The sequence below is a fragment of the Bufo gargarizans genome, chromosome 3, assembly GCF_014858855.1.
Source record: "Bufo gargarizans isolate SCDJY-AF-19 chromosome 3, ASM1485885v1, whole genome shotgun sequence".
In the NCBI taxonomy this organism is placed as follows: Eukaryota; Metazoa; Chordata; class Amphibia; order Anura; family Bufonidae; genus Bufo; species Bufo gargarizans.
In genome coordinates this window covers 217,409,490-217,481,578 of record NC_058082.1, presented here as the reverse complement: position 1 = coordinate 217,481,578, position 72,089 = coordinate 217,409,490, and positions in this window count along the sequence as shown.

Sequence of the window (72,089 nt, the reverse complement as noted above, 5' to 3'; positions counted from 1 at the left end):
TTGGATCCAGTGAGTCATATATGCATGTTGTATTGTCTTGTTTCCTGTACACCGTCCGTGACACCCTACCTTCTAGATAACTGAATACACAGCACTGAACGAGCACTGTGTATACAGCAAGGAAGTGATAAACCGCTTCCTGCTCTGGCCCGGCAGTCATGAGACTGCTGTGGCCGGGTGAGTGCAGGAGCTGTTGGGTCTTCCATAGGCCACAATCAGCCCTGCACTAAGGCTGTACACGATATATAATGCTGTAAGCCCTCTGGTGGCTGTATTTCCCCTGTAACTGGGGCTACTATGAAGTTAAATGTCCCCCAGAGGTCTTTTGTGACCTTATAGGAGACACAAAGTGTAAAATAAAAAAATTAAAACAAAAAGTTGTTCTAAAGAAATAAAAAATAAAACTTTCATATGTAAAGAAAAATACCTTTTCCCTCAATTGTCATAAAAAAATTATAAAAAAAATTGTAGCTCTCTCACAAGTCCATTGCCATAAAAAAAAAATATGGCAACAGAAAACCTTTTTGTTTTCTAAAAGCCTTGTTGTGTAAGACTTATATAGATATGTTTGGTATTGCCGCATCTGTAATGACCAGATCTATAAAAATATCACATGATTAAGTGTTCTCATTTCCCACAAAATGAGATAAAAAGCGATCAGAAAGCCAAATGTACCCAAAAATTGTGCCAATAAAAACATCAGCTTGTCCCACAAAAATAAAGCCCTCGCACACCTCAGTCAGCAAAAAAATAAAAAATAAATACGCATAGATACACTAAACCACTGGCGTAAGATACTCGTATGAATGCTGCAGTGCCGAATGTCCTGCTGCTAGGGAAGTGCAAATCACAATAAAAAGAAAACTAGACCCCGTCTAGTAGAGATACCTATCGGCATTACCGGATCAGAGAAAAGTAGCGGGAGGGGGTGTTTGGATTGATTTGCTGAGTTACTGCTCTTTCCCTTCTGAGGCCTGGCATATCCGCAAACAGCAGTTTATGACCACAATTGGGGTGTCACTGTATTCAGGAAAAAAAGTGTAGCAAATTGTATGGCGATATTCTCATGTTATTCTTGTGACAAAGAAAGTTTGGGCCTAAAGCACCATTTTTTTGTAAAAAAAATTTAATTTTTCATTTTCCCCACCAATTGTTATAAATTCTCGCCTCTTAGGTCAAAGTGTTCACTACTAGAGTTGAGCGAACCCAAACTGTAAAGTTCGGGTTCGTATCGAACTTTAGGGTTTTCGGCACCCGGACCCGAACAATTACATAAAAGTTCGGGTTCGGATTCGGTGATTTTTATGGCACTTTTTGAAAGGCTGCAAAGCAGCCTATCAACAAGCGTCATACTATTTGCCCCAAAAGGCCATAACAGCCATGCCTACTATTGGCATGGCTGTGATTGGCCAACTGCAGCATGTGACCCAGCCTCTATTTAAGCTGGAGTCATGTAGCGCCGCCCATCACTCTGCTCGGATTAGTGTAGGGAGAGGCTGCTGTGAGGGAGAGATCAGGGAGAATTCTTATTAGGAACTGTTTTTTGTACTCAGCGATCTACAGCAAATGTGTTTTGTGGGTGCAGTGCACAATTTTTTTTAGCCTGCCCTGAGCCAACTACTACTGAAAACTAACTTTTTTTTCTTCAGTTAGTCAATATCAATACATAATTGGCAGCCATTTTATGCAACGATAGTGCACCAGCACAGGCTATCTGCATGTCTGCAAGTCCAGAAAAAACAGCTTTTTGCTTACTGGGGTTAAAAAAAATACATCTGTTAAATATAGTGCACATCTGGGATTACACGTGCATAAGTGACTGTCACATTTAGGCAAGAAATACGGATTTGGCATACCGCGGTGAATAAATTCTCTGATATACTGCACATCTGGGATTACACGTGCATAAGTGATTGTCACATTTAGGCCAGAAATACGGTTTTGGCATACTGGGGTGAAAAAAGCATCTGATATACTGCACATCTGGGATTATACATGCATAAGTGATTGTCACATTTAGGCCAGAAATACAGCTTTGGCATACTGTGGTGGAAAAAGCCTCTAATATATTGCACATCTGGGATTACACGTGCATAAGTGACTGTCACATTTAGGCCAGAAATACGGCTTTTTGGTAACTGGGGTGAAAAAACCCTCTAATAAACTGCATATCTGGGATAAGACGTGTATAAGTGATTGTCACATTTAGGCAAGAAATACATCTTTGTGCTTACTGGGGTAAAAAAACACTCTAATATACTGCACATCTGAGATAAGACGTGCCTAAGTGAGTGTCACATTTAGGCCAGAAATACGGCTTTTTGGTTACTGGGGTGAAAAAACCCTCTAATATACTGCACATCTGGGATTAGACAAGCATAAGTGACTGTCACATTTAGGCCAGAAATACGGCTTTTTGGTTGCTGGGGTGAAAAAACCCTCTAATATTCTGCACATCTGGGATTACACATGCATAAGTGATTGTCACATTTAGGCCAGAAATACAGCTTTGGCATACTGTGGTGAAAAAAGCCTCTAATATATTGCACATCTGGGATAAGACATGCATAAGTGAGTGTCACATTGAGGCAAACATCTAATAAGGGACGCGGTCATGGTGGTGGTGTTGGTGGAGCCCCTGGTGCAGGGAGAGGACGTGGCCGTTCTGCCACAGCTACACGTCCTACTGAACCTACTACCTTAGGTTCCAGTGGCGGCAGAATCTACAGCGATATTTGATTGTGCCTAATGCCGTTCTAAGGATGGTAAGGCCTGAGCAAGTACAGACGCTAGTCAATTGGGTGGCTGACAGTGGATCCAGTACGTTCACATTATCTCCCACCCAGTCTTCTGCAGAAAGCGCACAGGTGGCGCCTGAAACCCATGCCCATCAGTCTGTCACATCACCCCCGTGCATATCGGGGAACCTGTCTGAGCCTCAAGTCATGCAGAAGTCTCTTATGTTGTTTGAAGACTCTGCTGGCAGGGTTTCCCAAGGGCATCCACCTAGCCCTTCCCCAGGGGGTGGAAGACATAAAATGCACTGACGCACAACCACTTATGTTTCCTGATGAGGACATGGGAATACCACCTCAGCACATCTCTGATGATGACGAAACACAGGTGCCAACTGCTGTATCTTTCTGCAGTGTGCAGACCGAAAAGGAGGTCAGGGAGGAAGACTGGGTGAAAGACGATGCAGGGGATGATGAGGTTCTAGACCCCACATGGAATGAAGGTCGTGCTACTGACTTTCAGAATTCGGAGGAAGAGGCAGTGGTGAGACTGAGCCAACAGCATAGCAAAAGCGGGAGCAGGGTGCAAAAGCAGAGCAGCCATCGCCAAAACAGTTCGCCTGCTACTGGCTACCGTCAACAGGGACCGAGCACACCGTAGACAGCATCTAGGAGTTCCCTGGCATGGCACTTCTTCACACAATGTGCTGACGACAAGACCCGAGTGGTTTGCACACTGTGCCATCAGCGAGGCATTAACGTTCTGAACCTTAGCACAACCTGCATGACCAGGCATCTACATGCAAGACATGGGCTGCAGTGGAGTAAGCACCTTCAAAACCAAGAAAGGGCTCAGGCCCCTCCTGCTCCCTCTTCTGCTGCTGCCTCGGCCTATTCCTCTGCCTCTGGAGGAACGTTGGCACCTGCCGCCCAGCAAACAGAGGATGTGCCACCAACAACACCACCTCCGTCACCAAGCATCTCCACCATGTCACACACCAGCGTTCAGCTCTCCATCTCACAAACATTTGAGAGAAAGCGTAAATTCCCACCTAGCCACCCTCGATCTCTGGCCCTGAATGCCAGCATTTCTAAACTCCTGGCCTTTGAAATGCTGTCATTCAGGCTGGTGGAGGCGGACAGCTTAAAACAGCTCATGTCGCTTGCTGTCCCACAGTACGCTGTTCCCAGCCACCACTACTTCTCCAAGAGAGCCGTGCCCTCCCTGCACAACCAAGTATCGGATAAAATCAAGTGTGCACTGCGCAACGCCACCTGTGGCGAGGTCCACCTAACCACAGATACTTGGACCAGTAAGCATGGCCAGGTACGCTATATCTCCCTAACTGCACACTGGGTAAATGTAGTGGCGGCTGGGCCCCAGGCGGAGAGCTGTTTGGCGCACGTCCTTCCGCCGCCAAGGATTGCAAGGCATCATTCTTTGCCTCCTGTTGCCTCCTTTTCCTACTCAGCTTCCTCCTCCTCCTCCTACCACCTCCTCATCCGGTCAGCGACAGACCTTCACCACCAACTTCAGCACAGCCAGGGGTAAACGTCAGCAGGCCGTTCTGAAACTAATGTGTTTGGGGGACAGGCCCCACACTGCGTAGGAGTTGTGGCGGGGGTATAGAACAACAGACCGACGAGTGGTTGCTGCCAGTGAGCCTCAAGCCCGGCCTGGAGGTGTGCGATAATGGGCGAAATCTCGTTGAAGCTCTGGGACTAGCCGGTTTGACGCACATCCCTTGCCTGGCACATGTGCTGAATTTAGTGGTGCAGAAATTCATTCACAACTACCCCGACATGTCTGAGCTGCTGCATAAAGTGCAGGCCGTCTGTGCGCGCTTCCGGTGTTTTCATCCTGCCGCCGCTCGGCTGTCTGCTCTACAGCGTAACTTTGTCCTTCCCGCTTACCGCCTCATATGCGACTCCACGTTGCACATGTTGGAAAGACTGTGCGAGCAGCAGCAGGCCATAGTGGAGTTTCAGCTGCAGCACGCACGGGTGAGTCGCACTTCGGAACAGCACCACTTCACTACCAATGACTGGGCCTCCATACGAGACCAGTGTGCCCTGTTGCGCTGTTTCGAGTACTCCACCAACATGGCCAGCTTTATCAGCGTTACAATACCACTTCTATGTCTCCTTGAGAAAACACTTGGGGCGATGATGGAAGAGGATGTGGCCCAGGACGAGGAGGAAGAAGAGGGATCATCTCTAACACTTTCAGGCCAGTCTTTTAGAAGTGGCTCAGAAAGAGGATTTTTGCAACAGCAGAGGCCAGGTACAAATTTGGCCAGCCAGGGCCCACTACTGGAGGACGAGGAGGAGGAGGATGAGGAGGATGGGGATAAAGCATGTTCACAGCAGTGTGGCATCCAACGCAGCTCGGGCCCATCACTGGTGTGTGGCTGGGGGGATATGGAGCACGCAGACGATACGCCTCCCACAGAGGACAGCTTGTCCTTACCTCTGGGCAGCCTGGCACACATGAGCGACCACATGCTGCAGTGCCTGCGCAACGACTGCAGAGTTGCCCACATTTTAACGTGTGCTGACTACTGGGTGGCCACCCTGCTGGATCCCCATTACAAAGACAATGTGCCGTCCTTAATTCCCTCACTGGAGCGTAATCGGAAGATGCGCGACTACAGGCGCACGCTGGTAGACGCGCTCCTGAGAGCATTCCCGACTGACGCCGGGGGACAAGTGGAAGCACAATGCGAAGGCAGGGGAGGAGGAAGAGGTCGCCAATGCAGCTGTGTCAGCGCCAGCACCTCAGAAGGCAGGGTTAGCATGGCTGACATGTGGAAAAGCTTTGTCACCTCGCCGCAACAACCGGCCCCAACTGCTGATATGGAGTGTGTTAGCAGGAGGCAGCATTTGAACAACATGGTGGAACAGTACCTGTGCACATGACTACACGTACTGACTAATGGTTCTGCCCCATTCAACTTCTGGGTCTCCAAATTGTCCACATGGCCAGAGCTTGCCCTGTATGCCTTGGAGGTGCTGGCCTGCCCTGCAGCCAGTGTACTCTCTGAATGTGTATTTAGCACGGCAGAAGGCGTCATAACAAACAGGCGCAGCCGCCTGCCCACAGCCAACGTGGACAAGCTCACGTTCATTAAAATGAACCAGGCTTGGATCCCTCAGGACTTGTCTGTACCTTGTGCAGAATAGACAGTTCTAACAGCCTCACCCATCCATCCTTGTACTCAAATGCACTTATTCCTTTTTTTTTTTTACATGTCCCAATATTTTGGGGGATACCCCTATGCAAAAATGCTAAATAACACACATCTGCGTTGGCTACCTATTCCTCCTTTGCTGCTGCTTCCACCTAGACTGTCACGTGAGCCTACACAGCCACATCCACCCATTTACCGCCTCCTCTACCTCTTCCTCCTACATCATTCCAAATTTAATTTTTTTTAAGGTCTTTTATGTTTTTTAAATTCATTTCCCTATCCACATTTGTTTGCAGAGCATTTGCCATGCTCTTAAGGACATTGTGTTGCCTTTTTCAGCCCTCTAGCTCTTTCCATTACATTTTTACAGCCATTTTAGTGCTCAAAAGTTCTGGTCCCCATTGACTTAAATGGGGTTCGGGTTCGGGGTCAAGTTCGGGTCCCGAACCCGAATTTTTTTTTCAAGTTTGTCCGAACCTGCCGAACCCGAACATCCAGGTGTCTGCTCAACTCTATTCACTACGCCACTTAAAAATTCCTTGGGTGGTGTAGTTTACAAAATGTGATCACTTTTGGGGGTTTTACTCTAGGGGTACCTCAGGCAGCATTTTCAAAGTGACAGGTTATCCCAGACAAATTTTAGCTGGTACTCATTTATTTGATGCACATCAATTGCTTTGAGAATATTGAAGTTATATGGCACAAACAGTTATCTAAAAATAAAACATCTATTGCTTTATAAAACATTTGTTTACTGCTCTCCTTTAGTGATAAGCAAATTGACTTCGGATGAAACATCGGAAGTCGATTTTCATAGCTCTATGTGAATCGACTTCCGATGTTTCATCCGAAGTTGATTCGCTCATCGCTACTCTCCTTCATTAAAATATGCTCAGGGAGATGTTACCAAAAATACCAATTTGTTAATGGAAAGTTCCTTTTATACAGTATAAGGGCCAATGATTTGACTCTTCTAGACACTATTCAGAAGCAGTGATCTGTTTTCATTGTTGATACCATGTTTAATGGGCCTGCTCTTGTTTTTGGAACATTTATTGTGTATCTCTGCTTTGCAGCCCTAAGTATGAGCATGAGTAAATGGAAGTAGTCTCACAGCATGCAGTCCGCTCACATTATTGTGTTTCATAAGCCCAACCTGAGGTCATAGCTCCATCTACACGCTACATGAAATTGCACAGCATGCTTCCTCAGTATTGTGTAGTGCAGCTGTTAAAAGGTTCAGTACCGAGGCTGCATACAAAAGACAGATCACAGATTAAGTAACTCACAGCTCTTTAACCCTACCACACTGTTGGCCATGTGTACATTCAATAAAACATTTAAAATGCTCTGACATTGTCATCTGATATCAACTGACAACAGCAAACAGAAAAACATGAAGACATGGCTTGAAAAGATATTGCCTTTCCAAATTACCTTTTCATATTAGAGAGAGAAATATAAGAACATTGCTAAGAGATGAAAACTGGAAACACTTTCTCTATTTCTTTCTTTTTCTCCACTTATACAGTATATACAATACATATATACAAATCTATTACTTTAATTTGGCCAAAAAAACATAAAAAAATATTAGCTGCAGTTTGATGTCTCAAAAGATGTGAATTGGATTTGCATACATGGTGAGCGTAGTGATATCACCGCAGGTCCTTCTATCTTCATTCAACAGGACCTGCAGTGAAGTCACCGCAGGTATTTTTGCAGGTCCTGAAGAAAAGAAGATACCGGCTGCGCGATCAAGTGGATGAGGTGAGTTTTTCTTTTTTTTAAACCCCTCAGTAGACATTTTATTTTGCATTCTGTTTTAAGAATGCTATTTTCCGTTAAAGCAATGTTATAACAGAAAATAATAAAATCACCCGAACAACTAACCCGAACTTCAGTAAAAAAAAAGTCTGGGTTCGGGTCCGGGTACCTGAACTCGCAAAGTTCAGGTTCGCTCAACTCTAATTTTGTGTCATCTAATAACCTTTATCTCTAAACTACTAAGAGGTCATCAACACTTAGGTCATAAAAACATTAAGCATTGATGAGTGGGTATAATGTCAGAGAGCAGAGATAAGAAGTCAGTCTACTCCCAAGATGACGGAAAAGACATAAAATCCACAGGCAGCTAGTAGAGCATGTTAACTCTCTACAGAAAAAAGGATTCTATATTGTTAATCAAGACCAAATAAAATAAAAAATAGATTTTTAGTTCAAAATTAACAATGCAATAATTAAAAAAAAATTGACCCCAAAAGTGTACATAGCCTTCAAGCCTCACAAGGAAGTATGGCATGTGCTGCAGTTCCTCGTTCCAAAAATAGTCATGGATTGCTGGCAAATGCACTGATGAAACAGTGGTCTGGTTAGTAACAGAGCCAAGGGTTTTTTCAGATCAAGTGGTGTAGGCCTGTAGTATGACATCACTCAATTAATTATCCTTGTACTTCGACATCACTTGCATTATCTTTGTATTATGATGATGTATCTATTATCTGTGTTGTGACATCACAGTGATACTTAGTCATTAGCTGTGATGTCACATTACTTATTTTCTTGCCATGAAAATTATATATGCATTATTATACTGTGTTCATTGTCTTTGTGCTGTGACATCACTGTGCTCCCTAGCAGTTATTTGTGATATCACTGTGTTTATTATCCCTGTCCTGTGACATCATTGCAAACATCATTCCCATTCTGTAACTCCACTGTGTGCAATAACCCTGTCCTAGGGCTTCATCATTTTATGTACTGTGATATACTGTAATTGCTTTGTTACTCCTTTTTTGTGATTCCCTATCTAGTTGGGGGACTCTATTGCAGATTTTTCATGAGAACTTTGGAACCATACTCTCTCTGAAGTTTTAGCGCAATAATTTTTTTTTTTTACTGACGATCTTGCCTTACTCATCTTGGTATCAATACCCCTCACAGCCATAGCACTTGCTATGAGGTACAGAGGTTATTGTACATATTTGTGGGGAATATCAATCACTATAATGACAAATATATATATATATATATATATATATATATATAGTGTATATAAAAAGTCTACACACCCCTGTTAAAATGTCAGATTTCTGTGCTGTAAAAAATTAGACAAAGATAAATCATTTCAAAACTTTTTCCACCTTAAATGTGACCTATAAACTGTACCACTAAATTGAAAAACAAACTAAAATCTTTTAGGTGGAGGGAAGAAAACAAGAACAACTAAAATAATGTGGTTGCATAAGTGTGCACACCTTCTTATAACTGGGGATGTAGCTGTGTTCAGAATTAAGCAATCACATTCAAAATCATGTAAAATAGGAGTCAGCATACACCTGCCATCATTTAAAGTGCCTCTGATTAACCCCAAATAAAATTCAGCTGCTCTAGTTGGTCTTTCCTGAAATTAGTCGCATTCCACAGCAAAAGCCATGGTCCACAGAGAGCTTCCAAAGCATCAGAGGGATCTTATTGTTAAAAGGTATCAGTCAGGAGAAGGGTACAAAAGATTTCCAAAGCATTAGATATACCATGGAGCACAGTGAAGACAGTCATCATCGTACTGGATCCACTGTCGGCCACCCAATTGACTAGCGTCTGTACTTGCTCAGGCCTTACCATCCTTAGAACGGCATTAGGCACGATCAAATATTGCTGTATATTCTGCCGGCTACTGGAACCTGAGGTAGTAGGTTCAGTAAGACGTGTAGCTGTGGCAGAACGGCCACGTCCTCTCCCTGCACCAGGGGCTCCACCAACACCACCACCATGACCGCGTCCCTTATTAGATGTTTGCCTCATAGTTAGCGTTTACAAAGCAAAGTAAAAAGTGGTTAATTTTGTTAAAAATAATAAACCGCCAATAAAAATCCAGATGTAGGGTATTACACAACAGAGACATTACCAAAAACTGGACGTCCCTCCAAAATTGATGAAAAACGAGAAAACTAGTCTGGGAGGCAACCAAGATGCCTACAGCAACATTAAAGGAGCTGCAGGAATATCTGGCAAGTACTGGATGTGTGGAGACTTTGATGAAATCTGTATGAGCACAGCCAGTGGATCTCTGTCGTTTCCTTTAAGTCCAGGTAAACAGGAAAATGTGGCTTTTACATTCAGCACTGAGCCCACTTCAATGGCAAGACCCTTCTGCTTCTCGGCAGCTATGTGGGCAGACAGACGCTTGGAATACTCTTACAGTCTGGTGTATGAGAAATTATACATAGATGTCACGCTGTACAGAGTCCATTGTTTTTGAAGGAGCAAAGCAGCCTGTGCCGGATCCAGAGTTTCCTCTCGGAAGGTGCACTGCGGGATTTTTCTTTTAGACAAGCTTCGCAATGCACACTGTCGACGTGCAGAGGTCAATCTTCCAGGAGGATACCTAGAGCTGTGAAAATGACTGCTCCTTCGTGCTGATTACCTTTTTTCTGGCGGCAAAATAATTTTCCCACTAAGTTGTTCCATAACGCAAAAGGAGGTGTACATTCACCCATACATTTTCCAAAAAAAAGCCAGTGTCACATAAAGAATTTCACCACTAAGTAAGTCGTTCCATAGCGCAAAAGGAGGTGTACATTCATCCATACATTTTCTGAAAAAAAGCCAGTGTCACATAAGGAATTTCACCACTAAGTAAGTCGTTCCATACCACAAAAGGAGGTGTACATTCACTGATACATTTTCCGAAAAAAAGCCAGTGTCACATAAAAAATGTCACCACAAAAAGGGCTTTACTACATATAACTGTACCGCTGAAGGCAAGTAGGCTCTTAATTGAGAGGGGTCGCAAATGGCTTGCATACACTACATGCCACCAATATAATTCTTAGATCTTTACATGAAAATAATGTATTTGCTGTAAATCGCGAGAGGTGCATTGCTAGAGATATTGACTGCACAAGAGATACAGGGCGGAGGAGTTCAGCCACCTCTATTTGCCTTCCGCTGTTTACTGCTCCTGAATTAAAATGGGGGCAACCAGCTTCAGCTTCCTCTGATGTGTATGCCTATGTAGTCCTTTTGTTATGGCTTTGCACAGGGAGCAAGATTGTTACGCACAATTCTGATGGAACTTTGTATCTTAAGAAACTGGACTTGGACTCCAAAGCAGAGGCTCTTCAGTCATGTCTTGTGTGCTGTGGAGATCGAATACAGAGACGATAAAAACACATGCATGTTTTCAACTTAATAAAGCTGCTTGATTTAATTGTGAATAGATGGTAAAGGCAAAGTCTGCTGGTGTGTTGTCATCAGCGATTTCATTATGTTTACTGCAGGACCCATGATGACATAATTTGGGCCATACCGCAAAAGGAGGTATACAATCACCCATCAACTTTGGTTAAAATATAAATTTTCACCAAAGAAAGTATAATGGAATTCGGTTCATACAAAATAAAGTCTACAATCATCCATCAACTTTCCCGAAGAAAACATGGTTGACATAAATTTTTTTACCAATGAAAGGATAATGGAATTCAGTTCATACAAAAGAAAGTCTACTATCACCCATCAAGTTTCCCAAAAAAAGACTGTTTCCCATAAAAAATGTCACTGCTACTTAATACGATCCATCCCGCGAAAAGTGCTTCACCACATATAACTGCACCGCTAAACGGCAGTTGGTCCCTAATTATTTTCTATTTTTACACAAAAGGCTTTTCAACAGATAAGTGCAACGATGAAAGGCAAATATATCAGCATTTCCCTTGTAATACACGGCAAACTGGGCTATTAAATATCTCACTCCACCGCTGAACAGCAATTATACCCAAATTTCTTTCTAATTTTACACAAAAGGCTTTTGAACAGATAAGTGCAACAATTAACAGCGAATAAATTTTTATTTCGCCAGTAATATACGGCAAACTGGGCTGTAAAATATCTCACTGCGCTGCACAGGGGCAATCAGGCCTTAATTTTTTTCTATTTTTACACAAAAGGCTTTTCAACAGATAAGTGCAACAATGAACTGCAAATATATTTTTATTTTCCCACTAATACATGGCAAACTGGGCTGTAAAATATTTTACTGCACCGCTGAACAGCATTTAGGCCCTAATTTCTTCCTATTTTTACACAAAAGGCTTTTTAGCAGATAAGTGCAACTATGAAAGGTAAATATATTTGTATTTCCCTAGCAATACACGGCAAACTGGGCTGTAAAATATCTCACTGCACCGCTGAATGGCAATTAGGACCAATTTTTATTTTCTATTTTCACACAAAAGGCTTTTCAACAGATAAGTGCAATGCTAAATGGTGAATATATTTTTATTTCGCCAGTAATACAAGGCAAACTGGGCTTTTGAATGTATTACTGCACCACTGAGCGGCAAATACATTTTTCCTTTTTCCACTAATACACGCAAAAAAGGGCTTTAAAACAGATAACTGCATCGCTGAGCGGCAAATATATTTTTCCTTTTTCCAATAATACACGTAAAAAGGGCTTTAGAATAGTGTTGATCGAGCACCATAGTGCTCGGGTGCTCTGGGTCTCAGGCCGAACACATCGGGATGCCCGGGAGCTCTACCGAGCACCTGAGCACAATAGAAGTCAATGGGAGAACCTGAGCATTAAACCAGGCCCCCCCCTGCTCTGAAGAGGGGAGGGCGTCTGATTCATAGGTAATGGTCAGAAATTGATTGAAACAACAGCGAAATGTTTCGGGAACATCATGGGAAGGATGTCTGGATGCATCTTGGACTCCCAGGTCGCTGCTGGGAAGAAGTATGCCACTTTAACACACTGACAATAAAACACACAAAACCGAAGAAAAAAAACGATTATAAAGGAAAAATTGTTAGGAAACAATCTTTCCTGTTTATTTACTTGTATATAAAGTGCAAGTGCTGCCAAAAATTACAAGGAAGAGGTACTCCGATAGAGCCTGTATATCACATAAAGAAGGGCCTCATTCACATTGTGGTACAATTGTTCAGGTAGTGGGACTCTTACACTCATAAAGCATATGCACTAAGTCAAAGGGCTACCAAAAATTACAAGGGACAGGCACTCCAATACACCCTTTGTTACACATAAAGGAGGGCATCATACACAGTCTTGAAAAATTATGATTGATGGCCTGCTGGTGACCCTCAAAAACATTTGGAGCAAGGGCCTGCTGATTTGACCATCTAAAACATTATAGGTGAGGGCCTGCGGCAACTATGGTGACTCTAGATAACCTGGGCGCAATCCCACGTGCCCGTGACGGCGACAATCCATTCAGATGTTTTCCCTATCAACTTTCGATGTTATTTTCAGCGCGAACCACGGTGACCATGGGTAACGTGAATCAGGGTTTGATTCCGGAGAGGGAGCCTGATAAACAGCTACGGCTACAACTTCCAAGCAAGGCAGCATGCGTGCAAATTACCTATTAAGTATAATTAGGTGAGGGTCTGCAGGTGAGCTGACCATTGAAAAAATGTACAGTGTTCAAAGCAGGCCGGGTCGCCTGAATACTTCAGCTATGAATAATGGAATAGGACTCAGGTCCTATTTTGGTGGTTTTCGGAACTGGGGCAATGATTAAAAGGCACGGCCAGGGACATCTGTATTGCGCCGCTAGAGGTGAAATTCTTGGACCGGCGCAAGACGAACCAAAGCGAAAGCATTTGCCAATAATGTTTTCATTAATCAAAAACAAAAGTTAGAGGTTCGAACACGATCAGATACCCTCGTAGTTCTGACCATAAACGATGACAACGGCGATCCGGCGGCAATATTCCCATGACCCGCCGATCAGGTTCCGGTAAACCAAAGTCTTTGGGTTCCGGGGGAGTATGGTTGCAAAGCTGAAACTTAAAGGAATTGATGGAAGGGCACCACCAGGAGTGGAGCCTGCAGCTTAATTTGACTCAACACGGAAACCTCACCCGGCCCGGACACGGAAAAGGATTGACAGATTGATAGCTCTTTCTCGATTCTTTGAGTGGTGGTGCATGGACGTTCTTAGTTGGTGGAGCGATTTGTCTGGTTAATTCCAATAACGAACGAGACTCCTCCGTGATAACTAGCTATGCGACCTCCGGCGGTAAGGATTGTGTTGACCAGACTCTTAGATAGTGAGACTGAAATTGTAGATGAGGGCCTGCTGGTGAGCTGACCCTGTAAAACATTATATTCGTGGGCCTGCAGGTGAGATGACCCTGTAAAAGATTGTAGGTGAAGGAGTGCTGGTGAGCTGACCCTGTAAAAAATTATATGCGAGGGCCTGCAAGTGAGCTGACCCTGTAAAACATTATATGCCAGGGCCTGCTGGGGAGCTGAGCCTCTAAAACATTATAGGTGAGGGCATGCTGGTGAGCTGACCCTCTAAAAAATTATATACGAGGGCCTGCAGCTGAGCTGACACTGTAAAACATTTTATGTGACGGACATATATGCGACGAACAAGCATGTTGATATGATGGAAGAGTTCTCCTCTTCCATCATATCAACATGCTTGTTCGTGAGAAAGGATGAGGATGAGAAAGGATAAGTTTCAGAGGATGAGAAAAATAAGTTTCAACCATATACCCTTGTTTGTGGTGGAAGGGGTACATGTGAATACAGTGTATTCAGTACATTATAAACAACACATTTATATTCATCAGCTTTCATCTGGTGGAGTCGAGAAGTCATGGTCAAGCCAGACTTTGTTAATTTTTACAAGAGTCAACCTGTCAACATTTTCAGTTGACAGGCGGATACGCTTATCTGTTATAATGCTACCAGCAGCACTAAATACCCGCTCAGACAAAACGCTGACGGCAGGGCAGGCCAGCACCTCCAAGGCGTAGAGCTCCCAGTTCGTGCGTGCCACGTGTCCTGCTTGGACACCCAGAAGTTGTAAGTAGAGATAGCCTTGCAGTTCGCCCGGCGGTCGTTTCACGGCAAACTTTGCACGTTTGATGTTTGCCGAATGGGCGAACATATGGCGAAATTCGCACCCACCATATTCTATTACATTGTGAAGAACTTTGACCAATGACACATCCATCAGGTGGTACAGGATAGCCAATTGAAACGTTTCAGCACATGGACATACCCCCTACCTTATAAATAAACCTGCTCTGGGCGCCATTTTACATTCAGTCTTTTGCCAGTGTAGGGAGAGGTTGCTGTGTGGAGCAGGGACAGGCTGTTAGGGACACAAAACGCTAGCTAATAGGGCCACAAAAGTCCTTGTAAGGCCTGGTATAGGTGTGCTATCGATAGGTGTGACATACTGAGGGGTGTGATATACTTATAATATACTTTCTAACATAGCAAGTTTGCTATAGTGCAATTGTATTGTGCAGCAGTTGTGTGCGGTTCTGCTGTGTTACCGCATCTACACAGAGTGACAAACACTATTGAAACCAATAATTTCTACTGGTGAGATTTACCAGTTGCCCCCCCAAAAAACTGATAAAAGCTGGGGTGTTATATATACCAATAATATACTTTCCATATAGTTCATTTAGGTAGTACAGCATTTGTCTGCAGTTTTTCTGCATTATCGCATCTACACAGAGTGAAAAACATTATTTGAAGAAATAATTTCTACTGGTGTGATTTACCAGTTGACCCCCCAAAAAAACTAATTGAAGCAGGGGTGCTTTATACCAATAATATACTTTCTATATAGTGCATTTAGGTAGTACAGCATTTGTCTGCGGTTTTGCTGCATTGCCGCATCTACACAGAGTGAAAAACACTATTTGAAGAAATAATTTCTACTTGTGTGATTTACCAGTTAGCCCCCCCAAAAAAACTGATTGAAGCAGGGGTGCTTTATACCAATAATATACTTTTTTTTCATTGACAATTTTTATTGTTTTTTTTGGTTCAATAAAACAAATGAGAATGACATTGGAGTACCACAAGGTATAAAAGTAGGTACATATTTGACATTAGCTGTTCATGTATAAACCAATGAGTTCTAAATAATTGTATATTTGAAAATTCAAAAAGAACAGAAAAGAAAAGAAAGGAAGGGAAAAACAGTCATGTTTACTTAGAGATAGCTACAGTGGGATGCGAAAGTTTGGGCAACCTTGTTAATCGTCATGATTTTCCAGTATAAATCGTTGGTTGTTATGATAAAAAATGTTAGTAAAATATATCATATAGGAGACACACACAGTGATATTTGAGAAGTGAAATGAAGTTTATTGGATTTACAGAAAGTGTACTATAATTGTTTAAACAAAATTAGGCAGGTGTGTAAATTTGGGCACTGTTGTCATTTTATTGATTCCAAAACCTTTAGAACTCATTATTGGAACTCAAATTGGCTTGTTAAGCTCAGTGACCCCTGAACTACATACACAGGTGAATCCAATTATGAGAAAGAGTATTTAAGGGGTTCAATTGTAAGATTCCCTCATCTTTTAATTTTCTCTGAAGAGTAGCAACATGGGGGTCTCAAAACAACTCTCAAATGACCTGAAGACAAAGATTGTTCACCATCATGGTTTAGGGGAACGATACAGAAAGCTGTCTCAGAGATGTCAGCTGTCTATTTCCACAGTTAGGAACATATTGAGGAAATGGAAGGCCACAGGCTCAGTTCAAGTTAAGGCTTGAAGTGGCAGACCAAGAAAAATCTTGGATAGACAGAAGCGACGAATGGTGAGAACAGTCAGAGTCAACCCACAGACCAGTATCAAAGATCTACAGCATCATCTTGCTGCAGATGGAGTCACTGTGCATCGTTCAACCATTCGGCGCAGTTTACACAAGGAGATGCTGTATGCGAAATTGATGCAGAGGAAGCCTTTTCTCCGCTCACAGCACAAAAAGTGCCGCTTGAGGTGAGCTAAAGCACATTTGGACAAGCCAGATTCATTTTGGAATAAGGTGCTGTGGACTGATGAAACTAAAATTGAGTTATTTGGCCATAACAAGGGGTGTTATGCATGGAGGAAAAAGAACACAGCATTCCAAGAAAAACACCTGCTACCTACAGTAAAATATGGTGGTGGTTCCATCATGCTGTGGGGCTATGTGGCCAGTACAGGGACTGGGAATCTTGTCAAAGTTGAGGGACGGATGGATTCCACTCAGTATCAGCAGATTCTGGAGACCAATGTCCAGGAATCAGTGACAAAGCTAAAGCTGCGCCGGGGCTGGATCTTTCAACAAGACAACGACCCTAAACACTGTTCAAAATCCACTAAGGCATTTATGCAGAGGAACAAGTACAACGTTCTGGAATGGCCATCTTAGTCCCCAGACCTGAATATAATTGAAAATCTGTGGTGTGACTTAAAGAGAGCTGTCCATGCTTAGAAGCCATCAAACCTGAATGAACTAAAGATGTTTTGTAAAGAGGAATGGTCCAAAATACCTTCAACCGGAATCCAGACTCTCATTGGAACCTACAGGAAGCGTTTAGAGGCTGTAATTTCTGCAAAAGGAGGATCTACTAAATATTGATTTAATTTCTTTTTTGTGGTGCCCAAATTTATGCACCTGCCTAATTTTGTTTAAACAATTATGGCACACTTTCTGTAAATCCAATAAACTTCATTTCACTTCTTAAATATCACTGTGTGTGTCTTCTATATAATATATATAAAACAGACATTTTTTATCGTAACAACCAACGATTTATACAGGAAAATCATGACGATTAACAAGGTTGCCCAAACTTTCGCATCCCACTGTATATTGTGTAAGAGGTGTTAAGCGAAGTGCCTGTAGTCTTTCCATAAGGACCAAATGGATAGAAAGGTGGCTCCAGTACTCAGCTCCCAGTGGGAGAGTTCTTCCAGGCGGTATAGCTGATCCACTTTATTGAGCCAATGGTCAACACTTGGAGCTTCAAGAGAGCGCCAATGTATAGGGATCATTAGGCGAGCAGCTGAAATCAAGAAAGAAAAAAGTGACAGTGTATGTGCGTCCCTTCCTCGTATGCCAAATGAGAAAAGCGCAATTTCAGAAGTGCATGGGAATGCAGACTTGCAGAAATTGTTGCTAATTCGGAAAATAGCTTTCCACCACTCAGCTATTTTGGAGCATTCCCCCCAAATGTGGAAAAAGGTGCCTTTCATGGTTTCGCATCTCCAACAGCGGTCGGAGACATTGGAGTAGTACATAGAGATTTTATCTGGGGTTTTGTACCACCTAGATAATACTTTATACCCATTCTCCTGAACCCGCACACAACGGGAGAGTTTATGGGGGATAGTACAGAGTTTAGTAATTTCCTTCTGGGAGAACTGTCTCTTCAATAGAGTTGAGCGAACACCTGGATGTTCGGGTTAGAGAAGTTCGGCCGAACTTCCCGGAAATGTTCGGGTTCGGGATCCGAACCCGACCCCCATTGAAGTCAAAGGGGACCCGAACTTTTCGGCACTGTAAAACAGCCCAGGAAAGGGCTAGAGGGCTGCAAAAGGCAGCAACATGTAGGTAAATCCCCTGCAAACAAATATGGATAGGGAAATGAATAAAAATAAAAATAAAATAAATAAAAATTAACCAATATCAATGATGGGGGGGTCATGATGACGTGATGACGTAGAGGACGTCGCGCTCCCCGCCTCCCCCCCGGCTCAGCTGTCTCGCTGCTTAGAATATGTTGGCGTCTTTGTGCCGAACCCTTCCCACACCCTCTCCATGACCGTGGGTTAAGCGCTATCACGTTACAGCTCTACTGCCTCTCAGCTACAGCCTATGACGCTATTTCCACTGCTACTGCTATTGTTGTGCTCGGACGTGGGGCCAACTTTTTCTGCCTGTTTTCGATCTTGCCGTTCCTGCCGCTCCTGCCGCTTCCTCCTCTCCTACCTTCTGTGCCGTCGTGAACAGGTCGGTATGTGGAGTTCTTTTGTGGAGTGTGTCTCCGGTTTCCGTTGATCCGCTGTTCCCCTCCTGTGTTTCCCTTACTCGATGATTTTCTGGACAAGCTGACAAGCTGAAGAAACATATTTAGGACCGTTGCCGATTCTCCTTGCTTGCTCTCTCCTTACGTTTTTCCACATGATCTGGTCCTTCCCTCGTGTTTTTAGCCTTTACCGACTTGCCCCCTCTTCTCTTTGATGCTGCGGTGATTAACCTCCCTGTGATTGCTGTGATTGCTGATTCTAACTAACCCGGGCTGGAGATTGATAACTTGTTGGAGGACTCTTCAAGGGGCCTGTATGTATGAAGTCTAAGATACAACTAATTCCGTTTTGGGTCTCTGGATTCTGTCCAGTATTTTTTATTTATTTTTTTTCCCCTCCTGATTATTGTTTTCCCCTTTTCCTTTTTTTTTTTTTTTTTTTTTTTTTCCCCTCTATACTGCTGGGACTAATTCTGTTGATCCTACTCTGATAGGCTGCTGGTGTTAATACCTTAGGGGAAAAAGATAAAATAAAAAATGAGGTGCCTATGATTATAAGAAAGTGAACTATAGAGTCTAAAGCATAAGGTGGAGAAGGGGAGGGAGGAGAGGGAAGGAAAAGAAAAAAAGAGAGGAGAAAGAGTATAAAGAAGAGGGGACATAATAGAGAAAAGGGAAAAAGGAAGGGAGGGAAGGGGAGAAAAGGAAAAGAGAGAAGAAAAGAAAACAAGAATAAACAAGAAAGGAGTGGAAAAAAATAAAAATAAAAATAAAAGGGGGATAAGAAGAAGGGAAAAGAAAAGAAATTAAAAAAAATAAAAAATAAAATAAAAGAAAAAAGAGAAAGAAGGAGAGCAAAGAAAAGATATATACTTAAAAGGAGAGAAAGAGGCGGAATAAGGGGCAAGAAAGAAAAAGGAGAGGAGAAAAAAAAAAAAAAAAAAAAGGAATAAGACATGGGCCCAAAAGCTCCTAGGCGCTCTGACTGATCTATCAGGTCAGAAACACGGGTCCAAAACTGCTGAACCAACAAAACTGGACCAGTTCCTGAGGTCTCCTAGGGTCAATACGAGGGGCGGACAAAAGGAATTTTTCGCAAAAAAAAACGATGACTCAGAGATAACTGACTTAGAAACACAAAAAGTCGCTAGATACCCCGAAGAAGAAGACGGCATAATGGGGGAAGTTATCCCTAATGACAATTCTTCTCCGCTAGAAGAAATACTCCTAGCGGTTAAACAGAACGGGGATTTAATACAGGCGGTCACAACCCAACTTGGGTTTATTCAAGTTGATGTGGGACTAATAAAAGATGATTTGTCAAAAATGCGAGACAGAGTCCACAACCTTGAAAGTTCCGTCACCCTCATACAGAATGAATCCAAAAAAATAAATACGGAAGTCTCCACATTTAAAGCAGAATATAATCTCTTGAAGAAAAAGGTAGTGGACCTTGAGGATAGGTCACGAAGATACAATGTGAGAATAATTGGGATTCCAGAGGGTGTGGAAGAGAAAAATCCAACCCAATTTGTACAGAAATTAATTCTTGAGAACTTTGGGAAAGAGTCATTTTCTCCTCTTTTTATGATTGAAAGAGCTCATCGGGTCCCAGGAGGAAAACCAATTCCAGGGAGACAACCTCGGACATTCCTTGCTAAGTTATTGACCACAGGGGACAGAGATGTCCTCTTGAGAAGGGCGAGGGAATCCTCACCGGTTGTGTACAACGGGATTAGACTGGCCTTTTTTCCCGATTTCTCGAAAGAAATACAAGAAAAGAGACGCACATTTATGATTGTTAAAAAGAGGCTAAGAGAAAGGGATATAAAATATTCTCTTATATTCCCAGCCAAATTGCGGATTGTTTTTGAGGATAAAATCCTTTTTTTTGACACTTCAGAAGAAGCCGCGGACTGGCTTGACCGAAATAATCGATAATTCAATTGAGTTATGATTTGGCGGGAACAACTTGTACTATAAGGGGCTTATACCCCTAAATGTAGTTCTCTTTGCTTCTTAATGGGGGTGGCTGAGTGGGGGGAGTGTGGAGGGTTGGTCATAGGAAAGAAATCTACTACAATATGTGGTGGATTGCCTGTGGGAGGGGGGTGAGGGGGGGGGGTGGGGTTGGGTTGTGGTGCGTCAAAGTAGGTGTGGTTTCCCTTTTTTTTAGTTTATTACTTTTTTCTTTTTTTTTTCCCTTCTTTCTCTTTCCTGTTTCTCCATTTAACCATTGTTGATGACGATGATTAGAATTTTTGCTTGGAATGTACGTGGTTTGGGAGAAAGAGGTAAGAGACAAGCGGTTCTTGACCTGACTCAGGCCCATCTACCAGCAATAGTATGTCTGTTAGAGACCCACCTTACTGAGGAGACCACTAGAGTGGTCGACAGGGGATGGGCTGCGCATACGTATCATTCTACCCTCTCCAATTATTCGAGAGGTGTTACGGTGTTGATACATAGACTTATCGACTTCGTTTGTGAGGCATCCTCTGTCGACCAACAGGGGAGATTTATTTTTTTATACTGTAGGTTAGGGGGAAAGCTATGTATTTTGGCCTTTGTCTATATCCCACCGCCATTTTCCTTTTCGGTTCTTAATTCTCTTCTATTATTCATGGATAAATGGCCAGAATGTCCAACATTGATTATTGGCGATTTTAACTGTGTAATCGATCCTTTACGTGACAGGGTTTCTATGAGTGCCGGGAGAGACTGTCCGGTCCAGGGGTCTCCCCTCGCACGGTTTTGCCTGGAGGCTGGATTTGAGGACGCTTGGGAACATCTGGGACAGGGGAAAAGGGTTTTTTCATGCTTTAGCAAAGCAGGTAAATCGTTGTCCAGAATAGATCTTGTACTGATAAATAGTAAATATGTGAAACTGATAAAGCGAATGAAATATGAAACAAGGTCAATATCTGACCATTCTCCGCTATTACTTGAATTATGCTTATCTCAGGAAAGATATACACCAAAACCTTCCTTTAGACTAAACCCTTATTGGCTATCAGTTATAAAGACACATGAAATAATTCGAAATGAAATAGGCCGATTCTGGGATATTAATTATGGTTCAGCAAAAATTCAAGTGGTATGGGATACCTTTAAGGCATACATGAGGGTATTTATGGTTAGCAATATCACGAACCTTAGAAGGGAATATGGAAAAAAACTGAAAAATCTAGAAAAACAGGTAGTGTTGGCGACAGAATCCTTCCACACAAACAAGACGGAGAAGAATAGGGAAAATATGCAAAAAGCCACACAAATATATGCTAAGTTTTTATTGGATAAGGCCCAACAGAACCTTTTTTTTAAAGGGCAAAAATATTTCACAGAGTCTGGGCGACCTGGTAAACTCCTCTCTAGAGTAATCTCCAATCAACAACCTAAAAAACATATAGACAAGGTTCGAGTGAGGGATGGTAGGATAGTCACTAGACAGGGCCCGGTGGAGAAGGCCTTTCTTGATTATTTTCTTGATCTGTATAAGGCTGATTCTAATATTACAGATGATAAGATAGATCTCTATCTAGATAGGATCAACTTTTCAACTATTTCTGAGACGCAAAAGAAAGCACTAGAATTGGAGGTCTCAATTCAGAAACTTGAGGGAGCCATTAAACTATGTTCAGCCAATTCTACTCCGGGTTCAGACGGGCTTCCATATGAATTTTATAGTAAATACGGGGACTGTATCTTTCCTAGATTATTGGAGGTCTTTGCTGAATCAATGGAGGATGGGATGCTGCCGGATTCAATGATGGAGGCCACAATAATACTAATTCCAAAAAAAGGCAAGGACCCTTTAGATTTAGAATCTTATAGACCAATTTCACTGCTCAATGCAGATGTAAAGCTTCTTGCGAGGGTCCTTGCTACAAGGCTTTCTAGGGTCATCTCCTCCATTGTCCATCCAGATCAGAGCGGTTTTATTCAAAACAAGGGTACACATCATAATTTACAGCGGCTCTTTTCTAATATCCAGGCCCCTGGGGGGACCGCCCGCTCCATCCTGTCATTGGATGCCTCTAAGGCCTTTGACAGGGTGGAGTGGCGTTTCCTCTGGAAGGTTCTTGCTAGGATGGGCTTTGGAGAGAGGTTTATACGCACTCTTAAGTTATTGTATAGATCCCCAAGGGCTAAATTGAGTCTTAATGGAATTCTGAGTAGTAATATCGATTTAAACAGAGGCACCCGTCAGGGTTGCCCACTATCTCCCTTATTATTCGATATGTATATCGAACCTCTTGCGATGGCCATCAGGCAGGACGATCAGGTTAAAGGATTTGGTACGCTAGGAATACAAGACCGTATCTCATTATATGCAGATGATGTTCTGTTTTTTATAGATCATACGAAAACTACTCTCCCTAGGGTTATTCAAATGGTTAAAGTATTTGGTGAGGTGTCTGGTCTTCTTATAAACTGGGCCAAGACCAGTCTGCTCCCAATAGACCCCCTGCCACAGAAAGAGGTTCCTGTTACACAGTTGGATATTGTTGATACTTTTCAATACTTGGGTTTGACTATATCGCCTCGGGTCGAAAAATATTTAGAACTTAATTTGATCCCCATAATGGTAAAGATTAGAGCTAAAATAGGAATCTGGCTGAAACTTCCCCTATCTAGAGCTGATCGAGTTTCACTAGTTAAAATGGTGATATTACCACAATTTCTTTATGTGCTCAGGAATACACCTATTTGGATACAAGACAAACATTTTAAACTTATGGAAAGAATAATTAATGATTTAATATGGGGAAGAAAGCGAGTTCGAATTAAGTTGGAATATTTGTATAAATCAGTGGAGTGCGGGGGTTTAAATCTCCCCTACTTTAAGGGGTATTTTATTGCAGCCCAGTTATTGATGTGCTATGAATCAGAGAACAGTGCACTACTGGGGAAGTTGGTATCTAGTCACGCTCACAATAATATTTTTACCTTGTTGGAATCCGGCCTATTGAAGAGTTACGAGTAGAGTTGAGCGAACACCTGGATGTTCGGGTTCGAGAAGTTCGGCCGAACATCCCGGAAATGTTCGGGTTCGGGATCCGAACCCGATCCGAACTTCGTCCCGAACCCGAACCCCATTGAAGTCAATGGGGACCCGAACTTTTCGGCACTAAAACGGCTGTAAAACAGCCCAGGAAAGGGCTAGAGGGCTGCAAAAGGCAGCAACATGTAGGTAAATCCCCTGCAAACAAATGTGGATAGGGAAATTAATTAAAATAAAAATTAAATAAATAAAAATTAACCAAAATCAATTGGAGAGAGGTTCCATAGCAGAGAATCTGGCTTCCCGTCACCCACCACTGGAACAGTCCATTCTCAGATATTTAGGCCCCGGCACCCAGGCAGAGGAGAGAGGTCCCGTAACAGACAATCTGGCTTCATGTCAGCAGAGAATCAGTCTTCATGTCATAGCAGAGAATCAGGCTTCACGTCACCCACCACTGTAAGAGTCCATTTTCATAAATTTAGGCCCAGCACCCAGGCAGAGGAGAGAGGTCCCGTAACAGACAATCTGGCTTCATGTCAGCAGAGAATCAGTCTTCATATCATAGCAGAGAATCTGGCTTCCCGTTACCCACCACTGGAACAGTCCATTCTCAGATATTTAGGCCCCGGCACCCAGGCAGAGGAGAGAGGTCCCGTAACAGACAATCTGGCTTCATGTCAGCAGAGAATCAGTCTTCATATCATAGCAGAGAATCAGGCTTCACGTCAGCCACCACTGCAACAGTCCATTGTCATAAATTCAGGCCCAGCACCCAGGCAGAGGAGAGAGGTCCCGTAACAGACAATCTGGCTTCATGTCAGCAGAGAATCAGTCTGCATGTCATAGCAGAGAATGAGGCTTCACGTCACCCACCACTGCAACAGTCCATTTTCATAAATTTAGGCCCAGCACCCAGGCAGAGGAGAGAGGTCCCGTAACAGAGGATCTGGCTTCATGTCACCAGAGAATCAGTCTGCATGTCATAGCAGAGAATCAGGCTTCACGTCACCCACCACTGCAACAGTCCATTTTCATAAATTTAGGCCCAGCACCCAGGCAGAGGAGAGAGGTCCCGTAACAGAGGATCTGGCTTCATGTCACCAGAGAATCAGTCTGCATGTCATAGCAGAGAATCAGGCTTCACGTCAGCCACCACTGCAACAATCCATTGGCATATATTTAGGCCTAGCACACAGGCAGAGGAGAGAGGTCCCGTAACAGACAATCTGGCTTCATGTCAGCAGAGAATCAGTCTTCATATCATAGCAGAGAATCAGGCTTCACGTCAGCCACCAATGCAACAGTCCATTGTCAGATATTTAGGCCCAGCACCCAGGCAGAGGAGAGAGGTCCCGTAACAGAGGATCTGGCTTCATGTCAGCAGAGAATCAGTCTTCATGTCATAGCAGAGAATCAGGCTTCACGTCACCCACCACTGTAAGAGTCCATTTTCATAAATTTAGGCCCAGCACCCAGGCAGAGGAGAGAGGTCCCGTAACAGACGATCTGGCTTCATGTCAGCAGAGAATCAGTCTGCATGTCATAGCAGAGAATGAGGCTTCACGTCACCCACCACTGCAACAGTCCATTTTCATAAATTTAGGCCCAGCACCCAGGCAGAGGAGAGAGGTCCCGCAACAGAGGATCTGGCTTCATGTCAGCAGAGAATCAGTCTGCATGTCATAGCAGAGAATCAGGCTTCACGTCAGCCACCACTGCAACAGTCCATTGTCATAAATTCAGGCCCAGCACCCAGGCAGAGGAGAGAGGTCCCGTAACAGACAATCTGGCTTCATGTCACCAGAGAATCAGTCTGCATGTCATAGCAGAGAATGAGGCTTCACGTCAGCCACCACTGCAACAATCCATTGGCATATATTTAGGCCTAGCACACAGGCAGAGGAGAGGTTCATTCAACTTTGGGTAGCCTTGCAATATAATGGTAAAATGAAAATAAAAATAGGATTGAATGAGGAAGTGCCCTGGAGTCCAATAATATATGGTTATGGGGAGGTAGTTAATGTCTAATCTGGACAAGGGACGGACAGGTCCTGTGGGATCCATGCCTGGTTCATTTTTATGAACGTCAGCTTGTCCACATTGGCTGTAGACAGGCGGCTGCGTTTGTCTGTAATGACGCCCCCTGCCGTGCTGAATACACGTTCAGACAAAACGCTGGCTGCCGGGCAGGCCAGCACCTCCAAGGCATAAAAGGCTAGCTCTGGCCACGTGGACAATTTAGAGACCCAGAAGTTGAATGGGGCCGAACCATCAGTCAGTACGTGGAGGGGTGTGCACACGTACTGTTCCACCATGTTAGTGAAATGTTGCCTCCTGCTAACACGTTGCGTATCAGGTGGTGGTGCAGTTAGCTGTGGCGTGTTGACAAAAGTTTTCCACATCTCTGCCATGCTAACCCTGCCCTCAGAGGAGCTGGCCGTGACACAGCTGCCTTGGCGACCTCTTGCTCCTCCTCTGCCTTGGCCTTGGGCTTCCACTTGTTCCCCTGTGACATTTGGGAATGCTCTCAGTAGCGCGTCTACCAACGTGCGCTTGTACTCGCGCATCTTCCTATCACGCTCCAGTGCAGGAAGTAAGGTGGGCACATTGTCTTTGTAGCGTGGATCCAGCAGGGTGGCAACCCAGTAGTCCGCACAGGTTAAAATGTGGGCAACTCTGCTGTCGTTGCGCAGGCACTGCAGCATGTAGTCGCTCATGTGTGCCAGGCTGCCCAGGGGTAAGGACAAGCTGTCCTCTGTGGGAGGCGTATCGTCATCGTCCTGCCTTTCCCCCCAGCCACGCACCAGTGATGGACCCGAGCTGCGTTGGGTGCCACCCCGCTGTGACCATGCTTCATCCTCATCCTCCTCCACCTCCTCCTCATCCTCGTCCTCCTCGTCCTCCAGTAGTGGGCCCTGGCTGGCCACATTTGTACCTGGCCTCTGCTGTTGCCAAAAACCTCCCTCTGAGTCACTTCGAAGAGACTGGCCTGAAAGTGCTAAAAATGACCCCTCTTCCTCCTCCTCCTCCTCCTCCTCCTGGGCCACCTCCTCTTCCATCATCGCCCTAAGTGTTTTCTCAAGGAGACATAGAAGTGGTATTGTAACGCTGATAACGGTGTCATCGCCACTGGCCATGTTGGTGGAGTACTCGAAACAGCGCAACAGGGCACACAGGTCTCGCATGGAGGCCCAGTCATTGGTGGTGAAGTGGTGCTGTTCTGTAGTGCGACTGACCCGTGCGTGCTGCAGCTGAAACTCCACTATGGCCTGCTGCTGCTCGCACAGTCTGTCCAGCATGTGCAAGGTGGAGTTCCACCTGGTGGGCACGTCGCATATGAGGCGGTGAGCGGGAAGGCCGAAGTTACGCTGTAGCGCAGACAGGCGAGCAGCGGCAGGATGTGAACGCCGGAAGCGCGAACAGACGGCCCGCACTTTATGCAGCAGCTCTGACATGTCGGGGTAGTTGTGAATGAACTTCTGCACCACCAAATTCAGCACATGCGCCAAGCAAGGGATGTGCGTCAAATTGGCTAGTCCCAGAGCTGCAACGAGATTTCGCCCATTATCACACACCACCAGGCCGGGCTTGAGGCTCACCGGCAGCAACCACTCGTCGGTCTGTTGTTCAATACCCCGCCACAACTCCTGTGCGGTGTGGGGCCTGTCCCCCAAACATATGAGTTTCAGAATGGCCTGCTGACGTTTACCCCGGGCTGTGCTGAAGTTGGTGGTGAAGGTGTGTGGCTGACTGGATGAGCAGGTGGAAGAAGAGGAGTAGGAAGCCGAGAAGGAGGAGGTGGCAACAGGAGGCAAAGAATGTTGCCCTGCGATCCTTGGCGGCGGAAGGACGTGCGCCAAACAGCTCTCCGCCTGGGGCCCAGCTGCCACTACATTTACCCAGTGTGCAGTTAGGGAGATATAGCGTCCCTGGCCGTGCTTACTGGTCCACGTATCTGTGGTTAGGTGGACCTTGCTACAGATGGCGTTGCGCAGTGCACACTTGATTTTATCGGATACTTGGTTGTGCAGGGAAGGCACGGCTCTCTTGGAGAAGTAGTGCCGGCTGGGAACAACATACTGTGGGACAGCAAGCGACATGAGCTGTTTGAAGCTGTCTGTGTCCACCAGCCTAAATGACAGCATTTCATAGGCCAGTAGTTTAGAAATGCTGGCATTCAGGGCCAGGGATCGAGGGTGGCTAGGTGGGAATTTACGCTTTCTATCAAATGTTTGTGAGATGGAGAGCTGAACGCTGGCGTGTGACATGGTTGAGACGCTTGGTGACGGAGGTGGTGGTGGTGGTGTTGGTGGTACATCCCCTGTTTGCTGGGCGGCAGGTGCCAACGTTCCTCCAGAGGCGGAGGAAGAGGCCGAGGCGGCAGCAGCAGAATAGGCCGAGGCGGCAGCAGCAGAAGAGGTAGCAGGGGGAGCCTGAGTGACTTCCTTGGTTTTAAGGTGTTTACTCCACTGCAGTTCATGCTTTGCATGCAGGTGCCTGGTCATGCAGGTTGTGCTCAGGTTCAGAACGTTAATGCCTCGCTTCAGGCTCTGATGGCACAGCGTGCAAACCACTCGGGTCTTGTCGTCAGCACATTGTTTGAAGAAGTGCCATGCCAGGGAACTCCTTGAAGCTGCCTTTGGGGTGCTCGGTCCCAGATGGCGGCGGTCAGTAGCAGGCGGAGTCTCTTGGCGGCGGGTGTTCTGCTTTTGCCCACTGCTCCCTCTTTTGCTACGCTGTTGGCTCGGTCTCACCACTGCCTCTTCCTCCGAACTGTGAAAGTCAGTGGCACGACCTTCATTCCATGTGGGGTCTAGGACCTCATCGTCCCCTGCATCGTCTTCCACCCAGTCTTGATCCCTGACCTCCTGTTCAGTCTGCACACTGCAGAAAGACGCAGCAGTTGGCACCTGTGTTTCGTCATCATCAGAGACATGCTGAGGTGGTATTCCCATGTCCTCATCATCAGGAAACATAAGTGGTTGTGCGTCAGTGCATTCTATGTCTTTCACCGCTGGGGAAGGGCTAGGTGGATGCCCTTGGGAAACCCTGCCAGCGGAGTCTTCAAACAGCATAAGAGACTGCTGCATAACTTGAGGCTGAGACAGTTTCCCTGGTATGCATGGGGGTGATGTGACAGACTGATGGGGTTGGTTTTCAGGCGCCATCTGTGCGCTTTCTGCAGAAGACTGGGTGGGAGATAATGTGAACGTGCTGGATCCACTGTCGGCCACCCAATTGACTAATGCCTGTACCTGCTCAGGCCTTACCATCCTTAGAACGGCATTGGGCCCCACCATATATCGCTGTAAATTCTGGCGGCTACTGGGACCTGAGGTAGTTGGTACACTAGGACGTGTGGATGTGGCAGAACGGCCACGTCCTCTCCCAGCACCAGAGGGTCCACTAACACCACCACGACCATGTCCACGTCCGCGTCCCTTACTAGATGTTTTTCTCATTGTTATGGTTCACCACAACAACAAATATATTATTTGGCCCAATGTATTGTATTCAAATTCAGCGGGATATAAATTTGAGGCCTAGTATTTAGGCGCTGGGTGACCGGTATGGATTTAGTGACAGAATTAGACTTGGAAATGCACAGAAGCGTGTGTGTGAAGTTATTCTGAATGACCCTATGTGCACCTTGAATATTATATACCCTTTTTGGGATAGATTTCAAATAGCTCTGATATAGCAGGAACCACTAATTATGAAATTGCTAAATTGGGAATTGTATTTCAACCCAGAACAAAAAATGTGCTTTGACGGACACTAAATATCTTGCCCAGCAACAACAGTACAGCGGTAACGAGAGATTTAGCAGGATATAAATTTGAGGCCTAGTATTTAGGCGCTGGGTGACAGGTATGGGTTTAGTGACAGAATTAGACTTGGAAATACACAGTAGCGGGTGTGTGTGAAGTTATTCTGAATGACCCAATGTGCACCTTGAATATTATATACCCTTTTAGGGATAGATTTCAAATAGCTCTGATATAGCAGAAACCACTAAATTATGAAATTGCTAAATTGGGAATTGTATTTCAACCCAGAACAAAAAATGTGCTTTGACGGACACTAAATATCTTGCCCAGCAACAACAGTACAGCGGTAACGAGAGATTTAGCAGGATATAAATTTGAGGCCTAGTATTTAGGCGCTGGGTGACAGGTATGGGTTTAGTGACAGAATTAGACTTGGAAATACACAGTAGCGGGTGTGTGTGAAGTTATTCTGAATGACCCAATGTGCACCTTGAATATTATATACCCTTTTAGGGATAGATTTCAAATAGCTCTGATATAGCAGAAACCACTAAATTATGAAATTGCTAAATTGGGAATTGTATTTCAACCCAGAACAAAAAATGTGCTTTGACGGACACTAAATATCTTGCCCAGCAACAACAGTACAGCGGTAACGAGAGATTTAGCAGGATATAAATTTGAGGCCTAGTATTTAGGCGCTGGGTGACAGGTATGGGTTTAGTGACAGAATTAGACTTGAAAATACACAGTAGCGGGTGTGTGTGAAGTTATTCTGAATGACCCAATGTGCACCTTGAATATTATATACCCTTTTAGGGATAGATTTCAAATAGCTCTGATATAGCAGAAACCACTAAATTATGAAATTGCTAAATTGGGAATTGTACTTCAACCCAGAACAAAAAATGTGCTTTGACGGACACTAAATATCTTTCCAAGCAACAACAGTACAGCGGTAACGAGAGATTTAGCAGGATATAAATTTGAGGCCTAGTATTTAGGCGCTGGGTGACAGGTATGGGTTTAGTGACAGAATTAGACTTGGAAATACACAGTAGCGGGTGTGTGTGAAGTTATTCTGAATGACCCAATGTGCACCTTGAATATTATATACCCTTTTAGGGATAGATTTCAAATAGCTCTGATATAGCAGAAACCACTAAATTATGAAATTGCTAAATTGGGAATTGTACTTCAACCCAGAACAAAAAATGTGCTTTGACGGACACTAAATAACTTTCCCAGCTACAACAGGACAGCGGTAACGAGAGATTTAGCGGGATATAAATTTGAGGCCTAGTATTTAGGCGCTGGGTGACAGGTATGGGTTTAGTGACAGAATTAGACTTGGAAATACACAGTAGCGGGTGTGTGTGAAGTTATTCTGAATGACCCAATGTGCACCTTGAATATTATATACCCTTTTAGGGATAGATTTCAAATAGCTCTGATATAGCAGAAACCACTAAATTATGAAATTGCTAAATTGGGAATTGTACTTCAACCCAGAACAAAAAATGTGCTTTGACGGACACTAAATAACTTTCCCAGCTACAACAGGACAGCGGTAACGAGAGATTTAGCGGGATATAAATTTGAGGCCTAGTATTTAGGCGCTGGGTGACAGGTATGGGTTTAGTGACAGAATTAGACTTGGAAATACACAGTAGCGGGTGTGTGTGAAGTTATTCTGAATGACCCTATGTGCACCTTCAATATGATCTACCCTTTTAGGGATAGATTTCAAATAGCTCTGATATAGCAGAAACCACTAAATTATGAAATTGCTAAATTGGGAATTGTATTTCAACCCAGAACAAAAAATGTGCTTTGACGGACACTAAATAACTTTCCCAGCTACAACAGGACAGCGGTGGGTAACGAGAGATTTAGCAGGATATAAATTTGAGGCCTAGTATTTAGGCGCTGGGTGACAGGTATGGGTTTAGTGACAGAATTAGACTTGAAAATACACAGTAGCGGGTGTGTGTGAAGTTATTCTGAATGACCCAATGTGCACCTTGAATATTATATACCCTTTTAGGGATAGATTTCAAATAGCTCTGATATAGCAGAAACCACTAAATTATGAAATTGCTAAATTGGGAATTGTACTTCAACCCAGAACAAAAAATGTGCTTTGACGGACACTAAATAACTTTCCCAGCTACAACAGGACAGCGGTAACGAGAGATTTAGCGGGATATAAATTTGAGGCCTAGTATTTAGGCGCTGGGTGACCGGTATGGATTTAGTGACAGAATTAGACTGGGATATGGCCAAAAAATAACCACACTATTGCTGGTTAAATGCACTTGGTGACGGGCGCAGCTTGCCCCTGATGTAGTATATGGCCAAAAAATGAACAGACTATTGCTGGTTAAATGCACTTGGTGTCACAGCTTGACCAACCACACTACTGAGGGTTAAATGCACTTGGTGACGGGCGCAGCTTGCCCCTGATGTAGTATATGGCCAAAAAATAAACAGACTATTGCTGGTTAAATGCACTTGGTGTGACAGCTTCACCCTGATGTAGGCTTTAGCCAGAAAACAACCACACCATTGAGGGTTAAATGCACTTGGTGACAGGCGCAGCTTGCCCCTGATTTTGTATATGGCCAAAAAATGAACAGACTATTGCTGGTTAAATGCACTTGGTGTGACAGCTTCACCCTGATGTAGGCTTTAGCCAAAAAACAACCACACCATTGAGGGTTAAATGCACTTGGTGACAGGCGCAGCTTGCCCCTGATTTTGTATATGGCCAAAAAATGAACAGACTATTGCTGGTTAAATGCACTTGGTGTGACAGCTTCACCCTGATGTAGGCTTTAGCCAAAAAACAACCACACCATTGAGGGTTAAATGCACTTGGTCGCAGCTTGTGCTGGCGCACCACAAGACACAAAATGGCCGCCGATCACCCCAGAAAAATGTGACTGACAAACGGTCTGGGCAGCCTAAAAACAGTGAGCAATTGAGGATCAGCAGCTCAATGATCCACAGCTGCAGATCGATCAGTTAATCAAGTCCTTTGGAGGAGTTAATCTGCCTAATCTCGCCCTACTGTCGCAGCCGCAACCTCTCCCTACGCTAATCAGAGCAGAGTGACGGGCGGCGCTATGTGACTCCAGCTTAAATAGAGGCTGGGTCACATGGTGCTCTGGCCAATCACAGCCATGCCAATAGTAGGCATGGCTGTGATGGCCTCTTGGGGCAAGTAGTATGACGCTTGTTGATTGGCTGCTTTGCAGCCTTTCAAAAAGCGCCAAGAAAGCGTCACAAAAGCGCCAAGAAAGCGACGAACACCGAACCCGAACCCGGACTTTTACGAAAATGTCCGGGTTCGGGTCCGTGTCACGGACACCCCAAAATTCGGTACGAACCCGAACTATACAGTTCGAGTTCGCTCATCCCTAGTTACGAGCAAGGCTATAAAGAGACTATAAAACTACTCCTCAAGGTGTGGGCTACAACTAGGACATGGTTGAAGGTTAAGGGTTCACTTACATTTACGCCTCTTTGGCATAATGTGTATTTACAAAGGCTGGATGAAATTGCAGCTGACACATTTTGGCAGAAGAATAAAATCTTATATATTTCACAGGTAGTTAAAGATAGAGAAATTAAACCCTTTATAGAAATGACACATAATATAAAAAAATCTTTCATGGTTTAGGTATTTTCAATTGCGATCTGTATTATCTAGTTTGGATGATAAGCGGTTGTTGGATATAGATAATTCATCTTTTCTGAATGATTGGGTAGGGGGTACACTTTCTAGAATAAAAATTTCATATATATATAAGTTATTACTTAAGGTACGGTTTAGTGATATACACTCACCAGGACAAAAAGCGTGGGATGTGGATTGTCCGAATTTACAAATAGAAGGGTGGGAGAATATTTTTGGGAATTTATCTTTATTATCCCAGAACTTTAACCATGTTCTAATACAATTCTATATTTGCCACAGATTATATATTACTCCCCTATGGATGAATAAATGCGGGTTAAGAGACACGTCCAACTGTCCCAAATGTGACACTGTAGGAGCAGACTTTCTCCATATGATATGGACCTGTCCAGAACTTATAAATTACTGGAATAGTATCAATAATTGTATTATGTATAAACTAAAAATTCGAATTCCTTTTGAACCACAAGTATTTGTTCTTAATGATCTTTCCAAACTAAAAAATCACAAGGATCAAAAGATCTTCCTGAGTAGAATACTGATGTTGGCTAGAGTTTTGATCAGTCGGACCTGGTTTGCCCGATCCACTCCAGACATAAATACATGGATAAATTTAATTGATAAGGTAAAGAACTACGAGAAAATTATATATAGACGGAGAGAAATTGAATACCAATGGAGTAGGATATGGGGTGGTTGGAGGTCTGATTAGCTGAGGTCAAGTCGTTTTATATATAGGGGTCCTACTTTGACGCACCACAAATCGGGGGGGAGGGAGGGGAGGGTTTTTCTAAATGTTATGAAAAGACGAGTTGAATATATTTATATTTATATATAATTAGTTGGGTCACTAAGAATTGAGAGATTGTAAAAACTTTTTATTGCAAATGTTTTGTAGTTTTCCCAATAAATTTTTTTTGAAAGCAAAAAAAAAAAAAAAAAATTGGAGAGAGGTCCCATAGCAGAGAATCTGGCTTCATGTCAGCAGAGAATCAGTCTTCATGTCATAGCAGAGAATCATGCTTCACGTCACCCAACACTGGAACAGTCCATTGTCATATATTTAGGCCCCGGCACCCAGGCAGAGGAGAGAGGTCCCGTAACAGAGAATCTGGCTTCATGTTAGCAGAGAATCAGTCTTCATGTCATAGCAGAGAATCATGCTTCACGTCACCCAACACTGGAACAGTCCATTGTCAGATATTTAGGCCCAGGCACCCAGGCAGAGGAGAGAGGTCCCGTAACAGAGAATCTGGCTTCATGTCAGCAGAGAATCAGACTTCATGTCATAGCAGAGAATCATGCTTCACGTCACCCAACACTGGAACAGTTCATTGTCAGAAATTTAGGCCCAGGCACCCAGCCAGAGGAGAGAGGTCCCGTAACAGAGAATCTGGCTTCATGTCAGCAGAGAATCAGTCTTCATGTCATAGCAGAGAATCATGCTTCACGTCACCCAACACTGGAACAGTCCATTGTCAGATATTTAGGCCCAGGCACCCAGGCAGAGGAGAGAGGTCCCGTAACAGAGAATCTGACTTCATGTCAGCAGAGAATCAGTCTTCATGTCATAGCAGAGAATCATGCTTTACGTCACCCAACACTGGAACAGTCCATTGTCAGATATTTAGGCCCAGGCACCCAGGCAGATGAGAGAGGTCCCGTAACAGAGAATCTGGCTTCATGTCAGCAGAGAATCAGTCTTCATGTCATAGCAGAGACTCATGCTTCACGTCACCCAACATTGGAACAGTCCATTGTCATATATTTTGGCCCCGGCACCCAGACAGAGGAGAGGTTCATTCAACTTTGGGTTGCCCCGCAATATAATGGTAAAATGAAAATAAAAATAGGATTGAATGAGGAAGTGCCCTGGAGTACAATAATATATGGTTAAGGGGAGGTAGTTAATGTCTAATCTGCACAAGGGATGGACAGGTCCTGTGGGATCCATGCCTGGTTCATTTTTATGAACGTCAGCTTGTCCACATTGGCTGTAGACAGGCGGCTGCGTTTGTCTGTAATGACGCCCCCTGCCGTGCTGAATACACGTTCAGACAAAACGCTGGCCGCCGGGCAGGTCAGCACCTCCAAGGCATAAAAGGCTAGCTCTGGCCACGTGGACAATTTAGAGACCCTGAAGTTGAATGGGGCCGAACCATCAGTCAGTACGTGGAAAGGTGTGCACACGTACTGTTCCACCATGTTAGTGAAATGTTGCCTCCTGCTAACACATTGCGTATCAGGTGGTGGTGCAGGTAGCTGTGGCGTGTTGACAAAACTTTTCCACATCTCTGCCATGCTAACCCTGCCCTCAGAGGAGCTGGCCGTGACACAGCTGCCTTGGCGACCTCTTGCTCCTCCTCTGCCTTGGCCTTGAGCTTCCACTTGTTCCCCTGTGACATTTGGGAATGCTCTCAGTAGCGCGTCTACCAACGTGCGTTTGTACTCGTGCATCTATCTATCACGCTCCAGTGCAGGAAGTAAGGTGGGCACATTGTCTTTGTACTGTGGATCCAGCAGGGTGGCAACCCAGTAGTCCACACACGTTAAAATGAGGGCAACTCTGCTGTCGTTGCGCAGGCACTGCAGCATGTAGTCGCTCATGTGTGCCAGGCTGCTCAGAGGTAAGGACAAGCTGTCCTCTATGGGAGGCGTATCGTCATCGTCCTGCGTTTCCCCCCAGCCCCGCACCAGTGATGGGCCCGAGCCGCGTTGGGTGCCACCCCTCTGTGACCATGCTTCATCCTCATCCTCGTCCTCCTTGTCCTCCAGTAGTGGGCCCTGGCTGGCCACATTTGTACCTGGCCTCTGCTGTTGCAAAAAACCTCCCTCCGAGTCACTTCTAAGAGACTGGCCTGAAAGTGCTAAAAATGACCCCTCTTCCTCCTCCTCCTCCTCCTGGGCCACCTCCTCTTCCATCATCGCCCTAAGTGTTTTCTCAAGGAGACATAGAAGTGGTATTGTAACGCTGATAACCGCGTCATCGCCACTGGCCATGTTGGTGGAGTACTCGAAACAGCGCAACAGGGCACACAGGTCTCGCATGGAGGCCCATTCATTGGTGGTGAAGTGGTGCTGTTCCGCAGTGCGACTGACCCGTGCGTGCTGCAGCTGAAACTCCACTATGGCCTGCTGCTGCTCGCACAGTCTGTCCAGCATGTGCAAGGTGGAGTTCCACCTTGTGGGCACGTCGCATATGAGGCGGTGAGCAGGAAGGCCGAAGTTACACTGTAGCGCAGACAGGCGAGCAGCGGCAGGATGTAAACGCCGGAAGCGCGAACAGACGGCCTGCACTTTATGCAGCAGCTCTGACATGTCAGGGTAGTTGTGAATTAACTTCTGCACCACCAAATTCAGCACATGCGCCAGGCAAGGGATGTGCGTCAAACCGGCTATTCCCAGAGCTGCAACAAGATTTTGCCCATTATCGCACACCACCAGGCCCGGGCTTGAGGCTCACCGGCAGCAACCACTCGTTGGTCTGTTGTTCTATACCCCGCCACAACTCCTGTGCGGTGTGGGGCCTGTCCCCCAAACATATGAGTTTCAGAATGGCCTGCTGACGTTTACCCCGGGCTGTGCTGAAGTTGGTGGTGAAGGTGTGTGGCTAACTGGATGAGCAGGTGGAAGAAGAGGAGGCGGAAGCTGAGTAGGAGGAGTTGGCAACAGGAGGCAAAGAATGTTGCCCTGCGATCCTTGGCTGCGGAAGGACGTGCGCCAAACAGCTCTCCGCCTGGGGCCCAGCTGCTACTACATTTACCCAGTGTGCAGTTAGGGAGATATAGCGTCCCTGGCCATGCTTACTGGGCCACGTATCTGTGGTTAGGTGGACCTTGCCACAGATGGCGTTGCGCAGTGCACACTTGATTTTATCGGATACTTGGTTGTGCAGGGAAGGCACGGCTCTCTTGGAGAAGTAGTGCCGGCTGGGAACAACATGCTGTGGGACAGCAAGCGACATGAGCTGTTTGAAGCTGTCTGTGTCCACCAGCCTAAATGACAGCATTTCATAGGCCAGTAGTTTAGAAATGCTGGCATTCAGGGCCAGGGATCGAGGTTGGCTAGGTGGGAATTTACGCTTTCTCTCAAATGTTTGTGAGATGGAGAGCTGAATGCTGGCGTGTGACATGGTTGAGATGCTTGGTGATGCAGGTGGTGGTGTTGGTGGTACATCCCATGTCTGCTGGGCGGCAGGTGCCAACGTTCCTCCAGAGGCGGAGGAAGAGGCCGAGGCGGCGGCAGCAGCAGAAGAGGCCGTTTTTAAGGTGTTTACTCCACTGCAGTTCATGCTTTGCATGGAGGTGCCTGGTCATGCAGGTTGTGCTAAGGTTCAGAACGTTAATGCCTCGCTTCAGGCTCTGATGGCACAGCGTGCAAACCACTCGGATCTTGTCGTCAGCACATTGTTTGAAGAAGTGCCATGCCAGGGAACTCCTTGAAGCTGCCTTTGGGGTGCTCGGTTCCAGATGGCGGCGGTCAGTAGCAGGAGGAGTCTCTTGGCGGCGGGTGTTCTGCTTTTGCCCACTGCTCCCTCTTTTGCTACGCTGTTGGCTCGGTCTCACCACTGCCTCTTCCTCGGAACTGTGAAAGTCAGTGGCACGACCTTCATTCCATGTGGGGTCTAGGACCTCATCGTCCCCTGCATCGTCTTCCACCCAGTCTTGATCCCTGACCTCCTGTTCAGTCTGCACACTGCAGAAAGACGCAGCAGTTGGCACCTGTGTTTCGTCATCATCAGAGACGTGCTGAGGTGGTATTCCCATGTCCTCATCATCAGGAAACATAAGTGGTTGTGCGTCAGTGCATTCTATGTCCTCCACCGCTGGGGAAGGGCTAGGTGGATGCCCTTGGGAAACCCTGCCAGCGGAGTCTTCAAACAGCATAAGAGACTGCTGCATAACTTGAGGCTCAGACAGTTTCCCTGATATGCTTTGGGGTGATGTGACAGACTGATGGGGTTGGTTTTCAGGCGCCATCTGTGCGCTTTCTGCAGAAGACTGGGTGGTAGATAATGTGAACGTGCTGGATCCACTGTCGGCCACCCAATTGACTAATTCCTGTACCTGCTCAGGCCTTACCATCCTTAGAACGGCATTGGGCCCCACCAAATATCGCTGTAAATTATGGCGGCTACTGGGACCTGAGGTAGTTGGTACACTAGGACGTGTGGCTGTGGCAGAACGGCCACGTCCTCTCCCAACACCAGAGGGTCCACTAACACCACCACGACCATGTCTGCGTCTGCGTCCCTTACTAGATGTTTTCCTCATTGTTACCGTTAACCACAATAACAAAAATATTATTTGGCCCAATGTATTGAATTCAAATTCAGGCCTTTTTTTACAGACACCTAACACTATCTGGCTATCTTTTTAGGTACCGTATTACACTAATAAAGGCACAGCAGTAACGACAGATTTAGCTGAATATAAATTTGAGGCCTAGTATTTAGGCGCTGGATGACAGGTGTACGTTTACGGACAGAATTAGACATGGAATTGCACAGTAGCGTGTGTGTGAAGTTATTGAGAATGACCCTATCTGCACCTTGAATCTTATATACCCTTTTAGGGATAGATTTAAAGTAGACCTGATACAGCAGAAACCACTAATTTAGAGAATTGCAAAATTGGGTATTGTATTTCAACCCAGAACAAAAACTGTGCTTTGACGGACACTAAATAACTTGACCAGCCACAGCAATAATGACAGATTTAGATGAATATAAATTTGAGGCCTATTATTTAGGCGCTGGGTGACAGGTATACGTTTACACACAGAATTAGACTCGGAATTGCACAGTAGCGTGTGTGTGAAGTTATTGAGAATGACCCTATCTGCACCTTGAATCTTAGATACCCTTTTAGGGATAGATTTAAAGTAGGCCTGATACAGCAGAAACCACTAATTTAGAGAATTGCAAAATTGGGAATTGTATTTCAACCCAGAACAAAAACTGTGCTTTGACGGACACTAAATAACTTGACCAGCCACAGCAATAATGACAGATTTAGATGAATATAAATTTGAGGCCTATTATTTAGGCGCTGGGTGACAGGTATACGTTTACACACAGAATTAGAATTGCAAAATTGGGAATTATATTTCAACCCAGAACAAAAACTGTGCTTTTACGGACACTAAATAACTTGACCAGCCACAGCAATAATGACAGATTTAGATGAATATAAATTTGAGGCCTAGTATTTAGGCGCTGGGTAACAGGTATACGTTTACACGCAGAATTAGACTTGGAATTGCACAGTAGCGTGTGTGAAGTTATTGAGAATGACCCTATCTGCACCTTGAAACTTATATACCCTTTTAGGGATAGATTTAAAGCAGGCCTGATACAGCAGAAACCACTAATTTAGAGAATTGCAAAATTGGGAATTGTATTTCAACCCAGAACAAAAACTGTGCTTTGACAGACACTAAATAACTTGACCAGCCTTGACTTGCTGTATCTGTGGCTGGTCAAGTTATTTAGTGTCCGTCAAAGCACAGTTTTTGTTCTGGGTTGAAATACAATTCCCAATTTAGCAATTCTCTAAATTAGTGGTTTCTGCTGTATCAGGCCTACTTTAAATCTATCCCTAAAAGGGTATATAAGATTCAAGGTGCAGATAGGGTTATTCTCAATAACTTCACACACACGCTACTGTGCAATTCCAAGTCTAATTCTTTGTGTAAACGTATACCTGTCACCAGCGCCAAAATACTAGGCCTCAAATTTATATTCATCTAAATCTGTCATTATTGCTGAAATTGCTAAGTTGGGAATTGTATTTCAACTCTGAACAAAAATATATCCTTTGCCAGACAGCAGACAGTATTACAATTGGCTGGCCACAGCTGAAACACCAGATTTAGGGTACTGCTAGTTTGGCAATTGTATTTCACCCCTCAATAAAATAGCAAGCACAGCCAAGCCCCTGATGTAGGATATAGCCAAAAAATAACCACACTATTGCTGGTTAAATGCACTTGGTGACAGCTTGCCCCTGATGTGGGATATAGCCAAAAAATAACCACACTATTGATGGTTAAATGCACTTAGTGACAGCTTGCCCCTGATGTAGGATATAGCTAAAAAATAACCACACTATTGATGGTTAAATGCACTTGGTGACAGCTTGACCCTGATGTAGGATATAGCCAAAAAATAACCACACTATTGATGGTTAATTGCACTTGGTGACAGCTTGACCCTGATGTAGGATATAGTCAAAAAATAACCACACTATTGATGGTTAAATGCACTTGGTGACAGCTTGCCCCATATGTAGGATATAGCCAAAAAATAACCACACTATTGATGGTTAAGTGCACTTGGTGACAGCTTGCCCCATATGTAGGATATAGCCAAAAAATAACCACACTATTGAGGGTTAAATGCACTTGGTGACAGCTTGACCCTGATGTAGGATATAGCCAAAAAATTACCACACTTGTAAAAGGGGAATATTAATCACCAATATTATGCGAATATCGACAATTAATATTCCTAAATAGGAGGAGCCGTCTAGTGATGACTCCGCCTATTTATGCCTTTATATAACAATTACACAATACTTTCGCTATGCTTACACTGATCGCTACACTAGCTGCATGCGCCTTACTTACTACCGCTAACAAGTACACACTACACAAAGGGTACAAATATTACGGTATTTATTACAATACACTACGCACGCAATACTGACAACACAACACTAAATATACAGTACTCAACTACACTACACGTTCCCAAATTCCACCCACAAACTAACTATACAATACACACATACAAGAAACATTAACAACCCACCCGCCTAGCTCTATACTGTCCCTACGGGGTTACAAGAGGGTTAAACACGATACAGTTTGTTTGCAGAGCACAAGCATGCTCTACAGCGCAGCAGTGCAGGGGTTATTCCAAGGGCAAGGGTTATCAGGGCACAGTAGGTGGCACACAGGGAGCAGTAGGGGGTATGAGGGGGGGTTAACCAGGGGATCAGGGGTGTAGGAGAAGGGTTAGGTGAGGGGGAATCGTTGGTGGGATAGGGGTTATCAGGGGACTGGCAGTGAGGGGGTTATCTGCCCAGGTACACGGTGTGCAGCAGGCACACAGCAGGGAGATAGGGGATGATAGGGTGGGTAGCAGGGGGTCAGGGAATAAGGGGGTGATACTCATGCTCGTTCTTTTAGGGTGATCCTCGCCAGCAAGGGGGCCGCTCTGTACAGAGCGCCGAACGCGCTCTCCTCTGGGGGGGGGGGGGGGGCGGCAGGGATCTTCTCCTGAGCGCAGGATGCACTCTCCCATCAGTTGGAGGGGGGTCAGGTCGGGCGTCCAGTTAAGCGCAGGATGCGCTCCTATCAGGTGGGGGTCCGGTCCTCACTTCTGAGCGCAGGACGCGCTCTCCTCATGTGGGGGCCCAGACCCTAACTGCCTTGTGTGCTAGGCCGCCAGATATTTAAACCCGGCCGCCCGCACTCCCGCGCTGCGCCGCCCACCCGGGGGCGCGCGCGCGTGCCTCCATCATCCACGTGGGCCGGCGCAGTGATATGACGTCACTGGGCCGGCCAGCACATCGGGGACGCGCTGCAGACAGGCGGGAGATGCCTTTGATCTCCCGCCTGCTGCACCTAGCATTCCGGACAGTGCGATAGTAATCGCACTGTCGGAATGCGCATAATAGGAGGAGGGGAGGCTTCTCCCCTTCTTCTAGCATGCGTAATTATCTCCAGCAGGGCTGCAGATAATTAGAACAAAAGGATTCAAATTCATTAGAATTTGAATCCTTTTGAGGTCACCAGAATGACCGGACCTTATCCGGTCATCCTGGCGCCTTTACTCAGAATACATCAATGTGAATGCATGGGCCACATTCACATTGATGCATCTGGGTCCATGTAGGGGGGGGGTTTATATATATATATATTATACATGTGTATGGATGCTTGGGGCACATCCATACACATGTATACATTAATCATACATCAGGGGGCACATAGGTTATGAAGGGGGCACAGCCCCCATACTATAAGAGGGCACAGATATAAGGGGGCACAAGCCCCTACATACTATAAGGGGGCACAAGCCCCTACATATATCTCACAGGGGCCACTTGTATCCCACAGGGGCCACCATGAGCCCCTGGGGATCACCAGGGGCAGACGTGCGCAGATGCTGGGCACATCTGCACACATCATCCCATGGTGCGTTGGTTAATGTATGCATATATACCATACATGCCCGCACGTGTTTGCAGGCATGCATGGATATACATGCATATGTCTCAACCCTTCCTCAACAACACTATTGAGGGTTAAATGCACTTGGTGACAGCTTGCCCCATATGTAGGATATAGCCAAAAAATAACCACACTATTGATGGTTAAATGCACTTGGTGACAGCTTGAACCTGATGTAGGATATAGCTAAAAAATAACCACACTATTGATGGTTAAATGCACTTGGTGACAGCTTGACCCTGATGTAGGATATAGTCAAAAAATAACCACACTATTGATGGTTAAATGCACTTGGTGACAGCTTGAACCTGATGTAGGATATAGCCAAAAAATAACCACACTATTGATGGTTAAATGCACTTGGATGACAGCTTGACCCTGATGTAGGATATAGCCAAAAAATAACCACACTTTTGATGGTTAAATGCACTTGGTGACAGCTTGCCCCATATGTAGGATATAGCCAAAAAATAACCACACTATTGAGGGTTAAATGCATTTGGTGACAGCTTGACCCTGATGTAGGATATAGCCAAAAAATTACCACACTATTGAGGGTTAAATGCACTTGGTGACAGCTTGCCCCATATGTAGGATATAGCCAAAAAATAACCACACTATTGATGGTTAAATGCACTTGGTGACAGCTTGCCCCATATGTAGGATATAGCCAAAAAATAACCACACTATTGATGGTTAAATGCACTTGGTGACAGCTTGCCCCATATGTACGATATAGCCAAAAAATAACCACACTATTGATGGTTAAATGCACTTGGTGACAGCTTGCCCCATATGTAGGATATAGCCAAAAAATAACCACACTATTGATAGTTAAATGCACTTGGTGACAGCTTGCCCCATATGTAGGATATAGAAAAAAAAATACCACACTATTGATGGTTAAATGCACTTGGTAATAGCTTGACCCTGATGTAGGATATAGCCAAAAAATAACCACACTATTGATGGTTAAATGCACTTGGTGACAGCTTGCCCCATATGTAGGATATAGCCAAAAAATAACCACACTATTGATGGTTAAATTCACTTGGTGACAGCTTGCCCTATATGTAGGATATAGCCAAAAAACAACCACACTATTGATGGTTAAATTCACTTAGTGACAGCTTGCCCCATATGTAGGATATAGCCAAAAAATAACCACACTATTGATGGTTAAATGCACTTGGTGACAGCTTGACCCTGATGTAGGATATAGCCAAAAAATAACCACACTATTGATGGTTAAATGCACTTGGTGACAGCTTGACCCTGATGTAGGATATAGCCAAAAAATAACCACACTATTGATGGTTAAATGTACTTGGTGGCAGCTTGTGCTGGCACACCACAAGACACAAAATGGCTGCCGATCACCCCAGAAAAAATTGAATGAAAAACGCTCTGGGCAGCCTGAAAACAGTGAGCAATTGAATAGCAGCAGTTCAATGATCCACAGCTGTAGATCGATCACTGAATTAAGTCTTTTGGAGTTAATCACTGCCTAATCTCGCCCTAACGTCTCAGCTGCAACCTCTCCCTACACTGATCAGAGCAGAGTGACGTGCAGCTCTTTGTGACTCCAGCTTAAATAGAGGCTGGGTCACATGCTGCACTGGCCAATCACAGCCATGCCAATAGTAGGCATGGCTGTGACGGCCTCTTGGGGCAAGTAGTATGACGCTTGTTGATTGGCTGCTTTGCAGCCTTTCAAAAAGAGCCAATAAAGCGACGAACACCGAACCCGAACCCGGACTTTTACTAAAATGTTCGGGTTCGGGTCCGTGTCACTGACACCCCAAAATTCGGTACGAACCCGAACTATACAGTTCGGGTTCGCTGATCCCTACTCTTCAAGTCTCTCTCCCATAAACCGATGAAAGCAGGTTTAGCATTCGTGAGAGGGAGGCCTAGTTTTTTGTACACAGCATTACTATTAATAGCATTATTAATTTTGCCCAGTAGAGGAGGTCTTTCCTAAGGTAATTAAATAGTAAGGTACACGAGGGAGGGAAGTTCAGGGCTTCTTTAAGAATTAGATCAGATAGAATGCATCCATATTTATCGAGTAGATCTAGTACTGTCTTGTTAGAGGATCTGATCTCAATGGGGGAAGATTCTCTTAACTCACGTGGTGAAAGAGAGATTATATCCCTAATTTGTAGGAGAGGAGAAGGTAAGGATAGGGCCCGATAGTTAGCGGAGAACCACTCCCACACGTTGATAGTTGTACGAACCAGTGGATTAGTTATAGAAGCTCGGGAGGGAAGTGGTCTATCCGCCAGCAACAAGGCCCTAAGGGTGGAGGGAAAGTATAAATTTTCCAAAGCTAGCCATTGTTTTTGCTGAGAGGGTCTAAGCCAATCCACAACTCTACATAATTGTATAGCCTTCATGTATTTTTCAGGATCTGGGAGGCCTATACCGCCTAGATGTTTAGGTTTAGTTAGGGTTGAGAAGGTTATCCTAGGCCTCCTTCCCTGCCAGATAAATTTCTGAATATGATTGTTTAAGGAGCGGAAGTATGACCTAGGAATTGGGAGAACTTGGGAGAACTTGCATTAGGTAGGTGAGTCTAGGAATCACCAAAGACATGACCAAGTTTTTTCTCCCAAACCAGGACAGATATTGGTGATCCAGTGAGTCCAACTGAGCAGCGATGGTGGTTAGAAGGGATGTGTAATTGAGGCGAAATAGGTCGGGAAGGTGAGAGGTTAGTTTTATACCTAAGTAGTTTAGATAAGGAGAGGACCAGTTAAAAGGGGAGTTGGTTTTGAGAGCTGAGAGGGTAGTGGGAAAAAGGCCAGTGTGGAGAATTTGTGATTTATGAGGGTTAACTTTGAAGTTCGATAAAGAGCCAAATTTCGTTAAGAGTGTTGTTATTAAGGACATGGATGTGTAGGGATTAGTGGTAAGTATCAGAAGGTCATCAGCAAAGGCAGCTAATTTGAACTCTAATGTCCCTATTCTTAGACCCATGATTCCTTTATCTTGTCTGAGGGCTTGCATCAAGGTTTCCATCACAAGGACAAATATAAGGGGGAGAGAGGGCCTCCCTGACAGGTACCATTTTTTATGGAAAAGCGTGGTAAAATGAGGTTGTTAACTCATACTGCGGCAGAGGAGTTATTGTACATTGCAAAAATGGCATGGATAAAGGGGTCAGGGAGATGGAATTTCTGTAGGGTATGTTTGATAAAGGACCAGTCTATGCAGTCGAATGCCTTTTCGACATCAGTGCCGAGAAGTACAAGTGGCTTCTTTTTATGAGAGGCATAGAATAAGGCATCAAGAACTTTGGTAGTGTTGTCCTTTCCCTTTCAGCCTTGTACAAATACCACTTGACCTGGATGGATCAAAGTTGGAAGAAGGGATTGTAGTCTGGTAGCCAACATTTTCGCTAGTAGTTTCAGATCAATGTTCAAAAGGGATATGGGACGGTAGTTTGCACAGGATGAAGGGTCGTTCCCTTCTTTTGGGATTATCATGATTAGGGCATTAGTCATTTCAGAAGACAGTGGTATATTTTGTAGGGCGAGGTTACAGACCGGGAGGTAGTGGGGGAGCACCGAATTTTGGAATGCCATGTAATTAGAAGTAGTCCAGGTCCAGGGTTTTTGCCTTTTGGGGAAGATCCTAATGCTGTGGTCAGCTCTGGGAGTGTAAATGGTTTTGAGTGGACATCTTTTTGGGTAGGGGTTAGAGTCGGGAGGTCTAAGGAGTCTAGAAAGTGATGCACCACATTATCTCTTTCTGAGAGGGATTGGTCATCTTCTAGTGGGGAGAGATTGTAAAGGGATTCATAGAAAAGTTTGAACTGTTCAGCTATGGCTTTTGAGGTAAAGATCGGTGGGCCTTGGGAAGGCTTGATAGATGTTACGTGTCTTGCCTGCAGCCTTCGTTTGATGCGGCTCATCATGAATTTGGATGCCTTATTGCCATGGGCAAAGAATTTTTGTTGTGATGATAAGTAGTATTTTGCTTATCTTTCATTTAGAAGGTTTTTAGTTCCGCCCGAAGAGCGTTGAGCTCAGCTAAGTGTTGTTGCGCTAGGGACTGTTTATGAAGGGACTCTAGGGCATGAATCTGATCTAGAAGAGAAGATAGGTGTTTATCCAACTGCTTCTTTATGAAGGAGCATTTACTGATAAAGTGTCCCCTGATGAATACTTTGTGGGAATCCCAAAGGACTTGGGGGGATATTTCTGGTGTGTTGTTTGTGGAAAAGTATTCATCTAAAAGTGACGAAAAATGTGTCCTATTAGCCTTACTGCTCAGTATAGACTCATTAAGCCTCCAAAGAGGGGACCTACCAGTGATAGTTGGAGAGTGTAGTGTACAAAATAATGGTGCATGATCGGAGATGGTAATACTTCCAATCTTTGTATCTGTGCAAAACTGTACCTGGTCCTTAGGAACAAAGATATAATCAATCCTGCTGTAGGATTGACCTGGAATGGAATAAAAAGAGTAATCAGCACAATTTGGATTAAGGCATCTCCAAATATCTATGAGACCTAAACCATATAACTTAGTATTCAGCTTTTTCAGCATTCTGGCAGAGAAGGAGGACCTTTTAGAGGAAGTGTCAGTAAGAGGTTGCATTGCAATATTGAGATCTCCCACCAAGATAAGAGTGCCCTCCTGGACATTTCTACTAAGGATAAGACAGCAACCAGGGTATTTGGTCAGAGTTAGGAGCGTATATGTTTACAAAAGTATACATCTTCTGGCATATATGACCCTTTAAAATAATATATCTCCCCTCAGGATCTTGGGTGTGAGTAGCATATGAGAAAGGGACATATTTTCTAAAGCCAATGCTTACTCCCCTTGAGGCGGCACCATCTGCCCCACAGTGATACCAATTTGGGAATCTAGAGAAGGAGAGGTCTGGGTATCTACCTTGTTTATAATGAGTTTCCTGAAGAAAGAGCACCGAGCACTTCTCCTTCCCCAGAAGGGAAAACATTTGGGATCTTTTATATGGAGAGCTAAGGCCCTTAACATTGTAAGTGACTAAATTTAGATCAGCCATAATGTTTAGGATAAGAGTGATCATGTGAGTATGATATATAAGGTATCATGCTGAAAAACTTGGCAGCCCCAAGGAAAGCAGGCACCCATCTTACATTTAAAAGGTGGCTGTAGGAGTAATATTTCAATGTATCATGACTGAGTAAGGAGGGAAGGAAAGCATAACAATAACAGTAAATGGAACAATGGTGTAGTAGCGATACGGTAAGTGTCTTCAATAGAAACAGTGTGAAGCCTAAAGGCTTATTCATGAGAGGGGATAGTGTGGGTAAACCCAAGTAATAAGTCTTGCTAGTGGTCGGGACCAAAGAAAAAATAAGACAATTACTTCAAAGGAGTAAGATAAAGATAAGGAAAGACCTTGCTGTAGAGAAAGATCTCTCAGGAGAGGGGGGAATCAGGAGAGGAGAGAAATTATGGAATGAGGAGGTAAGAGGACATAGAAGATACTTTCTGAGAGCTTCTAAGTGTCCTAGGCTGGGACGATGTATATCAAGTAATCCTCCTGGGAGCCAGGAATCCACTCCTCCGTCTAAATCGCTGAAGCTTGGGCGCAGGTGACTTCTCCCATGGGGTCACTTTAGGAAGATCAGGTAGGGACGTGATGTCGGACACGGTTTCCCAATTGGCATTGTCCAGTGGAGAAATGTCCATTGTAGTAAAGGCTGTTTGAAGATCTGAGTAGGAGGAGATCTTGATGTATTTTCCAGAATATGTGAAGGCAAGACCAAAAGGAAAAGTCTATCTGTATGGGATGCGGTCATTGTGGAGAAGCTCAGTAAGAGGTTTGAGAGCTCTTCTTTTCTGTAAGGTGACAGGAGCAAGGTCTTGGTAAATTGAGATCTTGGCATCCCCAAATGTGATGGTATTAGCAGCCCTAGCCGCTGCAAGTAGTCTTTCCTTATCCAGGAAATTCAGGAATCGGCAGATAATGTCTCTAGGCGGCTCAGAATCTCTTGGCTTTTGCCTAAGGGATCTGTGCGCCCTTTCTATGATCAAGTCGGCAGGCTCCTCATTGCCCAAGAGGGATGTAGCAATCCTCTTGATAGTAGACATAAGCTCCTCATTAGGCACCACTTCAGGAACACCTCTAAATCTGAGGTTATTTTGCCGGCTACGGTTTTCTTGGTCCTCCATTGCGGCATAGAGGATGTTAATGTGGTGCTGACAGGAGGAGAGTGATTGCGAAACAGCTGAGCTATGCTCCAGGGCAGCCGACTGCGCAGCTTCCAGCGATTCCACTCTGTGGCTTATATGCTGGATCTCGTGCGTTAGGACCCAAATCTCCTGTTTAAGCGGGGATAAAGCTTCGGCGAGGGCCTGCTTAATAAAGCGTCTAGAGACTGGTAAGTGGCGCGAGTTCATTGACTCACCTCCGTCACTTTCATCGTCAGAAGTCATCTCCATGTGCATCAAGCAACCAATGGGAGGAGGAGCAAGCACACCTATATGTACCACCTAATTAAGGCGCTCTATTGGATAGGAAGGGCAAAAGTGCAAAGGAATGCTACTCCCAAGATAAATAGGTGTGCATTTACACTTGACCTTCACACCAACACACCTTCAAGTATGAATGCGCACCTATTTATCTTGGGAGTAGCATTCCTTTGCACTTTTGCCCTTCCTATCCAATAGAGCGCCTTGATTAGGTGGTACATATAGGTGTGCTTGCTCCTCCTCCCATTGGTTGCTTAATGCACATGGAGGTGACTAGGAGCAGCACACCATATGTGCGGCGTCTGCGCTCCTGAACATAGAAGCCCAACGGCTTAGGTAGGTTTAGCGTAGGATCCGCCTGACCTGAGACCACCTTGGTGCTTGGTAGGCAGGCACAGATGTGTTTTGATCAAAATATATTGACTAAGTGTCTCAGATTTTATCATATCAGAGTAAGGACTTTGTCCATATATAATGCTTGCATCTACTTTACTAAGTACATTATTATCTTATTTCTGTGATTTTCTACAATATATATTGTAAGGGAATGTCTGTTATCCAGGGGTCATTCTCACAGACTTGGCTATGGACACCAGATTGAAGTCCAAACGATTTTCAAGCACATCAGCACAAAACAGCAACCAAAACATAAATCAAAAACATAAATCCTCAGCCGTCTGGCCACTGACTAAACAGTCTTTTCCTCTATATCGGGATCTGGGTCTACCACCCAGCTCCCCAAAACACATCACCAGTGCTTACCCCACACACAGGGTTAGAGGGTCCCTGCCCCCACAGGCCTCCACATAGCCTGCTTCTTTCCCAGACTGGGAACCACACCCAAATACAGCAACAGGATTAAATAGCATCCCTGGACATGGGCATATTCCAGAATACCGGACTGGAGCATGGGGAACAGGCTCCCACCCAGCACATTGCCTGTTCCCAGTAAAAGCCCACCCCAGACTAGCTGAAGCCAGCTAAGCTAACTATCTTGGTGTCCACCAACTAACTTATATCTACCTAGTAGAAACTGTCTAAATGACTTCTGTGCCCAACTAACGGCCAGACACTCTTTTTCAACTGTTTTCTGAGTGACAATAACATGATCTCCCACTCTTTGATTCTTGCTCTCATGCTCAGGCTTTTTCTTGTACTGCTGCAGCTCTTGACTGGGCTATTCGCATAGTTTCTCCCATTCATGGTCGTGTTCAGACCCTTTCTCTTTTTGCGGCGCTCCTTCAGCAGAGCACGCCTGACCCACTCGCTTCTTTTTCAGCAGTGGTTTCTTCAGGTTTGGCCTCAGTTTCAAGGTCTTTTGCTTCTTCAGTGGCTCTCCCCACTTCGGCAGACCCTTCTTCAGCCTTATCCTTGGTCTCTGGAACATCCAAGGATTTCTCCCACTTCAAGACCTCGGCCTTAGCTTCTTTGGCCTCTGTTTCTTTGAAGTCTCCATTTATTCGCTTTCTCATCCTCCGCGGTCATGGCATCATATCCTTGCCTTCTTAACTCCTCCTTCTCTTTATCATCATATCAGGGACATCGGGATCTTCACCAGACTCGTCATCTTATGGCAATCCCTCCAGAGGTTCACCCAGGATTTTGTTTCCCATTCGTTTAAGCTCTAACCTATCTCACAGTAGTAGACACCATCTGCATGCTGGTTGTCTGTTCTCCTGGTATTTCTTCTCCAGCAGACCGCTGGCTTTCTGGAAGGCACTGATGGCAGATGGAACCTCTTTTATGACCAGGTCCTGGCTACTCATTGCCACGAGTCTCTTGGCTTCTTTATCCACATAAGCCCCATCAACTGGTTCAGCAGATACATCTTCCATCGTCTCTGCCTTGGCCGGCACCCTGGCGCCACCATCTCCAGACCCATTCTTAACAGGCTCTGGCTTAGACTTCTTCAACTCATAGACGTTCTTCCCAAAATCATCTTTCGAGCTCATGAGATCTTCCATCTCTGCTCAGAGTTGCTTGTTCAGCCTCTCACATTCACCTCGCTCCTCAAGCGCTTCTTCAAGGGATCAAGCCAAAGAGAGGGCCTCTTGTTCCAGATGCTCTTCACTCTGCTCTGCTGCAGCTGATGTAGGAGTATCACCATTCTCTTTTGGACACCCTGTGGGGGTTCCACCCAGGGTCCCTTTAAGCACTTTGTTTGTGTCTACTGCAGTCTTCTTCGGTAACTCTGTGAAGACAGCTAATCCCTTCTCTATCATATCTAGGGACCGTGTGGAGAGAGAGAAATCTTCAAGATTTCAGCTGTACTGACGTGTCAGGTCATCTACCCCTGCCTGAGTATGGGTCTCAGACACTAGGCTGCCATCTCCCCACTCAGCTCTCGTCACGTCTGGTCGCTACTAGTGACTGCCTGAATTTCGCAATACCTTGACATGGTAGCTTTCCTCTTTGCTAACGGTCACAGCACATACACATTGGACACCTCCCCAGCAACCATAGAATCCTGCGGAGACTGCATATCAACCTCTGGTACGTGTGGTACACCCTATAGGACTGCCACACTGTATTCTTGCAAATTTTTCACATTGGGTTCCCTCAGCTGTGAGCTCTCAACATCAATCAGCATTATTATACTGTATACTTTTTTACCAAGAGGGGGATCTTCTCCAACCGCAGCCTGCAAAGAAAGAGGGTTGGAATCCTCATCTGACCTTGTACATAAATCCACATTACGATTATGCATTTCAACAAATTCTGCACAATCACTTGGCACATTGTTTGCACCATTGTTTCCAATGGTCATTTCACTCACACCACTGAGTTCAATGTGTATCTCCATCACGCTCTCATTTAAACAGTTTTAGGTTTTGCAGGAGTTACATCACTTTCTGCATACATATCCCACACATAGTTCCCAGCCACCCGCCTGGCAGGTACCAGGATCACCTGGCTCTCTGCGTCCAACAACACCTGGACTGGACTGCCCTTATCCATAAGGTCACACATTAGTAGCAGTCTCTAGTCCTGATGTTTTTACACAGACTGGCTTGGCAGAGAGCAACTGCTGCTGGCTCATACCACAGCATCATGCCCAACCTCCAGAGCCCCCCTCACTGTCACTTTGTCTGCTATACAAGTAATAACTAGAACGCTCTTACCCAATGTTGTCACAGGTGCAGTCACCTCGGAAGATGAGGGTGCTCCAGGTACCTCTCTACCGAGTTCATCATCTTTCTCCTGGATCCTGGGCACTGCCCGCCCAGGATCGCATGCAGACTCCACAATAGCTGCAGTGACATCCGATTTCGCAATCCTGCTTTCTCTTACGCGGGCTAGCATAGGTTCCTTGAGATTTGCTATTCCCCAGTAACTTCTGGTAACTGATGACACCGTTAAAGCTGTCACTTTCTCCAGGTAGGGGTTGCTCCTAGCAACGTCATTACCGTTTCTCCGCACATCCTCTCCAGGACTCGGTACACACTAACAGGGAACATATACACTCCGGAGTGCCACACTGCTCTCCATCTTCTTGTCTTCCTGACGGTTGCCCTTGGCAATGGCATATATCTGCTTTTTCTCCGACACTCCCGGAACGCTACCGGCCTCCTGTAATTTTACAAAGTGTCCAGACCACGTTGAGGACCCTCTTTTCAGCAAATGATTAGTTCTCTGCTCCAGCTGCTTTATTATGTCCTCCGTGGCCCTTGTTTTCCGCCAAACTGGGGCACAATTCAAATGGGACATCATCTTGACCCCAAAATTTTCCCCGAGACCTATGACCAGAGTCAGTCTCGAAGCAACACAGTTCACTTAGCCAGAAAGCACAAAACCACACAAAAAAATAATAATATATATATACAGTACAGACCAAAAGTTTGGACACACCTTCTCATTCAAAGAGTTTTCTTTATTTTCATGACTATGAAAATTGGAGATTCACACTGAAGGCATCAAAACTATGAATTAACACATGTGGAATTATATACATAACAAAAAAGTGTGAAACAACTGAAAATATGTAATATTCTAGGTTCTTCAAAGTAGCCACCTTTTGCTTTGATTACTGCATTGCACACTCTTGGCATTTTCTTGATGATCTTCAAGAGGTAGTCACCTGAAATGGTCTTCCAACAGTCTTGAAGGAGTTCCCAGAGATTCTTAGCACTTGTTGGCCATTTTGCCTTCACTCTGCAGTCCAGCTCACCCCAAACCATCTCGATTGGGTTCAGGTCCGGTGACTGTGGAGGCTAGGTCATCTGGCGCAGCACCCCATCACTCTCCTTCAAGGTCAAATAGCCCTAACAAAGCCTGGAGGTGTGTTTGGGGTCATTGTCCTGTTGAAAAATAAATGATGGTCCAACTAAACGCAAACCGCATAGAATAGCATGCCGCTGCAAGATGCTGCGGTAGCCATGCTGGTTCAGTATGCCTTCAATTTTGAATAAATCCCCAACAGTGTTACCAGCAAAGCACCCCGACACCATCACACCTCCTCCATGCTTCACGATGGGAACAAGGCATGTAGAGTCCATCCGTTCACCTTTTCTGCGTCGCACAAAGACACGGTGGTTGGAACCAAAGATCTCAAATTTGGACTCATCAGACCAAAGCACAGATTTCCACTGGTCTAATGTCCATTCCTTGTGTTCTTTAGCCCAAACAAGTCTCTTCTGCTTGTTGCCTGTCCTTAGCAGTGGTTTCCTAACAGATATTCTACCACGAAGGCCTGATTCACACAGTCTCCTCTTAACAGTTGTTCTAGAGATGTGTCTGCTGCTAGAACTCTGTGTGGCATTGACCTGGTCTCTAATCTGAGCTGCTGTTAACCTGCGATTTCTGAGGCTGGTGACTCGGATGAACTTATCCTCCGCAGCAGAGGTGACTGTTGGTCTTCCTTTCCTAGGGGCGGTCCGCATGTGAGCCAGTTTCTTTGTAGCGCTTGATGGTTTTTGTGACTGCACTTGGGGACACTTTCAAAGTTTTCCCAATTTTTCAGACTGACTGACCTTCATTTCTGAAAGTAATGATGGCCACTCGTTTTTCTTTACTTAGCTGCTTTTTTCTTGCCATAATACAAATTCTAACAGTCTATTCAGTAGGACTATCATCTGTGTATCCACCTGACTTCTCCACAATGCAACTGATGGTCCCAACCCCATTTATAAGGCAAGAGATCCCACTTATTAAACCTGACAGGGCACACCTGTGAAGTGAAAACCATTTCCGGTGACTACCTCTTGAAGCTCATCAAGAGAATGCCAAGAGTGTGCAAAGCAGTAATCAAAGCAAAAGGTGGCTACTTTGAAGAACCTAGAATATAACATATTTTCAGTTGTTTCACACTTTTTTGTTATGTATATAATTCCACATGTGTCAATTCATAGTTTTGATGCCTTCAGTATGAATCTACAATTTTCATAGTCATGAAAATAAAGAAAACTCTTTGAATGAGAAGTTGTGTCCAAACTTTTGGTCTGTACTGTATATATACAGTATATTATTTTTTTCCAAGTTGGTCTCTGTACCTTAGGGTTTCTGTCCCTTTAAATCTACACAGCTTTTGGTTGCAGCACAGCAGTATTCAGCAGCATCTGCTCTTGCCGTTTCCCCTAGCAACTGGTTTCTGTTGTGTCCTTTCAGCATGGACATTGCCCGCATCCGACACCAATTGTAAGGGATCGTCTCTAGCAGTGCTGATCTAAATATCTTCAGGCAGGGGCGGACTAGCCATAGACCCTACAGGGAAATTTATCGGTGGGCCAATGCCCAGAGGGCTACCTAGACCCTCCTCTTGGCCAAAAGCCAGGTACAAAAACATCTGATGCTCTCAGCATTAATTAATTTAGGCGGTATTTTGTGCTGCACTGTGGTATTTGGTTCTGCTCAGGTAATATTTGGTTCTGCACTGTGGTATCTGCCGTCACTTTAAGTTTTTTTTACTGCACGTTTTTGCTGGAGAAGCCTATCAAGCATAAACAAGGTGGAGCTCCAGCGCATCGGGCAGTCACAAATCAGACATTTGACTGGCAAGTGGTGTCGCTGCTGAACGTCAGCAAGGCGAGCCATGGCCATGTAAGATCTTCTAAAATGGCCAGATATTTTCCTGCCCTGCCACAAGACGTCCTGGACTCCGGGGTATTTGGCAACAAATTGCTGCAGAACTACGTTCAGGACGTGTGCCATGCACTGCACAGTGTTTCATTTTGCCCTGTTTCAGCGAGCTCAGCAGATTGGCACTGTTGTCGCTCACCACTTTACCAACTGAGCGGGGTTAGCCACTGATCGGCCTGTGACCACAGCGCTGAAAGCAGTGCAGGACCGGTGTGGCTCTTGTTTTTTTTTCAAGAGGGGGATTTTGTTAGCCATGTTTTTAATCCAATTTTATATTTTTTGTTCTTTTAAACATATGTATTTGACATCTATTTGTGCTGGCCTGCAGTAAAATTGATACGTTCACCCCAGCAGATGGGATTGTGACCGATAAGTGCACTCGCCTAGATCACGACTATGTGGACTACCTCACATTTTTAAAAATTAATGAGGCATGGACCTCGGAGGAATTCAACACATGTGACGAGTCGACCACATTTAATTGAATTTCCTCATGACAGCCCACAAATATCCACCACCACCCAGAACAAATAATGGTTCCTGTCTTAGGTAAATACCGTTGAATGCCTAATGTTTTGAGCCTCAGAGGTATTCAACACCTTTGACGACCACGTGTTTCCACTATTATCATTAGGGTTTTTTTCAAGAGGGGGGATTTCGTTAGACATGTTTTTAATCCAATTTTATATTTTTTGGTATTTTAAACATATTTATTTGACATCTATTTGTGCTGGCCTACAGTAAAATTGATATCCAATGACCGTCTAATATACCTCCAGCCACATAATCACTTGATGTCTTCTGTCAGGTGAGTGCCTAATTTTTGGGGCCTGTACTGCCGTGGCCTAAAATAAACATTTTCTAGGCTCCAGCAGGGCCCATTTTTGAAAGTTTCCCTTTAAGGCACATAAAAATGGCCCCTGATTAAAATGCATACTTTTTTTGTGGGAATTTTTGCCATTGATCCCCCTATGGTATGTCACTGTCCATGTTGTGGGACGATTTTTGCACTTCTAGTAAGTATTTGGCAGCTGCAATAATGATCTAAAGGTTTTTCATCTTTGCTTGTCATTTAAGTGAATGGAGCCCACTGCGAACTTGCGGTTAGCGAACATTTAATCGCATTTGCGCAATCGCGTTCGCGAATCGTCCCAGCCGATTTTCTTCATCACTAGTAATGTGTGAGGAGGACTATGACATAGTGGGAATAACTGAGACATGGCTGGATGATATCTATGAATGGGCAGTTAACGTACAGGGTTACAGTCTGTTTAGAAAGGATCGTCAAAACCGGAGAGGGGGAGGGGTTTGCCTTTACTTAAAGTCCTGTATAAGACCCACACTCTGGGAAGATAAAAGTGAGGGATATGAACATCTGGAGTCACTGTGGGTACAAATACATGGAGGAAAAAACTATAATCAAATACTAATAGAAGTTTATTATACGTCATCTAATATACCAGAGTCAACAGAAAATCTACTTGTAAATGAAATAGATGAGGCGACAAATCATATGAGGTTGTTTTTATGGGGGACTTCAACTACCCAGATATAGACTGGGAAACTGAAACCTGTATATCTCATAAAGGAAACAGGTTCTTGGGGGGCGGAGCTTGCGCCGGATGAAGATGGTCACATAGCTCCGTGCTCTGTGAAGAGACTCGTCCCTAACGCCAGCAAACATTAGCCTACAGAGACAGAGATGGTAAAGATTGGGAACAATAAGCATGTGGACACCCCAGCTCCCTCTAAAACTCAGGTCGCAGGAGGTGAGATGGAGAAAATCCTAAAGAAAGCCGCCGCTACTGTGGCCGCCAGGGAGTCCAAGATGGCGCCGACACCACAGGCTAAAGCTCCGAAGCGCGCCCCTGCTCAATTGGAGGGAGAGAGCGACTCGGACGAAGCGCAAGCCAGCTCTGACCTTCCGGTCACAAGGAAGTACCTCGACCGCGCTCTGAGCAGAATAATGGAGCCGATCCTAGCAGAACTGTCTGCCTGCAGGAGCGAGGTGAGACATATAGGGGACCGCGTGGAGAGTCTTGAACACCATCAGGCAGAAATATTGAACCATCAGTCTGCAGTAACAGACTCTTTTCGCCGCTGTGCCCTTTATTTAAATGACCTTCACTGCTCCTTAGAGGATCAAGAAAACAGGGGGCGCTGGAACAATCTCAGATTCAGGGGAGTGCCAGAGTCAGTTTCCCCAGGAGAGGTATCGGCGTCCATTACTGAAATCTGTGGATCGCTGCTGGGATCTGACTTCCCCCAAGAAATAATCATTGAACGGGCACACAGGGCCCTCAGACCCAAGCCCAAACCGGATGAGCCACCCAGAGACATTGTTTGCAAGTTTCTGAATTTTCAAGTGAAAACAGCCATCCTGGAAGCCGCACGTCGTCACCCTGAATTGGCATATGAAGACTCCAAGATTGAAATATATCAGGACTTAGCTCCTTCGAATCTAAAGAAGCGCAGAGCCCTTAAACCCCTGACGGATTGGCTACACTCCAAAAAGTTGCCTTACCGCTGGTCTTTTCCTTTTGGTCTATCCTTCTCATACGCAGGCAAGAGAGTGAACATTTCGTCATTTACAGACCTCACATCTGCCTTTGAGCTCCTGAATGTGCCACCCATGCAGATTGAAAATTGGGAACTTTTCCAAGACCTCGGCACCCTACCTGAGATACCCAAAGTGGCTCCTCTTGAAATATTACGCACGCCAAAGTCTTCCCGTTCTAAGAAGAGGGGCCATCACCTCACCCCTTGAAGTCTCTCACAAGAACATTAGAGAGACCCGCTTGTATACAGTATAGTAGCCTTAAGTAATTTTGTCTCCATGATACACTCATTTCTCTGCTTAGTTTTATATGATCGTGTCACTAGCGTGATGTCTCATAGCCTAAACTTTAGCATTTACATGTTCCTCTTGTACTATATTGCATTATACTCCACTTTCGTCCTGTCACTGCCTTTCCCCCGGGCGTTAAACGATCTCTCAAACGGTCTACAGACCAAATAACCCCCACCAGATCAAGACATACAGCACTATGTCTATGTTTGTACCATGTGTTTGTTTAACATGTTATGTTTTACTCCCTTTTATTTACCCCCAACTCAAGGTACTCGCCTATCATATCAAACCGGATCGTTCCTAATATACGCGCAACTCCATTGGTGCATGACATAGTGGACCACAATAAGCCCGGTGCGTCTCCTGGAGGAAGGCCACAACAGCTCCAAGGTAAATTCACACACACCATAAATTATGGCTGACATCTCAGTGGCCTCTTACAATGTCAAAGGCTTTCACTCCCCCTCTAAACGGAGCCAAATCTTTGCCATTCTGAGAAAAGCCGGGGCTGGGGTGGTGTTTCTCCAGGAGACGCATCTCCGTTCTAATCACTATCCAGACATGAGGTTCTCGCACTTCTCCAACTGGTACCACTGTGGGAGTAGCTCCTCAGCTTCTTGCGGGGTTAGTATAGGGCTCCAGAGGAAAATCCCTTTTAAATTTGCCAGTCAGAGCTTAGATCCAGAAGGCAGGTATATCCTCCTTAAGGGCACTATAGGGCCACAAATATATACTTTTATTAACTTGTATGCCCCTAACACCAACCAAACCCGTTGGTTCTCTGACATCTTTCCCATCATAGAAGCCTTTAAAGAGGGTATAGTAATTGCAGGAGGTGATTTAAATGTCGCTCTCTACCCTCAACTAGATATCTCCACCCATAAATCGTTTCACTCTAAAAGTTTCCTAAAAAGTGTCAGGGATACCCTCTGGAATCTGCATTTGGTTGATGTTTGGCGGTCTCTTCACCCGAGTTCTCTAGACTATACATTCTTCTCCCCGGCACATAAAACTTACCACAGACTAGACTATCTGTTCATTTCTAAAGAACACTTGCACCTGTGCAGGGAAGCATCCATTGGTGCTATTCATATCTCAGACCACTCTCTAATATATCTCTCAGTTATGGCCCCCAGTGTAATGCCTTCGTGCTTTAACTGGCGCCTAAACGAAACCCTACTAGGTTACCAGGACTCGGTTGAACGGATTTCCAAACATATTACTGAATACTTCTCCCTCAACAAAAGCCCTGATATAATGGCCAACACACTCTGGGATGCACATAAACCTGTAGTCAGAGGGCAATTTATTAGCATTGGCACACACCTCAAGAAAGTGAGGGAAAGAGAAATAGATGACACCCTAAAAAATATTCAGATATTAGAGTCACACCATAAAGCTCAACCCTCTGATGTTCATCTCCCAAAAACTATCAGAATTCAGGGCCAAACTTAGATCCTTGTTAGCCAATAGAGCTGCTAAATACCACATGAGCTCGCAGCACAAATTTTTCGCCCACGGAGATAAGGCCACCAAATTTGTAATGAGCAGAATTAAAGGGAGGAGATCTACAAATTTTGTCCACCAATTATCATCACAGGATGGGACCCCTATCTTCTCAGTCGAACAGATCGCCGCCCAATTTTGCTCTTTTTATAACGATTTATATAATCTCCCCCCATAAACAGACCAAGAAACACGCGCCTCTGCGATATCTTCCTTCCTGGAAGCAGCTAAACTCCCCAGCATTGACCCAGATCAGAAGCTATGCCTTACAGCCCCCTTTTCTCTGAACGAGTTAAAGGAAGCAATGAACCAAATGCCGACAGGGAAGAGTCCAGGCCCGGATGGCCTGCCGCTAGCCTATTATAAAACGTTCCAGGATGTACTCCTCCCTCACCTCTTAGAAGTTTGCAACCAGACTCTTAAGGGGACTCCACTTTCGAGAGATATGACAGCGGCCCACATTACTCTCATTCCCAAAGAAGGGAAAGACGCTAGATTATGTTCTAATTACAGACCCATCTCCCTCCTAAACATAGACCTCAAGCTCCTGGCCAAGATGCTAGCCAACAGATTAGCTATCCTCCTCCCTCACCTTGTTCATGGAGACCAGGTAGGCTTCGTCCGTAACAGAGAAGGGAAAGACAACACCACAAGGGTTATTAATACCCTCTGTCATGCTAAACGACTTTCCTCTCCCCTGCTTTTACTCAGCATAGATGCTGAAAAAGCATTCGATAGAGTCAATTGGTCATACTTAAAACAAGCGTTTTTGGGATTTGGCCTACCTGACTCCTATATCAAGGCAGTCTTCTCGATGTATGAACATGCCACAGCCTCAGTCCTAGTTAATGGCACCATATCATCTTCTTTTGCTATTAGAAATGGGACTCGCCAGGGCTGCCCCTTATCACCCCTCTTATTCATCTTGGCCTTGGAGCCTCTCCTAGCGAACATAAGATTGGACCGGGAGATAAGAGGTCTATGTTTGGGAGGCAGGGAACAGAAAATCGCCGCCTTTGCGGACGATGTTCTTGTAATGACACTTAATCCAAAAACATCCCTACCCAGACTCCAGTCTCACCTTAATACATATAGTATAATGTCTGATTTTAAAATTAACGCTAATAAATCTTTAGTCCTTTGCTTAGGCATTCCCCAAACAACCAGACGCCTTCTAATGAAGGACTCCCCATTTAATTGGTCATCTCCTAATATCACATACCTAGGGATCAAAATTAGCCCAGGCATAACGGAGCTCTTTTCCCTTAACTATATTCCCTTAAAAAAGTCTATCATCGACTCTATTGACAATTTGGCTAGAACCAATCCAACTCTCTCTTGGTTCGGTCGAAAAAACCTCCTTTCCTCCTTAATACTTCCCAGACTCACATACCTGCAACAAGCTCTCCCCATCTCTGTCCCCAAACACTACTACATTTCGATTATGAAAAAATTTAGATCCTTCATTTGGAATGGGAGGAAGGCAAGACTTTCCTCTACCCTTCTTATTAAGCCCAGACATGCTGGAGGGATAGGCTTACCAAGCCCTGAATTGTATGGGAAGGCTATTCTTCTCTCCCGCGCATTAGCTTGGCTGGGCCCTTCCCCACCCTCCGCTGTGGCTCAGATAGAACTAGAAATATTGAACAGACCAGCTAGTGCGTTTCTCCCGGGCCAGGAGATAGCTCTTTCTGGCCATTTGTCTTCATACCCTATTATTGGGGCCACACTGGAAGCATGGAAGTGGCTATCCTCCACACACTGCTCCATTCCATTCCCTTCGCCCACTCTGACCGTAGCAGATGCACTGAATATGGCCCCCTTCACAGTAAGAGAAGCTACTTCAACAAGGCTGCTGTCCTCTTTAACTCCATTAATTTCCCTAGATCTCCCGACTGGAGAATGGATGGATTCAAAAGACACAAATGCCCTACTTAACCCTCATCCACGGGATTTTATCTCAGTTGCCTATCTTAGGGCTTACCTAAAGCAGCACATTAAAGTAGGGGATCTTCTACGTCCCTTAGCCTGGATAGAAGCCCTGGCTGCCTCACAAACATTACCCAGAAAACTTACCTCACGGTTGTACAGCAAACTACGTCTACCTCCTATGTTAGCCAAGCCCTCTTTTGTTAAGCAATGGGAATTAGACCTAGGTATCACATTCCCCTTTGAGTCCCTACCTAAACTCCTTGACTCCCCCCACGGTGTCTCCCGCTGTGTCAGGATCCGGGAAAATAGCTACAAAATCCTCACGAGATGGAACAACACGCCAGATAAGACATCGAGATATACTGGACCTGCTTCTGACATATGCTGGAGGTGCCTGGGGAGAGAGGAACCTTCCTTCATGTTTGGTGGACCTGTCCTCACATCCAGAAATGGTGGTGCGAAATCTTCTCTATTGCAAATAAAGTTTGTGGTACAAAGCTCCAGCCTTCTCCGCAAATTGCCCTCCTCTCATTCTCCCAAGAGAAGGGGAAGGCCAAGCCACCATTTGTGTTCACACAGATGATCTTGGCGGCTCGCCTTCAACTCCCCAAATTCTGGCTTCAGACTACTGTCCCAACTCTAGACCAGTGGATGCAAAAAATTGATCAGATTTATAGATTTGAGGAACTATCCTCATGGGAATCCCGCACACATTTGACCTTCCTCAAAAAATGGTCACTGTGGGCTAAATACAGATCCCCCAAACCTTAGTTTTCTTCCTGGAACCTAAGTTAGCTGTTATAACCACATAACTGCTGAACACAAATATGCATCACGTCCTAAACACCACCCCAACAACCTACATCCCAAACAACGGATTAAAACATCCCCCCGTCTGGTCTCATCGCTTTTTGTTGGTACTAATCCTTCAGCTTAATAAATATCACACTCATCGGGATTTCTCCTTATGGTCGCTAGAGATTGATTGGTCTCCTTACTTGTGCACTATGCTTAATACTGATCCTTACGCTGTAATTGATATGTACTTACTATTACATTGGCGAGGCCTGCGAGCCTATACCTTGACACTCTGTTCTCCCTGTTATATTGCAAAATTTACAATAAAAATATAAATAAAATAAAAAATAAAAAATAAAAAATAAAGGAAACAGGTTCTTGGCAATAAGCAAAGACAATTACCTTTCCCAACTTGTTCAGGACCAAACTAGAGGGACGGCCATACTGGACCTGGTATTAACCAATAGACCTGACATAACTACAGATGTGCAGGTTGGGGGACACCTGGCAAATAGTGACCATAAAGTAATAACCTTCCAATTGTCATTCAAAAGAGTGTTTCCTCAGAGAGAAACAAAAATGCCAAACTTCAAAAATGCTAAATTTAGCCAACTGAGAGAGGCCATAGGCCTAACTAACTGGGACAAAGTCCTCAAAAATTAAAATACAGCCACAAAATTGAATATTTTTAATAGCATCCCAAAATCTAATTGTGAGAGGTACATACCTTATGGGAATAAAAGGTTAAGGAAGCATTGAAAAACTACAAGGAAAACATTTAAATATGTAAAAGACAAATAAAAACAGCCAAACTAGAGACCGAGAGATTAATTGCCAAAGAGAGCAAAACCAACCCTAAAATGTTCTTCAATTATATAAATGGTAAAAAGTATAAATCTGAAGTTCTTGGCCCTTTACAGAGTGGTGAGGGGGAAGTTGCAGAGAGCAATGAGGAGAAAGCAAAGCTATTAAATATTATTTTTTTCTCCACTGTATTCACTGAAGAAAATAAACTGTCAGATGAAATGCAGAATGTAAAAGTAAATTCCTCATTAAAAGTGCTCTGTCTGACCCAGGAAGAAGTATAGCAGAGTCTTAAAAAGATTAAAATAGACAAATTGCCAAATCCAGATGGCATACCCAGACCCTTATTTCTGATATTTAAGGACTCTAAACTGACAGGGAGTGTTCCACTGGATTGGCGCATAGCAAATGTGGTGCCAATATTCAATAAAGGTCCAAAAACAGAGCCCGGAAACTATAGGCCGGTAAGTTTAACATCTGTCATGGGTAAACTGTTTGAAAGTTTTCTAAGAGATGCTATCTTGGAGTACCTCAATGAAAATAAGCATATAAGGCCATATCAGCATGGCATTATGATGGATCGGTCATGTCAAACTAATTTAATCAGTTTCTATGAGGAGGTAAGTTCTAGACTTGACCGCGGCGAATCGATGGCTGTCGTATATCTGGACTTCTCCAAAGCATTTGACACTGTACCACATAAAAGATTAGTATATAAAATGAGAATGCTTGGACTGGGGGGAAATGTCTGTATGTGGGTAAGTAACTGGCTCAGTGATAGAAAACTGAGGTTGGTTATTAATGATACACACTCAGATTGGGTCACTGTCACTAGTGGTGTACCACATGAGTCAATATTTGGCCCTATTCTCTTCAATATATTTATTAATGATCTTGTAGAAAGCTTGCACAGTAAAATATAAATTTCTGCAGTAATTAACAGGAAAGAGGACAGTACACTGCTACAGATGGATCTGGATAGATTTGAGGTTTGGGCAGAAAAGTGGCAGATGAGGTTTAACACTGACAAATGTAAGGATATGAACATGGGAAGGAATAATGTAAGTCACCAGTACATACTAAATGGCAAAACACTGGGTAACACTGACATGAAAAACGACTACCGTATTTTTCGCCCTATAAGACGCACTTAGGTTTTTGTGGAGGAAAATAAGAAAAAATATATTTTTAACCAAACGGTGTGCTTTTGGTGGGTTTGGAACTAATGGTGGTCTGTGGATGGCACTATTACTGGGGATCTGTGGATGACGGACACTGTTATGGGGGGATCTGTGGATGACGGACACTGTTTTGGGGGATCTGTGGACGACGGACACTGTTATAGGGGGCTCTGTTGATGACGGACACTGTTATGGGGGGATCTGTGGATGACGGACACTGTTATGGGGGATCTGTGGATGACAGACACTGTTACAGGGGGATCTGTGGATGACGGACACTGTTACAAGGGGGATCTGTGGATGACGGACACTGTTATGGGGGGATCTGTGGATGACGGACACTGTTATAGGGGGGATCTGTGGCTGGCATTGTTACAGGGGGGATCTGTGGCTGGCACTGTTACAGGGGGGATCTGTGGATGGCACTGTTATATATGTGCCATCCACAGACTTCCGACCCCATAACAGTGCCATCCACAGATCCCCCCAGCCCATAACAGTGCCATCCACAGACCCCCCACCCCTTAACTGTGCCATCCACAGATGTTATCCAAAGATCCCCCCCCCGACGCTCCAGTATACAAATATAAAATGTCTTATTCAATTATAAGTGATTACACATGCCCCCTCACTCCTAATATTACTGTACATCCTAACAGCTTCTGTACAATGCAGGCAGGCAGGTCAGACGGCTGGCGCGTCACTCACTGACGTTACTTGCCTGCGCCGCCTGCTTCATTCATAAAGTAGGCGGCGCAGGCACGTGACATCAGGGAGTTACGCTGCCGCCCGCCCTGCCTGCCAGCATTCTACTGAAGCTGTTAGGATGTACGGTAATAATAGGAGTGAGGGGGCATGTGTAATCACTTTTAATAGTATAAGACATTTTATATTTGTGCAGCACTGGAGCGGCGGGGCGGGGCTATAGTACAGTGACTGCACCACCCCGCCGCTATTGCTGGCCCCCAGATCCTCCCAGTCCCTCCCCCTTTAGCTCGTACATCGCTGACTGCGATGTTAAACTGTCAGCATTCGCCTCATAAGACGCCGGGGCATTTCCCCCCCATTTTTTGGGGGGAAAAAGTGTGTCTTATGGGGCGAAAAATACAGTAATTACTAGTCAGTCCACACATGGAGTACTGTGTACAGTTCTGGGCTCCTGTGAACAAGGCAGAAATAGAGCTGGAGAGGGTTCAGAGGAGGGCAACTAAAGTAGTAACTGGAATGGGTGGACTACAGAGCCCTGAAAGATTATCTAAATTAGTGTAATTCACTTTAGAAAAAAGACATCTCAGGGGAGATCTAATAACTGTATAAATATATCAGGAGTCAGTACAGAGATCTATCACATCATCTATTTATCCCCAGGACTGTGACTGTGACGAGGGGACATCCTCTGCGTCTGGAGGAAAGAAGGTTTGTACACAAACATAGAAAAGGATTCTTTACGGTAAGAGCAGTGAGACTATGAATCTCTCTGCCTGAGGAGGTGGTGATGGTGAGTTCACTAAAAGAGTTCAAGAGGGGCCTGGATGTATTTCTGGAGTGTAATAATAATACAGGCTATAGCTACTAGAGATGGGTCGTTGATCCAGAGAATGGGGAAAATTGGCTCGTACCTCACAGTTTTGTTTTTTTGCCTTCCTCTGGATCAACTTGCAAGATAACAGGCTGAACTGTATGGACATATTTTTTTTATTTTTTATCCTTATAAACTATGTTAAATGTTAAAAATGCCATTTGGAAGCCCTGCCATGAGAGGCACATGTGTCTGAAAGATGTCCTGCACATACTGTATTATTACGCTGCAAGTGTCTGTCAACTGGGCAAAAAGTAAACAAGAGGTATACTACCCAAAAGTAGCCCCTGAATGCCTTTTTATATGGCATCAGGTGAAGCACTTTTTTGTCCTCTTGTGGCATTTTAGATGCCGGTCTTAATAAAGCCCTATGCTGGTGGTAGTTCTGCCAAAGTTATGAAGAGGCTCTATAACTTTGGCGCATCCAGCACCAGTTCTAAATGTAAGACAGCTTCCTTGCTGCCTTACATTAAGACCATTTTCTACGCCTAAAACAGGAGTAGAAAATGGTAAAATGGTAAATGCCCGCTCACTCCCACAGTTTTAGAACTGGTATGAGTGGGGCAAAGTTGCAGATAGCGGCCTAACTAACTGTTGCGCCGCCATCTGCACCTGAAATACACCTAATTTATGCTTGTGCTGTAGTCTGATAAAGCCCAGACGACCGAAATGTCACAAGTATAAACAACCATTTTCAAATAAAACACACCACAAAGCTGCAAATATTTCTATGCTAAAGTTCTTTTATTGCTTGCAAAATATTTATTGCAATATCATCACAAGGGATGAGAGACTTTGAGAACTTGAGACAACAGGAAATGTTATTCTGGATAATTCTGACGAAATGCCTATCTAATTTGATTCGGGTTTGAGTAAATTTGAAAGCGATCTGATCTGATCTACAAAATGTCTCTTCTCTCTCTTACTGTCTCACACACACATCACAACTACATGATTAGAATCACACAAAATTTATATTCATTAGACACAGAACATTTTTGAAAATTTTTGGTTGAATTTCGGAATTTCAGAATTAATTCACTCATCTCTAACCGCAACTGAGTTTTGTGTCATTCTCTTCTACCTATTTTTCTCTCACACTTAGAGCTCATGCACACAAACGTATTTTCTTTTCCGTGTCAGTTTTTTTGCGGACCATATGCGGAACCATTCACTTAAAACTGAAGTTACTCCATGTGCATTCCGTTTTTCCGTATGTTCGTTTTTCTGTTCCACAAAAAAATAGAACATGTCCTATTATTGTCTGCATTATGGACAAGGATAGTACTGTTCTATGGGGCCAGCTGTTCCGTTCAGCAAAATACGTAATGCACACGGATGTCATCCGTATTTTTGCACATGGATGTTATCCGCAAAATACATACGGCCGTGTGTATGAGCCCTTGCTGTAGACACCAAAGTTCTTCTGTTTACAGTGTATCTTGAAGTACCTCTGCTTGCTATTTTATAATATTGCAATGTATGAGATGTAGATTTTATGCAAAACATATACTCTGGAAAGCCTATATGAACAAGTAGAATCTTTAATAGCAAATGAGGTACAGAATATACTCAGCCACTGTCAGTCTACTGAAGTTTTTATTCTTCTTCTCTCAGGCGACACCTCCTATCATTATTATTACTTTACAAGCACTGACAGTTTCAATATGAAAGAGTACATTTGCTCAGAATGTCTTGCTTTTTGTAAAACAATGCCCTGTAGATCTTGCCAGAAGTGAAAGTGCCAGCATCCCAAGTGAGAGAACAAAGGCAGCCTTCACGAGTAGAAAAGGAAATACCTTTCATGTTTGGGTACCTATACTTGTTTATTTGTGTTTTGTCTTTTAAGATACTCACAGGAAAAAAAATAAGATTATTACACGAACAGGCCTGTTCCTTCATTCAAGCTTCCTGATTCTGCGTTTGGAAATTTTTAACTTAATACTGGAAACCTAGTTTAGATTCTTCTCGCAGCACTCATGCATCAGTCTTTTTTGTGGCTACGGTGGAGGTTTCTATGTTTAAGTTACTAACAGTTTGGATGGCCACTGTACTAGTAGCATACACATACTCAGCACCACAGGATTCTTTAGCCAAACCACCGTTTCCTGAATCTCTGTGGAAAAATATTTATTTTCCCATCGTGACCTTAACTAAAAAGCAACAACACATTACAGTGAAGGTTATTTTAACTTCTAGATTTTTTGTTAGTCTACAGCATTTTCAATTTTCTTGTGACAAGTCGGGTATCAGTCATGGAACCATTTATATGCACTGTCATTAACACACAAAATAATTCATATATAATGAGAACTTTTAAAACAGTTTAGATATTCAGTCACGTTTGCAATGCACTCAGTATATAGTGCTTTTACACATATAGGGCCAACTATAAGCAGATTTAGTGATCAGTAGTGATGGACGAACATCGGCCAGGACAGTTCGCGAACGCGATCAAATGTTAGCTAACCGCAAATTCACGGCAGGCCCCTTTCACTTTAATGGCAGGCGAACATGAAAAACCTTCAGCTCATAATTGCAGCCAACAAATACTTAGTAGAAGTGTACAAATAGTCCCACAACATGGACAGTGACATACTAGAGGGGGATCAATGACAAAAATTCCAACAAAAAATGTGTCTTAATCAGGGGACATTTTTATGTGTCTTAATAGGAAATTCTCTGACATGTGCCCTGTTGGAGCCTAGATTTTTTTTATTTTAGGCCACGGTAGTATGGGCCTTAAAAGTTAGGCATTCACCTGACATAAAAGAAATTCTGATTATGCAGCTCTAGGTACGTTATGCGGTCAATGGATACAAATTTTACTGTAGGCCACTGAACTACAGGCCCCAAACATTAGGCATTCACCGGACAGAAAAGATCAAGTGATTATATTGCCAGATGTATATTACACGGTCAATGGATATCAATTTTACTGCAGGCCAGTACAAATACAGGTCAAATACAAATGTTTAAAAGAACTAAAAATATAAAATTGGATTAAAAACATGGCTAATAAAATCCCCCCTCTTGAAAAAACCCTAATGATAATAGTTGAAATTCGATAACACGTGGTCGTCACTGGTGTTGAATTCCTCCGAGGCCGCAACAATTATTCATTCAGCATACAGAAAAGAACAAGTAAGTATGTTGCTGGAGGTAGACTGCAGGCCAGTGTACTACAGGCCCCAAAAATTATGCATTCAGTGTACATAAAAGAACAAGTAAGTACAATATGTTGCTGGAGGAAGATTACACGGTCAATGGATATAAATTTTACAGCAGGCCAGTGGACAACAGACCCCAAAAATTATGCATTTAGCGTACATAAAAGAACAAGTAAGTATGTGGCTGGAGGTAGATTACACGGTCATTGGATATCAATTTTAAAGCAGGCCGGTGTACTACAGGCCCCAAAAATTATGCATTCAGCATACATAAAAGAACAAGTAAGTATGTGGCTGGAAGTCTATTAGACGGTCAATGGATATCAATTTTACTGAAGGCCAGTACAAATACAGGTCAAATACATATGCTTAAAAGAACTAAAAATATAAAATTGGTTTAAAAACATGGCTAACGAAATCCCCCCTCTTGAAAAAAAAACACGTGGTCGTCACAGGTGCTGAATTAGGCATTCGACGGACAGAAAAGGTATTTTATGCCGCTGTATTTAACTAAGACAGGGACCATTATTTGTTCTGGGTGGTGGCGTATATTTGTGGGCTGTCATGAGGAAATTCAATTAAAAGTGGTTGACTCGACACATGTGTTGAATTCTACCAAGATTTATGCCTCATTCATTTTTTGAAATGTGAGGTAGTCCACACTGTCGTGAGCTAGGCGAGTGCGCTTATCGGTCACAAACCCCCCTGCTGCGCTGAATGTCCTTTCGGACAGGATACTGGATGAGGGGCAAGCCAATAGTTCCATGTCAAATTGTACCAGATCTGACCACAGGTCAACTGCACACAGAGTAGTCCAGGGGTTCCTCGCTTCTCAGAGTATCTACATCAGTCGTTAACCTGATGTAGTCAGACACCTGTCGGTCTAGGGTGAGCGTGAATCCGGAGGGCGGCTGTCGATGGGTTGACTGCAAGAATGATCTCATCCCTGAAGTGACCAACACATCTTCAAACCGCCCTCTCCTTGCATGCGCTGTTGGATTGATACCGCAACTGTTTCTCTGTGAGTGGAAATTTCTTCTGCCAGCACCCGCAAAAGCAGAATGCAGCATTTCTAGAAGCAAGGCCTGGAAATGCTGCATTCTGATAGCCCTCTGTGATGCTGGTAACATTGTCTGCCATTTGTGTTTGTATCGGGGGTCTAAGTATGTTCCCACCCAGTACTGGTCCTTGCCCTTTATGCTTTTTATACAGAGGTCCCTCTTCAAACACTGGAGCGTGAATGCCCCCATTTGCACTAAACTGGAAGCGGTGGAGTGGCCTGGCTCCTGCTCATCGTACAGGATAATTTCGTCCTCTGTCTCCTCCCCCCAGCCACGGACAACACCAGGGATTCCAGAAAAGTTTAAAGCATGCTCTTCTTGCTCCTCCTCTTTCCCCCAGGCACCATCCTCCTCTGACCAATTTTCAGACTCCTGCTGACTTGGAGTAGCCCCCCCCCCCCCCCCCCCGGGAATTAATCCAGCATTGTGACTTCCTTATCTTCCTGCTCCTGCTCCTCGATGGCTTGATCAATGACACGAAGCAATGCACGCTCCAGAAAGAAGGCATAAGGTACGATGTCACTGATGGCACCCTGGCTGCGACTGAGCAGTTTGGTGATCTCATCAAATGGCCGCAGAAGTCTGCATGCATCGCACATGAGCAGCCACTGGCATGGTTAAAAAAAACAAGCTCCCAGAACCTGTCCTGCCGCAGAGTTCGTACAGGTAGTCGTTAACTGCACGTTTCTGCTGGAGCAACCTATCAAGCATATGCAAGGTAGAGTTCCATCATGTCGGGCTGTCACAAATCAGAACTCTGATAGGCAGGTGGTGTCGCCGCTGAACGTCAACAAGGCGAGCCATGGCCGTGTAAGTTCCTCTAAAGTGGGCAGAGTTTTTCCTGGCCTGCCACAAAACGTCCTGGACCTCGGGATATTTGGCAACAAATCACTGCATGACTAGGACGTGGGCCATGCACGGCACATGTGTCATTTTGCCCTGTTTCAGCTCGCTCAGCAGATTGGCGCCGTTGTCGTACACCACTTTACCATCTGTCAAATGAAGCGGGATTAGCCACTGATCAGCCTGTGACCGCAGAGCTGAAAGGAGTGCAGGACCAGTGTGGCTCTTGGCTTCCAGGCACAACAGCAGCAGCACAGCATGGCAACGTCTCACCTGGCACATTAAATAGGTTCTGGGTAGCTTGTGGGGTGCAGCAGAAGAGGCAGTAGCAATGGAAAAGGAGGAGACAGCCGAGTGGGAGACGGAGGATGGGAGGACAGGTCATCTCTAGGTGAGTGTTAGGCTTAGTGCAACTGATGCGTTGACAGCACAGGCTGAAGATAGCAACACTATTGTCAGCAGAGGACACGTTAAAAAAAAAGAGCCCACACTGCGGAGCCATGTACCGGCGTCCTGGGAGCGCCAGATTTGACCGTGCATGGTGGATGGCTTGTTCCAGATACAAATCGGATTCCAAAAAAGTTTGGACACTATACAAATCGTGAATAAAAACTGAATGCAATGATGTGGAGGTGCCAACTTCTAATATTTTATTCAGAATAGAACATAAATCACGAAACAAAAGTTTAAACTGAGAAAATGTACCATTTTAAGGGAAAAATATGTTGAATCAGAATTTCATGGTGTCAACAAATCCCCAAAAAGTTGGGACAAGGCCATTTTCACCACTGTGTGGCATCTCCCCTTCTTCTTACAACACTCAACAGACAGTATGGGGACCGAGGAGACCAGTTTCTTAAGTTTAGAAATAGGAATGCTCCCCCATTCTTGTCTAATACAGGCCTCTAACTGTTCAATCGTCTTGGGCCTTCTTTGTTGCACATTCCTCTTTATGATGCACCAAATGTTCTCTATAGGTGAAAGATCTGGACTGCAGACTGGCCATTTCAGTACCCGGATCCTTCTCCTATGCAGCCATGATGTTGTGATTATTGAAAAATGCAGGGTAGATGCAAAGTCTTTGCAATTGTTCGCTGGGTAACACCTTTCTGATATTGCTCCACTTTATTTCTGCGCAACATTGTGGGAATTGGTCATTCTCTACCCATCATGGCTTCTGAGAGACACTGCCACACCCCTGCGTCAATCACTTTTTGGAGGGGCAACTGGTATATCACAACAGTAGAATTTTTTTTTCCAATAGTGTTTGTCACTCTGTGTAGCTGCGGTAACGCAGAAAAACCGCAAACAAATGCTGCACTACCTAAATGCACTATATATAAAGTATATTATTG